The sequence below is a fragment of the Scyliorhinus canicula genome, chromosome 17 (assembly GCF_902713615.1).
Source record: "Scyliorhinus canicula chromosome 17, sScyCan1.1, whole genome shotgun sequence".
Classification (NCBI taxonomy): Eukaryota; Metazoa; Chordata; class Chondrichthyes; order Carcharhiniformes; family Scyliorhinidae; genus Scyliorhinus; species Scyliorhinus canicula.
In genome coordinates this window covers 106631886-106703974 of record NC_052162.1, presented here as the reverse complement: position 1 = coordinate 106703974, position 72089 = coordinate 106631886, and the positions used below count along the sequence as shown (strand labels likewise).

At 45.9% G+C, this 72089-nt stretch overlaps 2 protein-coding genes across 10 annotated transcripts; one reads left to right on the top strand and one right to left on the bottom strand.

Annotated features, from left to right (window-relative positions):
* Positions 1 to 16401: 16401 nt before the first annotated feature.
* Positions 16402 to 51417, bottom strand: LOC119951689 (gastrula zinc finger protein XlCGF57.1-like). Of its 8 annotated transcripts, none has more exons than XM_038774919.1 (5): positions 51333 to 51417; positions 49556 to 49848; positions 25784 to 25938; positions 19356 to 19451; positions 16402 to 18028 (listed from the first exon to the last, which is right to left on the bottom strand). In XM_038774919.1, exon 5 carries the CDS (start codon positions 17919 to 17921, stop codon positions 16548 to 16550), a length of 1374 nt encoding a protein of 457 aa, XP_038630847.1. In that variant the 5' UTR covers positions 17922 to 18028; positions 19356 to 19451; positions 25784 to 25938; positions 49556 to 49848; positions 51333 to 51417; the 3' UTR covers positions 16402 to 16547. The 8 variants fall into 8 exon arrangements, with proteins under 8 accessions (XP_038630847.1, XP_038630848.1, XP_038630849.1 ...); XM_038774920.1 differs by having other exon boundaries at positions 25784 to 25856; XM_038774921.1 differs by having other exon boundaries at positions 51223 to 51384.
* Positions 51169 to 54487, top strand: LOC119951691 (zinc finger protein 229-like). 2 transcript variants are annotated; one of them, XM_038774929.1, is made up of 2 exons: positions 51169 to 51202; positions 52858 to 54487. In XM_038774929.1, the coding sequence occupies exon 2, from the start codon at positions 52965 to 52967 to the stop codon at positions 54174 to 54176; it is 1212 nt and encodes a 403-aa protein (XP_038630857.1). In that variant the 5' UTR covers positions 51169 to 51202; positions 52858 to 52964; the 3' UTR covers positions 54177 to 54487. The 2 variants fall into 2 exon arrangements, with proteins under 2 accessions (XP_038630857.1, XP_038630856.1); XM_038774928.1 differs by lacking the exon at positions 51169 to 51202 and adding an exon at positions 51504 to 51738.
* The last annotated feature ends 17602 nt before the right edge of the window (positions 54488 to 72089 follow it).

The window sequence follows — 72089 nt, the reverse complement described above, 5'->3', positions numbered from 1 at the left end:
TAATATGCAGGCTACTGTTTGGGTTTTTGGTGGGAGGATGGGATCGTTGTCATTGATATGGGCTTGATTTTACATTCATTACTAATTATTGTTTATTGTCGGGTGTCAATTTGGGAGAAAATGTGAAAAAGGAGGGGAATAAAAAATATTTTTTAAAAATATGATGGGATGTATCCTCAGTGTGAAGGAAGGGCGTCGTGTCCAACAGAATCGTATGGCGATCAACCATACCCAATGCTGTCGTGGGCAGGTGCAACTGTGGCTTTTCCTGTCAATTGACCTTTTAAATTCTTTCACAGACTGAACAAACAGACATTTCATCAACTTGCGTAGAAATGCTGCTCCTGCTGAGTTGGCTGTCTGTGCCAGTGCTTATTGTGGTGTTTCATTTGATTTCCGTCCTTCTAAAGCCTCTCCTTCTAATACTCTGTAAAATTAACTGAAACAGTATTGACAGCATAGCATAGAAATTCAAAACAGACATTTCGATTTGATATGGAAGATATTAAATTTCAGACAAATAAATGTCTGACTCCTGTGTCATCCTCCTAATGAGCTGAAATCCACACTCGCTGCATTATCCATATTCCCAGTTGATTCACACCCTCAGTTTTGGATAGGCGCAGTTCTCGAAATCCAGTGTGCAGAGTGAGAGTAAAATCAATGAGCCAATTATTTTTTCTCATGATTATGGGGCACGGAATCTTGCCCACTCTCCGTTCGCCTCAAAATAGCCTCCCACGTGCCATGCTCGCTTTAACATCACGGATCACCAGGGGGAATTCTGAGCTACCCTAAGCTACCCTTCAACATATGCGCAAGGCCTCGGTTACAGGGGCCTCTCTGCCTCAAGCCTTTTCCCTTGGTGTACACAGGGGGCCTGCAGCCTTTTACTCAATTATTTAGTTCTGCATTAAATCCAATCAAATCAATCAGATTTAAACAAGAAAATAGAAAGAAGTGGAGATCTCAAGTAAACTCATGGTAAGAGAGCGAACACTTATTTCGGAGTGTGAGAGGCACTTTTGTCGGTGCCATCTAATGTACAATGAATGACGCCATTTTAAAAGTTACACTCAAGCCCCTGAACCAACTAAACTGCTCAAGAAGTGCTCGAAAAACTCAGCAGGTCTGGCAGCATCTGTCGAGCGGAAAACAAAACGAAGTTTCGAATTCAACATGAGTTGGCAATGAAGTATCGATGAGTAGAATGAATAAATGTATTGTCTATTATGGAGTGGATGATGTGGAGATGCCGGCGTTGGACTGGGGTGAGCGCAGTAAGAAGTCTTACAACACCAGGTTAAAGTCCACCAGGTTTGTTTCAAATCACTAGCTTTTCCACCACTGCTCCTTCCTCAGGTGGTTGAATAAATATGTTCCAGAAATATATATATAGACATAGTCAAAGATGCAAGACAATGCTTTGAATACGAGCATTTGCATGTAATCAAGTCTTCAGAGATCCAGAGATAGGGGTAACCCTAGGTTAAAGAGGTGTGAATTGTCTCAAGCCAGGACAGTTGGTCGGATTTTGCAAGCCCAGGCCAGATGGTGGGGGATGAATGTAATCCGACATGAATCCAAGGTCCCGGTTGAGGTCGTAATCATGTGTGCAGAACTTGGCTATAAGTTTCTGCTCGGCGATTTGGCGTTGTCGCGCGTCCTGACGGCTGACTTGGAGAATGCTTGCCCGGAGATCAGAGTCTGAATGGCAATTGTCGCGCGATGCCCGTTCATCTGTTGTCACAGCGTCTGCATGTTTTCGCCAATGTACCATGCTTCGGGACATCCTTTCCTCCAGCCTATGAGGTAGACAACATTGGCTGAGTCGCACGAGTATGTACCGCGTACCTGGTGGGTGGCATTCTCACGTGTAATCATGGCACCCATGTCGAATATCTGGCACGTCTTGCAGAGATTGCCATGGCAGGGCTGTGTGGTGTCGTGGTCGCTGTTCTGAAGGTTGGGTAGTTTGGTGCAAACAATAGATTGTCCATTATGGAAACAGAGGAGTTGGAATAATTCTGCAGGTCTGTTAGAATCAATGGGTAGGAAACAAACTTATTTTTTCAAGTAAATTCTGACTCCACTTCGGAAATATTTGCTTTACTTTTTATAGTTTTGTTCACCTGATTCCTGGGCTAATTGGTTTATAGTAACAGGTAGATCAAATTCTATTATTATATTAGAGCTGAACTTGTTGAAACATATCAGTTTCTGAGTGGTCCTTGAAGAGGTAGATTCTGAGAGGATGCTTCACCTTGTGGGGATAATCTAAAGCAAGGTCACAGTTTAAGTATAAGTGCTCCCCCACTTAAGGTGGAATTTGAAATACGTTTTTTTTTAAATCAATTTACGGAATGTCACTGATTAGGCCAACATTTGTTGCCCAAACCCTGAAATTTTGCTGGTGAGCTTTCTTCTTGAACCGATGCGATCCATGTGGAATACGTACCCACAATGCTATTGGGGAAGGAATTCCAGGCTTTTAATGCAGCGTCAACAGAGGAAAGGCCGGTATATTTTCAAGTGAGGATGGTTAATAACTTGGAGATTAACTTCCGGTGTTGGTGTTCCAAGGTACCTGCTGTACTTACCCGTAGAGATGGTAGCGGTCTTGTGTTTGTAAAGTACTGCCTTAGGAGCCTTGGTGAGTCCCTGTAGTGCATCTTGTAGATCGCACACATGGCTGTCACTGTTCGTTGGTGGTGGGGGGCGGGGATTGAAAGTTTGTGAAAGGAGTGTCAATCAAGCAGGTTGCCTTTTCCTGGATGGTTTGGAGCCTCTTGATGATTGTTGGAGTCGTCCCCATCCAGAGAAGTAGTGAGTATTCCATTGTACACCTGACTTGTGCCTTGCAGTAGGTGGGCTGGCTTTGGGGGTGGAGGCGGGTGCCAGGAGGTGAGTTTCCCGCTGCAGGATTGCTGGCGTTTGACCTGCATTGGAAGCCAAAGTATTTAGATGGCTATTCCAGTTCAGTTTATGGTTAATGGTTGTTCCCAAGATATTGATAGTGGAGGACTCAGCGATGAACATGCCATTGCATGTGAAGAGGCGATGGTTAAATCCTATCTTGTTGGAGATGATGATTGCCTGGCATTTCTATGGCTTGAACTATTACTTGCCACTTTTCAGCTCAGGCTTGCCTATCGCCCAGATATTGCTGAATTGGACAAGTATCTAACAAATCGCAAAAGGTGCTGAATAATGTGGAGTCATCAGCGAATATCCCCACTTCTGAAGGTTCCTCGACCGAGGACACTAACTTGAGGGAATCACGTAGCGTCGTGCAGCTGAGACTATTCAGCTTCAACTACCGCAACCATTTTTCTCTGAGCCATGTATGACTCCAGTCACCTGATTCTCATTTACTCCAATTTTGCTAAGGCTCCTTGAAGCCGTACATGGTCAAATTTGCCTTGATGTCTAAGACAGTGTCTCTCACCTCACCTCTGGGCCAGGAGCTATGTAATTCTGGTGGAACTCAAAATTGAGCATTCGTGCGCATTAAAACAGCAACAAATAGGGTCGAAATGGTTAAACAAAAATGGGTAAGAAGGCAAAATGAATGGCTCTTGTCTGAAATGCAAGTAAAATTCAGCACATAGGGCTGCACGGTGGCCTGCAGCCTCACGGCGCCGAGGTCCCAGGTTTGATCCTGGCTCTGGGTCACTGCCGGTGTGGACTTTGCACATTCTCCCCGTGTTTGCGTTGGTTTCGCCCCCAGAACCCAAAAGATGTGCGGGGTAGGTGGATTGGCCACGCTAAATTGCCCCTGAATTGGAAAAAAATAATTGGGTACTCTAATTTTTTTTTTTTAAGTTCGGCACATAGGTAAATTGATGGCACAAATTGAGGTGATTGGGTATCACCATATAGCCATTACAGAGACGTGGTTAATATAATATTAAAACAGATAACTAAATGTTCAAAGGTGTGTGACTTTCGTAAGGGCAGCCAGGAAGGAAAGGATGGTGAGGAAGCGTTGTTAGCCCGAGCTGAAGTAATTACAGTAGCAAGAAATGGGATTGTATTGGAAGATATAGCATCCATATATGTAAGGGTAAGGTACCAAGGGGAACAGGACACTGGTGCAAAAGGCCCATAAGCCTCCAAATATACGCTATCATGTAATCTGCCGATTTAGTCAGGAGATAATAGGAGATAAAAGGTTACGCTTTAATCGTGGGTAACTCAAATCTGCATCTAAATTTTGAAATTAAATTGACAGAGATAGCGAGGAGGAAGAATATTTGGGACAGTTTCCTGAACAAATGTTTTGTATAACCAACCTGAGATCAGGCTATTTTAGATATGGTAATTTGTAATGAGGCAGGTTTAATAAACAAACTCATAATAAAATATCATTCAATTTGATAGTGAAACACTTTGGTCAGAAACCACTGTACTATACTTAAGTAAAGGTATATGTGCAGAAATGAGAGCAGAGTCGGCTGAGGTGGACTGGGGAAGGTGTACATCTGGAAAAATGGTTGATCAGCATTGTTAAACGTTTATGAAGATATATCATAACTCAGAACAAAACATGTACCAATGGAGAAGAAGGATTCGAGGAGGGGGATAAATCAACCATGGTTAACCAAGGATGTTAAGGTTTGTATGAAAAGGGGGGGGGGGGGGGGGAAACACGTATGATGTTGCAAATATTACTGGTAAGCCAGTGGATTGGGGACGTTCTAAAGATCGCCAAAATAAAAGGAAGATGAATTAGGGGTAAACCAGCGAATAATATAAAAACGGACACCAAGAACTGGTTTAAATATATAAGTATGAAGAGCGACATTAAAGGGTATCTCGGCCCCATAGAGAATGAATCTTGGGAAATAAGAATGGGTATCCAGGAAATTGCAGAGGGGTTTAAATAAATACTTTGCATCCGTTTTCATGGTAGGAGTCACTAATAACATTCCATCTATGTTAAATAATCAAGTAGCAGCAGGGATCGGGTTGGCGGATGTAAGTACAATAGCTATGAGTGTGGAAGAAAACACTCCTAAACTAACGGGGGCTAATTGCCCATCGGTCCCTTGGACCTGATGGATTTCACTCTGGGATATTAAAAAAGTACCTACAGAGATGGTGGATGCCCTGGTAGTACTCTTGCAAGTATCCTGGCATTTTGGAAACATCCCAGATGATTGGAAAACTGCCAATGTAACACCGTTATTCAAAAAGCGAGGGAGACACAAAACAGATAACTATAGGCCACTTATCTTAACTTCTGCAATTCGCAAAATGCTAGAGGCATTGTAAAAAGTGCAAAAGCAGAGCATTTAGAAAGGTATAATTTAATCCAGCAGAATCAGCATTAATGGGATATTATACCTGACAAATCTACTGGAATTCTTGGAGATGATAAAGGCGAATCAGTAGGTGTAAGACATTCGGATTTCCGAAAAGCATTTGATAAGGTACCGCACTAAATTCTATTCACTAAGATAAGTTCCAATCCCGTTGGCAGTAGTACATTAGCATAAATGGAATATTGGCTACCTAATAGAAAAACATAGAGTTGGGATAAAGGGGCATATTGAGGATTGCAGTCTACAGCTAGTTTAGTGCCACAGAGAGTAGTTCTGGAGATATAATTAAATCACAATATATTGTGTTGATTAGTAGATTGTCATCTGTATTATCATCTGCAAATAATAACACATGTATAACTATTGTAGTTCCAGCCTCCGACCATCACGTGGTGTCAGTAGACAGACTCATGGCCCGGACACACTAGGTGTTCCAGGAGGAGGTGTTAGTTAGGAGTATATCGCAGTCGCATATTAGAGGCTGTAGTATGTCAGTGTAAGTTAGTCATCCAGGTCAATGGGGAGTATTACATTACACTCCTGACTTTAGCCTTGTAGATGGTAGACGGATTTGGGGGGTCAGGAGTAACTCGCCTTTCACCTGCTCTGGTCGCCACACTATTAATATGGCTCGTGCAGTTCACTTTCTGATCAATGAGAATGACGAGGAAGTTGATTGTGGGGGATTCAGCGATGTTCATGTCATTGAATGTCAAGGAAAGATGGTTGGATCCTCTCTTGTAGGCAACCCTGGCACTTTTTTGACGCAAATGTAACTTGCCACTTGTGAGCCCAAGCATTGATATTTTTCAGGTGTGCTGCATTTGGACATGGACAGCTTCATTAACTGAGGAGTCACGAAATGGTGCTGAAAATTGTGCAGTCATCTGCGAACATCCCCACTTCTGACCTTATGATGGAAGGAAGCTCATTGATGAAGCAGCTGATGATAGTTGGACCCAGGACACTACCCTGGAGAACACATGCAGTCATATCCTGGAGATGATTTAGATTTAGATTTAGATTTAGAACAGTACAGCAGATGATTGACCTCAGGTTCATAGCTCCTTGCAGGTGGAGTCGCAGGTGGACAGGATGGTGGGGAAGGCACTCAGCATGCTCGGTTTTATTGGTCAGAATATTGAATACAGGAGTTGGGACGTCTTGTTGAAGTTGCATAAGACTACACATGGAATACCGTGTTCAGTTCTGGTAACCCTATTATAGGAAGGATATTGTTAAACTAGAATGAGTGCAGAAGGGATTTACGAGGATGCTACTTGATCTTGATGTTCTGAGTTATAAGGAGAGGCTGGATAGGCTTGGACCTTTTCCCCCAGAGCGTAGAAGGCTTATAGAGGTCTATAAAATAATGATGAGCATAGATAAGGTAGACAGTCAACATATTTTCCCAAAGGTAGAGGAGTGTAGAACTAGAGGGCAGAGGTTTAAGCTGAGAGGGGAGAGGTACAAAAGAGACCAGAGGGGAAACTGTTTCACACACAGGGTGGTGAGCATCGGGAACAAGCTGCCAGAGGCACTGGTTGAGGGGGTACAATATTTTCCTTTAAAAAACAGTTAGACAGTTACATGGGCAGGGTGGATGTAGAGGGATATGGACCAAATGCGGGCAAGTGGGACTAGTTTAGTGATCGAAACTGGGCGGCATGGACAAGCTGGGTCGAAGGGCCTGTTTCAATGCTATAAACATATATGACTCTATGACTCTAAACAACCACAACCACCTTCCTTTGTTCCAGGTAGAACGTCCACCAATGGTGAGTTTCCCTCTTGATTCCCATTGACTATAGTTTTGCTAGGGTTCCTTGATGCCATATTCGGTCATTTGTTGCTTTGATGTCAAGGGCAAAAATTCTCACCTCATCTCTGGAATTAATCACTTTTGTCCATGTTTGACCCAAGGCTGTAATGAGGTCAGGAGCTGAGTGATCCTGGAGGAAACCAAACAACGTCCTTGAGCAGGGTTTGCTGAGTAGCTGCCGTTTGATAGCACTGTTGATTGTGCTTCCATTACTTTACTGAGGATGGAGAGTAGACCCATGGGGCTGAAACTGGTTGGGTTGGATTTGCCCTGTTCCTTGTTTACAGAAAACACCTGGGCCATTTTCCATACTTGCAGGTGGATGCCGGTGTTGTAACTGTTTGCAACAGCGTGGGTGCAGCCACTTCTGGAGCAGAGGTCTTCAGTATTATTGTCGGAATATTGACAGTGCCCATAGCCTTTGCTGCATCCAGTGCCTTCAGCCGTTTCTTGATATCGCGTGGAGTGGACCAAGCTGGGTCCTCTGGAGGAGATGGAGATGGATCATCCAATCGACATTTCCGGCTGAAGATTGTTGTGAATGCTTCAGCCTTGTTTTTTGCACAGATGAATATAGAATCACTACATTGCAGAATGAGAACATTCGACCATTCACGTCTTCACTGACCCTCTGAAAGGGTACCCTATCTTTGGCCATGCCCCGACTCGATCCCGTAACCCAGTAACCTCACATAACCTAACCTCTAACATTTTTTACACTAAGAGGCAAATTGATCATGGTATATCAACCTAACCTGCACATCTGTAGACTATGGGTGGAAACCAGAGCACCCGAGGAACTCCACGCAGACCCGGGAGAAAGTGAAAACTCCACACAGGCAATCACCCTAGGTGAGAATTGAACCCGGTTCACTGGAACTGTGAAGTAGCACTGAAACCACAGTGCCACCTGCCGACCTCCAGCATTGGGGATGGGGGTATTTACGTAGCCTCTTCATCCAGTGAGTTGTTTAATGGTCCATCATTATTAACGGCCAGATATGTCAGGGCTGCAGAGATTAGATATGATGCATTCATTGTGGAATCACTTAGCTTTGTCCATTAATTGCTGCTTGCGCTGTTTGGCAAAAAAAGTCGTCCTTTGTTGTAGCTTCACCAAGCTGATACCTCATTCTTAAGTATGCCTGGTGTGGCTCCTCACATGCCTTCCCGCTCTCCCCATGTCTGCATTGGTTTCCTCTGGGTGCTCCGGTTTACTCCCACAGTCCAAAGATGTGCACGTTAGGTGTATTGGCCATGCTAAATTGCCCATTACTGACCAAAAGGTGAAGTGGGTTACTGGATTACGGGGATGGAGGCGTGGGCTTAAGTAGGGTACTCTTTTCCAAGGGCCGGTGCTCACTCGATGGGCCGAAAGGCCTCCTTCTCCACCGTAAACTCTATGATTTTATAATCCAGGGTTACACTCTCTCTGGGTGTACACTCTCTCTCTCTCTCTCTCTGGGTGTACACACTCTCTCTCTCTCTGGGTGTACAAACTTTCTCTCTCTCTCTGGGTGTACACACACTCTCTCTCTCTCTCTGTAGCTTGTTGGTAATGGCAGAGTGAGGAATATGCAGGGCCATGAGGTTCCAGATTGTGGTTGAGGACAATTCTACTGCTGCTGATGTGCCATATGTTTGCCCAGTCTTGAGTGGCTATATCTGTTCGAAGTCTATCCCATTTAAGAAGTCTTACAACACCAGGTTAAAGTCCAACAGGTTTGTTTCAAACACGAGCTTTCGGAGCACGGCTCCGGAGCACGGAGCCGTGCTCCGAAAGCTCGTGTTTGAAACAAACCTGTTGGACTTTAACCTGGTGTTGTAAGACTTCTTACTGTGCTCACCCCAGTCCAACGCCGGCATCTCCACATCATGTATCCCATTTAACATGGTGGTAGTGCCTCACAACACGATGGAGGGTATGCTCAATGTGAAGAGGACAATTTGTCTCCCCAAGGACTGTGCAGTGATTACTCCCTTCTACTTTTACTGTCATGAACAGATGCATCTGCAGCAGGCAGGTAGGGGAGGCTGACGTCAAGACCTTTTTCACTCTTGTGCGTTCCCTCACCACCTGTTGCAGCAACTATGTCCTTTATGTCACACCCATCACATTGTGTTGTGGTACTACTGAGCCACTCTTTGGGCATTAAAGCCCCCCCCCCCATATGTGCCCTTGCCATTCTCAGTGCTACCTACAGCTGGTGTTCGACATGGAGGAGTAATGATTAGTCAGCTGATGATGGACGGTACGTGTTAATCAGCAGGAGGTTTCCTTGTCCATGTTTAACCTGAATCTATGAGCCTTCACGCTTTTCAGAGTTAAGTACTCCCAGGGCAATTCCCTCACGACTACCACAATGCCACCAACTGTTCTGGGACGAGACAATACATACCCAGGAGTGGTGATACTGATGTCTGGCACATTATCCATAAGGTATGATTCTATGAGCATCCTATGTCAGGCTGCTGCTTGACTAGTCTCTGCACAGTTCTCCCAATAATCCCCCAGATATCTGCCAGGAGGATTGTTCAGGGTGGGTAGAACGGGATTTGCCGTTTCCGGTGCCTCGGTCAATAGGGGTGGTCGGTCCTACTTTATCATGTGTTTGTACCATTTTCTCGGCTATTTCGAGCTAACTACATTGCTGTGGGACTGGAGACGGTAAGTCCCAGATATTGAATTGTGTTTTAAATTCCATCACCTAGGATTCGAACCTAGGCCCCCACATCATTGACCCTGGGTCACTGGAATACCAGCCCAGCGACAGTACCATTCCGCCACTGCCTCCCCTCACAATGATAAATCTCTGAATTTAGTCTCTTCCAGACCTTCAGCCAATCACCACAGAGAGGTTTTAGATCTTCAGGGGGTCATTCCGCGGTTTAATACCAAACATTTTCTTGAGGCAATAATTGGCCTACCAAACAAGAGAGAGGTACGATCTCGTGCCACCTTGTCACAAAGTGCCATGAATCTGGGTTGCTATCTTGGATCGATGGTGGTCCGCGGTAATGTAAACTTGGACAAGCAGTTCTGAAACATTCGAAAGGGGGTGGTGAGTTTGGAGGAGGAAATGGAGGTCAGGGAATGGGGCAAGAGTGGAGGAAGGAGGGATAGAGTGGTGGAGGATGGAGACTGGCTGGAACACCTGGTGTTGAATAAGGCCATGGAGAATGGAACCGTAAGTTCAGCCCTATTGATCCTACGAAGTTCGCTTTTAAAGTAGCTGGGGTCTTTTCCAAAATCGCACGAGAACTTTCCCACAGGAAAATAAAGCAATAGCTTGACATAGTTACTTGGAAACAGTGGTAGGGTCGACAGATTCAACATGGATTTAGGAAAGGGAAATCATGCTTGGCAAACCTATTCAAAATCTTCGAGAATGTTGCCAGCAGAGCTGATGAAAGGGAGCCAGTGGATGTAGTTAATTTGGACTTTCAGAAGGCTGTCGAAATAAACACACATAAGAGATTAGCGTGTAACCTTAAAGTACATGGGATTGGGGTAGTATGCTGAGATGGGTATAAAACTGGTTGACAGACAAAGAATAGGAATGAACTAGTTTCTTCAAGTGGCAGGCAGTGAATATTGAAATAATGTAGGGTTCAATGCTGAGACGCCAGCTATACGCAATATACATTAATGATTTTTAAGATGGAACTAAATGTAATATCTCCAGATCTGCAGATGGCATAACTCTGGGAGCAAGTATGAGCTGTGAGGAGGATGCAGATATGTTCAAGTGTGATTCGGACAAGTTGAGTGAGTGGAAAAATGCATGGCAGATGCAGTATATAGCAGAAAAATGTACTGTTATCAAATTTGGTAGCACGAAACAGGGAAGTAGAATACTTCTGGTTGGTTACACATTAAGAGAGTGGAATGTGCAAAGAGACTTTAGTGTGCTTGGACACCCGGCGATTAAGGTATGCATGATGGCGCAGCAGCCGGCGAAGAAGGCAACTGGTCTGTTGGCCTTCATAGCGAGATAATTCGAATATAAGAGCAGGAATGTCTTGATGCACTTACACGCACCTTGAATATTATGTGCAGTTTGGTCTCCTTGTCAGAGGAAGTGTGTTCTTGCTTTTGAGGGAATGCAGTGAACGTTTACCAGACTGATTCCTCGGATGGCAAGTCTGACGTATGAGGAGAGATCAAATCGGTTATTATTACATTCTTTGGAGTTCAGAACAATTAGCGGGATCTCAAAGACACCAATCATATTCTAACATGACTAAACAGGGTAGATGCGGGAGGATATTCCAGAAGGCAGCAGAGGAGTCCAGAAACAGGGGTAAACCATTTCGAACTGGGGCATGGAGAAATCTCTTCACCAAGTGAGTGGTGAGCCTCTGGAAGTAACTGCCACAGGAAGCAGCTGAGGCTAAAACGTATATTATCAAGAATGATTTAGGTGTAGTTCTTCCGGCTAAAGGGACATCGGATATACAGGGGAAGCCGGGAGCAGGTTACTGAATTGTATGATCAGGCACGATCATATTGAATTGCAGAGCAGGGTCGAAGGGGCCGAATGGCCTGCTCCTCTTCATGTTTTTCTCAATCTTATGGTTCTGGAGTCATTGCCATGGAATCACACGCTGCAGGTAATGTCACTGATGCAAGGATCACGATGCTTCGTTCTGTCTTGAAGCATCAGCAGGATTGGTCCATCAGATATGCAAGACCAATGAAATAGAAGCGTGATGGAGTTGCCCTGGGAGACCTTAACATCGACTATGAACCCACTGGACTCTCATGGCATCAGGTAAAACTTTGGCATGGCAACCTCCTGGGGGTTACCATATATACCTCAACTGATGGAGCAATACTGCTCCATCTTGAACACCAGTTGACAGAATCAATAATATTGCAAAGGGCATGGATTACATTCTGGTCGAACGACTTCTGTGCTATGACCAAGAATATCCAGGTAGCAACAGCACTCGCCATTCCTGAAGGATATTGCTGCAAGGCTGCTTTGTGCCAGAAGGTGAGGCAAAAAACAGGAGGGAAAACATAATTGACCTCTTTCAGCTTCAAGAGGACCACCATAATACCGGTGCTGAATACTGATTCAGACGTAATGAAGTGCTTCGAGAGGTGGGTCATGAAGCGCATCACTTCCATACGCCCAGAACGCCTTGATCCACTACAATTTGCATACCACCACAACCGGTCCACAGCAGATGCCATCTCCCTGGCTGTAACCTCATTCCTAGAGCATCTCAACAACAAGGACTCCTACACCAGACGCCTATTTGTTGACTATAGCTCCACCTTCATCACTATAATCCCAGCCAAGATCATATCAAAGCACCAACACCTAGGACTTGGCTCCTCACTCTGCAACTGGATCCTCGACTTTCTGACTAACAGACTTCAATCAGTAAGAATAAACAACATCTCTTCCTCAATAGTCCTCAATACCGGAGCCCCGCAAGGCTGCGTACTTAGCCCCCTACTATACTCCCTATGCACACACGACTGCATGGCAAAATTTGATTCCAACTCCATTTTCAGGTTTGCTGCCGATACGACCATAGTGGGCTGTGTCTCGAATAACAACAAGTCAGAATACAGGAGGGAGATAGAGAACCTAGTGGAGTGGTGCAGCGACAACAATCTATCCCTCAATGCCAGCAAAGCTAAAGAGCTGGTCATTGACCTCAGGAAGCAAAGTACTATACACACCCCTATGATCATCAATGGGGCCGAGGTGGAGATGGTTAACAGTTTCAGTTCCTAGGAGTACACATCTCCAAAACTCTGTCCTGGTCCACCCACGTCGTCGCTATCACCAGGAAAGCACAACAGTGCCATACTTCCTCGGGAAGATAAGGAAATTCGGCAAGTGCACATTATCTCTCGCCACCTTTTGCAGATGCACCATAGAAAGCATCCTATCTGGCTGCATCAGAACCTGGTGTGGCAACTGCTTGACCCAAGACCGCAAGAAACTTCAGAGAGTTGTGAGCACAGCCCAGTCCATCACACGAACCTGCCTCCCATCCATTGACTCCATCTACATATCCCGCTGCCTGGGGAAAGCGAGCAGCATAATCAAAGACCACTCCCACCCGGCTTACTCACTATTCCAACTTCTTCCATCCGGCAGGAGATACAAAAGACTGAGAACACACATGAACAGACACAAAAACAGCTTCTTCCCCACTGTTGCCAGACTCGTAAACGACCCTCTTATGGACTGCCCTCATTAACACTACACCCTGTATGCTTCACTGATGCCGGTGTTTATGTAGTTACATTGTGTACCTTGTGTTACCCTGTTATGCATTTTCTTTTATGTCCTTTGCTCTTCATGTATTTAATGATCTGTTGAATAACAGGTAAGCTCTTTCTTTCCTTTTTTTTATCTAGAGAGGATGGCAGGGAAGGAAATGCAATGTTCCTCCTGCAGAATGTTTGAGGTGAGTGACGCCATCAGTGTCCCTGCTGATTTCACCTGTGGGAAGTGCACCCTTCTCCAGCTCCTCAGAAACGGCGTTAGGGAACTGGAGCTGGAGCTGGATGAACTTCAGATCATTCAGGAGGCAGAGGTGGTCATAGATAGTAACTTCAGGGATGTAGTTACTCCAAAGAATCAAGATAGATGGGTGATGGTGAGAGGGGCTGGGAGGAAGCAGTCGGTGCAGGGATCCTCTGTGGTCGTTCCCCTCAGTAACAAGTATACCGATTTCGATACTGTTGAGGGGGACGACCGCCAGGCGTAAGCCACGGTGAATGGATCTCCAGCACTGAGTCCGTCCCTGTGGCTCAGAAGGGAAGGAGGGAGAGCAGGAGAGCAATAGTTTTTGGTGACTCGATAGTTAGAGGGACAGATAGACGGTTCTGTGGCAGCGAAAGAGACTCACGGATGGTATGTTGACTCACGGGTGCCAGGGTCCATGATGTCTCGGACCTTGTTTTCAGAATCCTTAAGGGGGCGGGGGAACAGTCACAAGTCGTGGTACACATCGGTACCAACGACATAGGTAAGAGAAGGGACGGGGATTTAAAACAGAAATTTAGGGAGCTAGGATTCCGTACATTTGTGGTTGTGATAAAATTATTTTCAGTCTTTAGTGGAATTTAATGAAACGGGGAGTAGTTGGGAAATAAATCTGAAACCGAATATTGAACACGATTTGATTTAATGGTGGAGCAGACTCGATGGGCGGTGTGCTCCACTTCTGCTCCTATTTCTTCTGTTTATAAATATTCCAGCCAAGTAAATGGGGGAGTTAATCATTCTTTGAAGCAGCCAATCTGCGCACAACAATCTCCCACAGGCAGCAATATAATATTGACCTGATAGATCGTGTTTTTAACATTGACTGGGATATGAACATTGCCCATCATTGCTCATGGCTGTTCTCCTCCAGTTCTTCGAAATAATGCGAGGAGGTTGTTATATCCTTATGGCAGAGAAGATGGTCCTAAGCTGCTGATAACAATATTCCATTGTGAATGAAAATGTAAATCAAGAAGACACAAGTTAATGGAATGTCAATGATTCAGTGGCTTGATTTTCAATATGGATACATCATTAAATCAGATTGACTTCGAGCCTCCGAGATAATCTCCCCCTCCTCAAAGCCCTACGCCTCCTCCGGCATCACACCCCAGCCACGCCCCCAGATAAGCCGGTGGCACAAAACTAAGTGTCTTTGTGTGTGTGTTCTTGTTTGTGTGTGTGTGTGCGTTTGTTTGTGTGTGCGTTTATGTATGCGCATGTGTATAAATGCATGTGCGCGTATGTGTGTTTTTGTGTGTATGTATGTGTTTTAGAGTGTATGTATCTGTATGTATTTAGGGGCAACACGGTAGCACAAGTGGATGGCACTGTGGCTTCACAGGGCCAGGGTCCCAGGTTCGATTCCCGGCTTCGGTCACTGTTTGCGCAGAGTCTGCACGTTCTCCCCGTGTCTGTGTGGGTTTCATCTGGGTGCTCCAGTTTCCTCCCACTGTCCAAAGACGTGCAGGTTAGGTGGATTGGCCATGATAAATTTCCCTTAGTGACCAAAAAGGGTTAGGAGGGGTTATTGAGTTACGGGGGTAGGGTGGAAGTGAGGGCTTAAGTGAGTCGGTGCAGACTCGATGGGCCGAAGAGGCTCCTTCTGCGCTGTATGTTGTATGTTCGATATGTATGTATGTGTATTTCTGTTTGTGTGCGAGTATGTATGTGTGTCTGCCTGTAACGGTGTATCTGAATATCTGTTTATGTGTGTACGTTTGGCTGCTTGTGTGTCTGTATATTTGTATGCGAGAGAGATACCTTGAATCCCAGATGAGAATAGTTGTGCTATGAATTGTGCTGCAAAATATAAACCAAGAACTGCGCAATCATACATAGGATTTGTGGAAGGAATTTTATCCGATTATGAATTGTTCAAAAAATGGAAATCATTAAAACTTTTGAAATGCTAATCCATTAGGAATGACGAAAGGATGGGCGATTATTGTAAGATAGAGTGACATAAGTAAGCTGTTAATCAATCCATTGTATGGGGAAAATTTAGGTTTTTAACTGCTAATGGAATGAAACCGTTATGAATTGAAAATAATATTTAATGTTAATTCAGCATGAGCAATGTAAGAAGTCAGGTTAAAGTCCAATAGGTTTGTTTCGAATTACTAGCTTTCGGAGCACAGCTCCTTCCTCAGGTGACGGAGCTGTGCTCCGAAAGCTAACGATTCGAAACAAACCTGTTGGACTTTAACCTGGTATTGTAAGACTTCTTAATGTGCTCACCCCAGTCCAATGTCGGCATCTCCACATCACAGCATGAGCAATGACATTGATAAATGTCAGTTGTTTCGTATTACGACAGCCTGGACATTATCTATGGATCTGGATAAGTGTCCTTAGAAGGAGGAATGGTCAGCTCAATATTAATAATTAATTTAGCTGAACTTTGGAACTTTCAGAAAGAGTTTCATGAGCACAGTAGAAATTTGTGTGGAAACGTAATGACTGAAATGACTTAGAATCATAGAATCTCTACGATTTAGAAAGGGGCCATTCTGTCCATCGAGCTGCACCAACCCTCTGAAAGAGAATCCTACCTAGGCCCACTCTGACTCCTGAAAACCAGGGATTGCAGAGGCAGCTGATCGATCAATTTTAGTGACTAAGATGCTCCGTGAGTTCCTCAGACTTGTTGTTCGAGGTGAGGATGGAGAAGACTGGGCATAGGAAAAGGAAATAACTTTAAAATAGTGAAAAGATTCGATACACTGTGTTTTGACAGAAAGCTGATTTATTTGACTCTATGAGGAACATGAACATCTATAACTGGGCTGATGTTTATTAGCATCAGCAGAAACAGACCGCAATGAACATCGTTGAGTGCTGGATGTGATTGACATGAAAATCCCATCACTTTAATTACTTGTGAACTCGCTGGTGCGTCAGTAGGTTAGATGATTGAGTGAATCCCTTCCCACACTTGAGGCAGGAGAATGGTCTCTCCCCTGTGTGAACTCGCTGGTGCGTCTGCAGGCCACTTGATTGAGTGAATCCCTTCCCACATTTGGGGCAGGTAAATGGTTTCTCCCCAGTGTGAACTCGCTGGTGCGTCAGGAGGTGGGTTGACTGAGTAAATCCCTTCCCACAATTGGAGCAGGTGAATGGCCTCTCCCCCGTGTGAACTCGCTGGTGTTTCTGCAGGCCACTTGATTGAGTGAATCCCTTCCCACACATGGAGCAGGTGAACGGCCTCTCTCCAGTGTGAAATCGCTGATGTATCAGCAGACTGGATGAATCAGTGAATCGTTTCCCACACTCGGAACAGGAGATTGGCTTCTCTCCAGTGTGTACTCGCTGGTGCCTCAGCAGGTCAGTTGATTGAGTGAATCCCTTGCCGCACTCTGAGCAGGAGAATGGTCTCTCCCCAGTGTGAAATTGCTGGTGTCTCAGCAGGTCAGTTGATTGAATGAATCCCTTCCCACACTCTGAGCAGGAGAATGGTCTCTCTCCAGTGTGAAATCGCTGGTGTCTCAGCAGTGTAGATGATCTAGGAAATCCCTTCCCACACATGGAGCAGGTGAACGGCCTCTCCCCTGTGTGAAATCGCTGATGTATCAGCAGGCTGGATGAATTTGTGAATCCCTTCCCACATTCAGAGCAAATGAATGGTCTCTCTCCAGTGTGAATTCTCTTGTGAGTGAGCAGATGGGATAACTGAGTGAATCCTTTCCCACACTGGGGGCAGGTGAACGGTCTCTCTCCAGTGTGAACTGTCTGGTGTTTCTGCAGGTCAGATAACTGAGTGAATCCTTTCCCACAATCAGAGCAGGAGAATGGTCTCTCCCCCGTGTGAAATCGCTGGTGTATCAGTAGAAGGGATGACCGACTAAATCCCTTACCACATTCGGGGCAGGTGAATGGCCTTTCCCCAGTGTGAATTCTCTGGTGCGTCAGCAGGACATTTGACTGAGTGAATCCCTTCCCACACACAGAGCAGGAGAATGGTCTCTCCCCAGTGTGAACTCGATGGTGCCTGAGCAGGTCAGGTGATCTAGTGAATCCCTTCCCACAAATGGAACAGGTGAACGGCCTCTCCCCTGTGTGAAGTCGCTGGTGTGTCTGCAGGTGGGAGAACTGAGTGAATCCCTTCTCACAATCAGAGCAGGAGAATGGTTTTGACCCAGTGTGACTGTGCTTTTGTTTTGACAGGCCAGATGTTTGACGGGTGCCTCGTCCACCCACATAACAAGTGTACAGTTTTTCACCAGTATGAACAGCGCTTTTTCCTTCCATGTTCAAAATCCGATGATGGTCAGGTTCTGAGGAATTAAATGCCTCCCTGCAATCTTGACCTGATGTTTAGTTTGAGCTTGTCAACTGGATCCTGCTCCTCTAATACCCTGTGAAATTGATTTATAAACAGAAAAAAAGAGAGTGAGAGACAACCCCCAAAAACACAAATGCAGGTTGTGAAATTGAACTGAATTAATCTGGTCGTTTGTGGACAGGCACTAAACAAAGTGACCACAAAAGCTGCTGGATTGTTGTAAAAACCCAACTAGTTCACTAATGTCCTTCAGGGAAAAGAACTTGTGACCCGGTCAGGACCTACACAAGGTTGGGCTTCAATGTTAGTGGTAGGGCAGGGTTGGGTGTGAGTAAGTTAAGAGGTGAGAGGAAAAGGACAACAGGACAGAATTTACCAAATCCTTAACCTCTAACAACTAGAAGGACCAAGTTTGCATGTGTATGTAAACAACATCACCTCCAAGTCACACACCGACGTTCAGTGCTCAATATTAGCAGAAATTGCATCCATTTAATTATTGGGGAGACTGAAGTCATTGTCTTCAGTCCTCACAACAAGCTCCAGTCCATAGACACTGACACCATCACTCTACCTGGCAGCTATCTGATTCTGAACCAGACTGTTCACAATTTCTAATTCATCTTGAGAAGGTGGTGGTGAGATGCCTTCCTGTACTTTTGCAGTCCTTGCAGTGCAGGTAGGTGTACACTGCTGTTAGGGAGGCAGTTTCTGAAATGTGACTCAGCCAATGAAAGAATGGTGATATATTTTAATTTAAGTCAGGATATTTCTGAAACTCTCATCAATTCCTTTATTTCCTGTTGGTTTGACTAGTCGGCCTCCCATATTCAGCCCATGATAAACTTGCATATATCTAAATTCCTGTCTCATTCACTCGCCCATCACCCTGTCCTCACTGACCTACACAGGCTCCTGGTTAAGCTACACAGGCTCCTGGTTAAGCAGCAATTTAATTTAAAATGATTATCCTTCTTTTCATATAGAACAGTACAGCACAGAACAGGCCCTTCGGCCCTCGATGTTGTGCCGAGCAATGATCACCCTACTCAAACCCACGTATCCACCCTATACCCGTAACCCAACAACACCCCCCCCAACCTTACTTTTTAGGACACTACGGGCAATTTAGCATGGCCAATCCACCTAACCCGCACATCTTTGGACTGTGGGAGGAAACCGGAGCACCCGGAGGAAACCCACGCACACACGGGGAGGACGTGCAGACTCCGCACAGACAGTGACCCAGCCGGGAACTGAACCTGGGACCCTGGAGCTGTGAAGCATTTATGCTAACCACTATGCTACCGTGCTGCCCCAATGACTCAATATCCCTCCATGACATTACTCTTCTCTATTTCCAGTCACACAGATGTTTGAATCTTTATCCAAAGACATACTTGCACTCAGGTTCTTACGAATCGAGTAAATCTGGCAGGGTTTGGTCTGATGTTTGATTTCAGTTTTCGGCCTTCAAATCCTTCCCTTCAAATATCCTGTAAGTAAAAATCATCACTATCAATACAGAATTCAAATTGAGAACAAAGATTTCTCTTGCTTTCAGTTTTGTTGTGTAAATTCTCCTCTTTTAAATCTTTGCAAAAGGAGTTTCCAGGGTGGCACGGTGGCGCCGTAGATAGCACTGCTGCCTCACACTGCTGAGAACTCTGGTTCAAATCCAGGTTACTGTCCATGTGGAGTTTGCATATTCTCCCCGTGTCTGCATAGATCTCACACTCAGAACCCAAAGATGGGCAGGATAGGTGGATTCATCATGTTAAATTTCCCCTCAATTGGAAAACAAATGAATTGGGTACTTTATATTTTTAGAAAAAATAAAATAAAAGTTTCCAAAATCCACCAATCAGTCCAGGACAGAAATTCACAAGATTGTCTCCTCCTGCTCACTGGGGCAGGATGGCCGCGCATGCGTCCTATTGCACATTACCCCCTAAAGACAGCGGCCGTCAAGCGGGGCCTCCAACTCAGGCAGCTGCTGCCGCAACCCCGTTTGGTGCGAGCGCAGCACCGATCTGTTCTTATTCGGGTTTTGTAGTGTTCACTAGGTGTTTATGAAGCCTCCCCACTCGTTCCGCCACCTCTAATACCCTCCAGATGTAGCCGTTTCTCCCAATCTCCGGAACTGATATCACCTCCATCCTGTTGCTGCCCGACCCCACTACTTATCGCAAACTACGTTGCACATGCGCTATTGAAAAACTGACCGACGCATGCGCAGTGGGCACTTGATGTGAGGCACTGAGTGCAGCGTAAGATGTTCATTGAATTATGATATTAATGATTTTTTAAAAAAGTGATTAAATTACGATTGGAGCCACAGGACCAAGATATGAAAATGTTAAAATAACTAATGCAGAAATTAAAGTTCACAGGAACCTTGGTTCTGTCCTGGGTGTAATTAACAGCTAAACGAACGCATACAATTAAAGGTGAACTGACTGGAGTCTCAGCGGTTGTAATAAACAAGTGTTTTTCCTCCCACGCACAGTTAAAATGTGCCTTGGCAATAAGAATGCACTGATTGTGGATCAAATCCTTTGAACTTTTAAAGCTGGAATTTAAATGAGGCCGGGGGACTGGATCTCTTTGCACAGGTGAAGTATCTGAATGAAAATGAAAATTGCTTATTGTCACAAGTAGCCTTCAAATGAAGCTACGGAGCCTGTTCGGGGAGGCTGGTACAGGAATTGAACCCATGCTGCTGGCCAAGCCAGCTATTTAGCCCACTGTGCTGAACCAGCCTATGGTCTTTCGCTGGTGAGACTGTGCTGCTGTGTCAGTAAAGGTGTTTACTGGGTGAATCCCTTTTCACTTTCAGCGGTTGCTTATTCATGTCACAATGGAATTTTACTCCTGGGTTCCCAGTTCAGATGTGAATTTCAAGTCCTTTCGTGATGGGTTCCATAGTCACAGCACTCTCCATGTAAATAAAAGAAAATTACTGCAGATCTTGATCTTGTGAAATCACAATAGTAAATATTGCAAACTTCTGTGACCTTTTATCAGAACTGCACTGCATCAGAGTGCATACCCGAAGCGTTAACTCGGTTCCACATTCTACAGCCATTGCCAGATCTGCTGAGTATTTAAGGAATTTTCTGTCTATCTTTGGTTGGTACTGAATTGTGCATTAAGGTGACTGGTGGCTAACTTACATTTGTTCTCCTCCATCCACAAGTGGAAATATCTTCTGCTTGCCTATCCTGACAAATCCTTTCATTATCTGCAAGGCCGTAGTTACTTAAGCCCTCACTCTCCTGAGAAAGCATATTCAGTCGGTTTTGAGAGGTATGATCAGTCATATGTTAGTGATGACAATGCTGCTGCAGTGTTTCAAAGTGGAGATATGTCATGTGTGAGGTGAGCATGCAAGCCAGGAAAGTGTTTCTGCAGGGCAGTGGATATCAAGACCTCTTCACACGCAAAAATACACCTTTTAAACCCTGGCAAAATCAGTGTTGAATTATTTTAATTTCAGAGTGAGGAAAAGTTAAATAATTTGTGCCTTTGTAGATAAACATAAACAGCACCGCTGGGTATGTCCAGTATTTTCTGATTGGACAGTCAGGAGTTACTCAGTAAAAAAAAACAAAAGGGTAGCTCTGTGATAGAAAGCAAGGCAGAATTGATTTACTGGCACACTGAATGATGGACAAAGCAACATTGAGCCGGTGATGGTGGCACTCTGGTGGGCTAATGGATTAGCATCAATGCTTTCACCGCCAGGGCCCGGGCTCGATGGCCGGTGACAAATGCCTAATTAAGCAGAGCATACTGTAGTAGAATCTTTTCTGCAGTGCAATTGAGCTGAAGCGGAAAAATGGGTAAACTGTTGAAGGTCAGCGACTTAGGAGAGTGTTTGTCAGATTCCCTGGTGATCTAGTGGATGGCGCAGTAGCATAGTGGTTAGCACTGTTAGCACTGTTGCTTCACAGCGCCAGAGTCCCAGGTTCGATTCCAGGCTTGGGTCACTGTCTGTACGGAGTCTGCACGTTCTCCCCGTGACTGCGTGGGTTTCCTCCGGGTGCTCCGGTTTCCTCCCGTAAGACATGCTGTTTGGTGAATTGGACATTCTGAATTGTCCCTCAGTGTACCCAAACAGGCGGCGGAATGTGGCAATTAAGGGCTTTTCACAGTAGCTTAATTGCAGTGTTAATGTAAGCCCACTTGTGACACTAAAGATTATAATAACAAGTAAAGATTTGATGCTTTTCTCTTCTGCGGTCTGGGTTCAATTTGTAGGCGGGTGTAATTCTTTCTTAACGCTGGGTTCACTGCCACAGTGAAAAAGAATTCCCCATTTAATGAAACTGGGTACTGCACCGTCTGTAGATTGAGGAACAGATGATCTTTCATCAGAGCTAGAAAGTTCAAGGATGTAACAGGTGGAAAAAAAAATCCTTGCCTATGGTTCTGTGGAGCTCAAGGGCAAAATGTTCTATTCCTGTTCCCATTTTGTGGAGATGCCGGCGTTGGACTGGGGTGAGCACAGTAAGAAGTCTTACAACACCAGGTTAAAGTCCAACAGGTTTGTTTCAAACACGAGCTTTCGGAGCACGGCTCCTTCTTCAGGTGAATGGAAAGGCTTGTTCCAGAAATGTTTATATAGACACAGTCAGAGATGCCCCGGAATGCGAGCACCTGCAGGCAATCAAATCATCAAAGATGCAGAGAGAGAGGTAACTCCAGGTTAAAGAGGTGTGAATTGTCCCAAGCCAGTTCAGTCGGTAGGCCTCTGCAAGTCCAGGCTTGTTGGTGGGGGCCGAATGTAATGCGACATGAATCCCAGATCCCGGTTGAGTCCGCATTCATGCGTGCGGAACTTAGCTATAAGTTTTTGCTCAGCAATTTTGCGTTGTCGCAAGCATTCTACAAGGAGGCCTTCAGGAGACGCGACAACGCAAAATTGCTGAGCAAAAACTTATAGCTAAGTTCCGCACGCATGAATGCGGACTCAACCGGGATCTGGGATTCATGTCGCATTACATTCGGCCCCCACCAACAAGCCTGGACTTGCAGAGGCCTACCGACTGAACTGGCTTGGGACAATTCACACCTCTTTAACCTGGAGTTACCTCTCTCTCTGCATCTTTGATGATTTGATTGCCTGCAGGTGCTCGCATTCCGGGGCATCTCTGACTGTGTCTATATAAACATTTCTGGAACAAGCCTTTCCATTCACCTGAAGAAGGAGCCGTGCTCCGAAAGCTCGTGTTTGAAACAAACCTGTTGGACTTTAACCTGGTGTTGTAAGACTTCTTACTGTTCCCATTTTGTAATGTTCTAACTCAGTGTTGATGTCACTCAGGCAATAGTTAACTTGTGATTTTAAATGGTAGCGTGATCGAGTGATTTAGGCTCCATCTCTATAGATTGAGTGTTTCAATCCCACTCCTGCTGAAGATCCGGCTGCCTGTCATTCGGTCTGTTCATAAAACCCTTCTTGATGCATTGAAGGCAGTTGATATTTGCTGTGCTGTGTCTCGGTAGGAAGAACAGGGACAAGCAGGAGTATTTTACCCCGCATTCTCCAATCACCTGCTGCTAGCAGAAAGTGGTGACTGCGGTTTCAATTAGCGGGTTACTGCCCATCCCTGGGACAAAAGATACACCATCCCTGGCCAAACCACCCACTACACCGAACATAGGTGAAGGAAAACACAAGTAGATTATATCCCGCTCACTAAACCTGCGAGCATATTTACAATATTTACAATACTCGAGTGAGTGAAACTCTCTGAGCGTCTTCCCTTGTCTTCAGTTCCTTTGATTCATGGGACTCAGTAAATTCAGTTCGATTCCTTGTCATTTAGCCCGAGAGTTGTAGCCATATCCGGGAGATATTTGTGTCAGTATGACCGGTAAAGTCTGACAAGTTACCACCCAGATTTGACCATGTATCAACATCGCTATCGTTCAACACCACTGTCCTTATCTTTGTACCTCGTATTTTTCTCAACATGTGATATTGCAATCTCTGACACAAATTCTGACAGAGCTTTTTCCTGTTTTCAATCAGGAAGTAATTCAGGTTCGTAATAAAGTCGTCAATCCCTAACCAGGATTCGAACCGGTCATAGTGGTGAAAGCACCTAACCTTAACCACCAGGGAAGCGACTGATTTTAACTTTTCAAACTGACTTATCCTGATACCCTTGCCTGTTATTATTATTTCAGATCTTGTTCACCAGAGACAGGTTTCTCCTACAAAATGTCAAGTTTAGATGGAATACGAACTTGTTCCAAACTGGTACTCAACAGGACAGCCATTCACCAAATGCGCACCCAGATCTGAACCAGGAATTTCTATGATCTGGAGTTGAATGCTCCAGCACTGAGCTGTGCAATATCAGCTATCACATTAACCAGTTTTGCCTTCCACCATCATCCACTTTGTTATTTAAGCACTCCAGCCTTCCATCCTATCACGAGACAGTTTGTTATTTCCTCTTCTCCCCCTCTCTATTGAATGAATGAAAAATGAAAATGAAAGAAAATCGCTTATTGTCACAAGTAGGCTTCAAATGAAGTTACTGTGAAAAGATCCTAGTCGCCACATTCCGGCGCCTGTTCGGGGACACTGTTACGGGAATCGAACCATGCTGCTGGCCTGCCTTGGTCTGCTTTCAAAACCAGCGATTTAGCCCTGTTCTAAGCAGCCCCAATTCCCTTACTCTGTATTTGTTTACAAACTATTAACTCTCAAAATTCTTCCAGTTTGGATCAAAGGTCAGTGGGAGGTGGCAACATAGTGGTATTGTCACTGGACTAGTAATCTAAAGACAGGGAAATGTATTGGGGTCCTGGGTTCGAATCCTACCACGGCAGATGGTGGGATTTTCAATAGAAATCTGGAATTAAAGGTGAAATAATGACCATGAAACCATTGCTAATTGTCGTAACAACCCATCTGATTCACGAATAAGGAAAGGAAAGGGAATCTGCCATCCTTACCCGGTCTGGCATCGATGACTCCAGACCCACACCACGATGCGGTTGACTCTTAACTGCACCCCTCTGAAATCGCCGAGCAAGCCATTTAGAATTCAAGGGCAATTCAGGATGGGCAACAAACACCCACATCCCAGGAACAAAAAAAAGATTCACTCTCTGCAGAAGCTTTTTCATAGAATTTACAGTGCAGGAGGAGGCCATTTGGCCCATCGAGTCTGCACCGGCTCCTGGAAAGAGCACCCTATCCCCATAGCCCAGTAACCCCACCCAGCACTAAGCGCAATTTTGGACACTAAGGGCAATTTATCATGGCCAATCCACCTAACCTGCACATCTTTGGACTGTGGGAGGAAACCGGAGCACCCGGAGGAAACCCACACACACACGGGGAGGATGTGCAGACTCCGCACAGACAGTGACCCAAGCCGGAATCGAACCTGGGGCCCTGAAGCTGTGAAGCAATTGTGCTATCCACAATGCTACCGTGCTGCCCATTTTTGACGTGCTGACTGTTTCTGACATGTTGTCCAGTTACATTTGCAGCATCTTGTTTCTGCTTTCCTGCTCACTGTGTATCTCTCCTGACGTCCACCCTGTCAGAGCCCTTTTCTGTTCTTATGTTTCCTCCCTCCTGGATTTCACTTGTTTAAAACTTGCGACATTTCGAACCTTTCCCAGCTTCAATGAAAGGTCATCGAGGTGAAATATGAACATTCTACTTGTCATCCTGATTTTTTCCAAAATTTTAGGCTTTGACAGCAGATATCTGATCGGCTATGAATGGCAATAAAAGTATCTTTAGTTGAACAGCTTCTTGAGTGGAGGCTCGTTGCTCTAGGGATGCGATTCTCACCTTGGGTGTTGCAATTAGAGAGATTGCAAGAGGTCCCGTTTCAAATGCCGGTCGAATCCTTTTCTATTATTTCCTATTGGACAAGTCACAGGTTTTGTTAATTCCTTTGCCGTGCATACATGTGTATAAAAACAATTTACTGCGGACAATGGAATCTGAAACAGAAACAGAAATTACTGGACAATCTCAAAGGTCTGACAGCACCTGTGGAAAGAGAAAGGAGCTGGTGTTTCGAGTCTGGATGACTCTTTGTCAAAGCATGGGGTTTTGTTTGAGAAGCTGAGCACACACTGCAGGGAATCTATCAACACAACACACTTGCAAGAAAATCAGCACATTTCCAAAAGGGGACTATGCTGCCTGACGTTCACCTTAACCTTATTCACCAATTCACATGACCCCGTTCTTGCGGGTTCAGGCAGTTGGCTGTTTGTGCATTTTTATTCATTCATGGGTTGTGGGTGTCTATCTCACTCTCTATCTCGCTTTGTCTCTGCATTTCTGTCTCAGTCCTTTCCGCTATCTCAGTCTCTCTGCCTGTGTCTCTATCTCTTTTCCCTCTTTTGCTCCCTCCATTCTCTCAGTCTGTGGGTAACCAAAATTCACTGGATTGACTCCTGAGATGAGGCAATTGTCTTGAGAGGAGAGATTCAGTGGGATAAGCTTTTTCTCTCTGGCGTTTCGAATAATGAGAGGTGATCAGATTGAAAAGTCTGAAACTCGGAGACAGTTTGCCAGTGTACAGGCTGAGAGGCTGTTTCCCTCCTGGCTGGGGAGTCTACTACTGTAGTGAGATCATATTCTCTGGATAATGTCTTAGCGATTTAGAACTGAGGAGAGGAGACATTTATTCACTCAAAGGCTTGCGAATCTTTGGAATTCTGTATCCCAGAGGTCTGTGGATCCTCAGTCGATGAGAATATTGAAGGCTGAGATGGTGAGAATCTTACGCCTCTGGGGACATGAAGAGTGATTGATCATGGGTAGGAAATTGGAGTTGAACCCGAGGAATCCGCTATGATCGCATGAAGTGGCGGTGGAGGTTAGAGGTGGTTTATGGTCAATTCCTGCTCTTATGTTTATTTCAGTGACAATAGCAGTCAAGGCAATAGCTAACCATAGGCTTAGTGGGGGCAAGTGGTCCTAAGGCACTGGATTTAGATTTGAGTCTCTGAGCAATTGTGTGTTCCACCCCACCGCTGCCAAAGTTTCACCCCATTTAACTTGGGGATTCTATAAAGCATTTTGTTGCACTTTAACAGGTTAGATCATAGCTTCCCTGTAGTATAGAAGTAGGCTGTTCGCCCATTAATCTGCAGCAACCCTCTGAAAAATCACTCGTCCGAGGCCCCATTCCAGTAAACATGCACTCATTGACCAAGGTCAACCCACCTACCTGCACATCTTTCGACTGTGCGAGGAAACCAGAGCACCCAGAGGCAACTCACGCAGACACGTGGAGAACGTGCAAATTCCGCACAGAAAGTGACCCAAGGCTGGAATCAAACCTGGGTCCCTGGTCATGTGAGACAGCAGTGCTAACCGCTGTGGCACAGGAAAAGAGGGAGAGGAAGAAAGAGAAATGAACGTTTCGGTCGGGAAATGGCAGAACAGTGGCATTAATTGAGCTGATCTCCAGAGTGACGCCACAGACACGATGGGCTGAGTGTCCTCCTTTTCTGCTGCACTCTCCACTGGTTGTAGTCATACCTGGCACAAAGGAAGATGATTGTGGTGGTTGGAGATCATTCATCTCAGCTCCAGAACATCACTGCAGGAATTCCTCAGGGTAGTGTCCTAGGCTCATCCATCTTCAGCTGCTTCATGAATGACTTGCCTTCCACCATAAGGTCAAAAGTGGGGATGTTTGCGGATGACTGCACAATGTTCAGCACCATTCGCGACTCTTCAGATAATGAAGCAGTCCATATCCAAATGCAGCAAGACCAGAACAATATCCAGGCTTCATCTGAGAAGTGGAAAGGTAAATTCATGCCACACAAGTGTCAGACAACGACCACCTCCCACACGGGAGGATCTAACCATCGTCCCTTGACCTTCAATGGCATTACCATCACTGAATCCCCCACAGTCAACATCCTGGGGATTACAATTGTTCAGAAACTGAACTGGACTAGCCACATTAATACTGTGGCTAACAGAGAAGGTCAAAATCTCAGAATCCTATGGCAAGTAACTCATCCCATGACCCCCATATCCTGTCCAACATCTACAAGGCACAAGTCGGAGTGGCTTGGAACACTCTCCACTTGCCTGGATGAGTGCAACTCCAACATTCATGAAGCCTGACACCATCCAGGACAAATCAGTCCGCTTGATTGCTACCCCTTCCAGAAATATTAAATCTCTCCACCACCGATGAACCGTGGCATCTACAAGATGCCTTTCAGGAACTCGCTAAGATTCGCGAGGCAGCACCTTCCATAATCAGGACCACTACCAGCTAGAAGGACAAGAGCAACAGATAACTGTGAACCCCATCAACTGGATGTTCCCTCAAAGTCACTCAGCACCCCGGCTTGGAAATATTCCGCTGTTCCTGCACTGTGGATGGGTCAAATCCTGAAACTCCCCTCGCTAAAAGCACTATGGGTCTACCTACACCTCAGAGACTGCAGCACTTCCAAATTACCTCTCAGCACGTCTTTCGGGACTTGTGGGAGAAAACCGCAGCACTCGGAGGAAACCCACGCAGACACAGGGAGAACGTGCAGACTCCGCACAGACAGTGACCAAAGCCAGGAATCGAACCTGGGACCCTGGAGCTGTGAAGCAACAATGCTACCCACTGTGGTCCCATGCTGCCCTGTAACCCGACAAAGAAGTACTCAATGAAAGGCAGGACACCACAGAGCTCAGAGGAACAAATGGATCTTGGAATTCATGTCCACAGAGTACAGAAAGCAGCAAGGGAGGTGAAAAGGGTAGGTAAAAAGGCATACAGGACACTTGCCTTTATCAGTCTTGGCATAGACTATAAGAGCAGGGACTTTATCTTGGAGTTGTTTGAAACTTTGATTAGGCCACAGCTGGAGTACTCTGTGCAGTTCTCGTCACCTCACTATAGGACGGATGTGATTGCACTGGAGAGGATGCAATGAAGGTTACTTTTCTGGGATGCCTCTCCATCCGCCGACTGAATTTGAGCAAACTAATTTTCACTCAGAGGGTGGTGGGAATCTGGAGTGCACTGCCTGGCAGGATAGTAGAGGCTGGAAGCCACACAACCCTTAAATTTTGGTGCGGGTTCCGGTGGCGGCTATGAGGGAGTAGGTCACACATTTGGTGGCTCCCTTTTCGGTCGGACTTTAGGACCTTTTCCCCCGACTTTTTTGTCTTTTGAGCGCGGAACTGGAAAGCAATAGTACTCAGGCACAGGACCCATACAGAATTGTATGGACCTAAGAAGCCAGAGGGACCGTAAACAGCTGAAGAAGTGGTCGAGTAAGGGCACACTGGAGGCTGTGAGAGAAACCAGCATGGCTGGTGTTCAGAGCAAGGCGCCGACAGCCCAGCCCACAATGGAGCAGCTGCAGACTATGCAGGAGGGCTTTTTGGCTCTGAAGCGTGACAACTTGGAGCCGCTACAGAAGTCGATTGACCGGATGGGAAAAAGGCTGGATGATCAGACTGGGAAGCTCCAGCAGTTGGAGAAGTCAGTGAAGGAACAGGCTGACTTTCAAACGGTGGCAGATGTGGAGATTCGGAGGCTGAGGGACAGACAAAAAGTGCTTCTGGAAAGGCTGGAGGACCTGAACAACAGATCCCGCTGGCAGAACGTGAGAATTGTGGGCCTCCCGGAGGGGGCAGAGGGGCAAGACGCTGTCGCATATGTGGAGGGTATGTTTCAGAAGTTGCTGGGGAACAAGGTGTTCCCGCGCCCGCCGGTGGTGGACAGGGCACACAGATGGCAGGTGAGGCAGCCATGACGAGGGGGTCCCCCACGAGCGACGATGGTACGCTTTCACAGATACCTGGACACGGAATGGGTGCTGCAATGGGCAAAGAGCACACAAAGCTGTACTTGGGACAATACCACCCTGCGTGTTTACCAAGATTTGAACGCTGAGGTGACCAGGAGGAGGGGAGGCTACAGGCAGGTGAAGGAGATACTGTATAAAAACAAGGTGAAATTTGGGCTGCTTTTTCCGGCGCGACTGTGGGTTACATATGAGGTTCAGCACCACTATTTTGAGGAACCCGAGCAGGCGATGGACTTCGTTAAGAAGCAAGGGCTGGCCCTGAGCTGAGGATGTTTGAACACATGTTAGAGCTTTAAATATATGTGGTGTCTCTCCCGTTTTGAAAATGCCTGCATGTTTGGGTCCGTTTTTGTTGTTTCTTTGTTCGACCTTTTTGGGGGGTTGGAGGGTGGTAGGGATGTGTTTTTTTTTTTGCATGGTTTACCTGAATATTTCCTGTTTGGGCTCTTTGGTTAGTTGGAGTTTGGCTGGGGGGAAAATAATAAAGAAAACAGTTAAAAGGGTTCGGTTAAAATGGATGCTTCATGGGGAACTTTGTGCAATCTTTTTCTGAGTCTGTATGGGAAGGGCTGAGAATGTCTGTTATTTTTTATCTCTTTTTTTCTTCTTTAACTTGAATTATGCTATTGTGGGGGGTGTTTATGACTTGTATAGAGTGTTTGCTCAAGTAGGGCTGATCTGGGGAAGTGGTGTGGATGGTTCGGGGGAGGGATGACTGGGGACAATGGGTGGGAGACGTGCGGGCGCCGAGGCTGGGAGCCCCAGGCTAGCTGAGTGCAGCTAGTTAACGGTAGCCGAGGTGGGGAGTGTGCATATAGTTAGATTAGAACAGGGCTTAGGTGATAGGATGGTGTTGCTGGGGGGGGAGTCGTTCTGCTGACGGGCATGGTAACAGTGAGGAGGTCGTGGGTGGAGCCGGTCAGGAGGCGGGACAGATGAAGCGCAACACATGGCTGGGGGGCTGGCCAATGAAAGGCGATGGCTGATCGGCAAAGGGGCGGGGGGAGGGGCGAAGTGTCCCCCAACCAGGCTGATCACCTGGAGCGTTAAACGGGCCACTGAAGAGAGCACGTGAGTTTGCGCATCTGCTGGTTCTGAAGGCGGACATAGTCTTGTTGCAGGAGATGCACCTGAAAGTGGCAGACCAAGTTAGGTTAAGGAAGGGCGGATCAGTCAGGTCTTTCATTCGGGGCTTGATTCTAAGACAAGAGGGTTGCGATCCTGATAAATAAAGGGTACAATTTGAGGCGGACGGCATAATCGTGGATGGGGGTGACTGGTTTGTTATGGTGAGGGGTAAGCTCGAAGGGGTGAGAGTAGTCCTTGTCAGTGTGTATGCCCCTAATTGGGACAATGTGGATTTTATTAGGAGGATGCGAGGGAAGATCCCCGACTTGGACTCGCATAAGCTGATCATGGGCGGGGACTTTAATACAGTCCTGGACCCGAGCCTGGATCGGTCATGTTCAAAAACGGGCAGGTTGCCAGCGATGGCAAAGGAACTGAGAGGGTTCATGGAGCAAACGGGGAGAGTAGATCCATGGAGCTTTAGACGGCCGATGGCGAGGGAGTTCTCGTACTACTCACATCCACAAGGTGTATTCCCGAATTGACTACTTTGTTGTGAGTAGGGACCTGCTGGCCGGATTTGGTGAGGACAGAATATTCAGCAATTGCCATATCGGAACATGGTCCGCACTGGGTCGACCTGCAGTTTTGTAAGGACAGCTTTCAGCGCCCACCATGGAGGCTGGAAGTTGGACTACTCGCAGACGAGGCGGTGTGTGAGGGGCTGAGGAAATGCATGCAGAATTACCTGCAGGTGAACGATACTGGAGAAGTCTCAGCAGCGGTGCTCTGGGAGGCACTGAAGGCAGTGGTGTGAGGGGAGCTGATTTCAATCCCGGCGTACAGGGACAGGAAAGATAGGGCAGAGACGGACTGACTGATTAAGGAAATTCTACAGACGGACAGGAGTTACGCGGATCCCCGAGGCCAGAGTTACTCAGGAAACGACAGAGGCTGCAGGCCGAATTTGGGTTGCTGACTGCAGCAAGGCTGTAGTGCAGCTTAGAAAGGTAAAAGGCGCGATATATGAGCATGGGGAGAAGGCCAGTAGAATGCTTGCGCAGCAAATAATGAAGAGGGAAGCGGCAAGGGAAATAGGGAGGGTAATGGTTGGGGAAGGTAATCTAGTGGGTGACCCGGCAGGGCTGAACAAGTTCTTTAGGGACTTTTATAAGAAGCTGTACACTTCGAAACCACCCGGGGGACCGGGGGGGAGGGGGGGGGGGGGGGGGGGGTGAGGCGATTCCTGGACGGACTGACCTTCCCATGAGTGGGGAGGTGGTTGGTGGATGGATCGGGGGCCCTGGTCAGGATCGAAGAGATATTGGGGGGCCTGAAGATCATGCAGTCAGGTAAAGCCCCGGGGCCGGATGGGTATCCGGTGGAGTTTTACAAAAAATTTGCCGGGATAGTGGGGTCGGTGCTGGTCAGGGTCTTTAACAAGGCAAGAGACAGAGGGAGTTTACCCCCAACGATGTCGCAGGCCACCATCTCGCTCATTCTGAAACACGATAAGGACCCGGAGGCCTGTGGGTCATACAGGCCAATCTCCTTGATCAACGTAGATGCCAAGTTACTGGCCAGGATTTTGGCAACCAGAATTCAGGACTGTGTACCGGATGTAATTGTGGAGGACCAAACCGGATTTATAAAGGGAAGGCAGCTAGTGGCCAACCTAAGAAGGCTGCTCAACTCTCCCGGAGAGTAGGGAGGTAGAGATAGTGGTAGCCATGGATGCTGAAAAGGCTTTGAACGGATCGAGTGGGAGTATCTGTGGGAGGTACTAGGAAGGTTCGGGTTCGGGGCGGGGTTCATCGACTGGGTTAGGCTATTATACCAGGCCCCGGAGGCGAGTGTAAGGACGAACAAGACGACATTGGACTACTTTAGACTGCACCGTGGGACAAGACAGGGCTGCCTCTCTCCCCACTGCGGTTTACGCTGGCCATAGAGCCGCTGACAATTGCACTGAGAGCTTCTAGGGGCTGGAAAGGGCTGGTCCGGGGGGGAGTGGAACATAGAGTCTCGTTTATACGCAGATGATCTGCTGTTATATGTATCGGACATAATGGTGGGGAAGGACGGTATTATAGCAACCCTGAGGGAATTTGGCCGGTTCTCCAGATACAAACTGAACATGGCTAAGAGCGAGTTGTTTGTAATTCAGGCGAGGGGGCAGGAGAGTAGGCTGAAGGGGTTGCCGTTCAGGCTAGTGGGGGAGGGTTTCCAATATTTGGGGATACAGGTGGCATGGGACTGGGGCAAGTTGCATAAGCTCAACCTGTCCCGACTGGTGGAACGAGTGAGGGAGGAGGTCCGGAGGTGGGATGGGCTCCCGCTGTCATTGGGGGGGGAGGGTGCAGACTGTTAAGATGATGATTCTCCCACGGTTCTTGTTTGTTTTTCAGTGTCACCCCATCTTTATCCCGCGCTCCTTCTTTAAGAGGCTGAATAAAATTATTCTGGGATTTGTATGGGCAGGGAAGTCCCCGCGGGTGAAGAGGATGATGCTTGAAAGGAACAGAGAAGGAGGGCTGGCATGGCCGAACTTCAACAACTATTACCGGGCGGCCAACATATCGATGTTAAAAAAATGGATGGTGGGTGCGGGGTCGGTTTAGGAGCGGATGGAGGCTGCTTCGTGCAGGGGCACTAGATTAGCAGCCCTGGACACGGCACCTCTGCCGCTTCCGCTGGCACGGTACTCCACCAGCCAGATAGTGGTGGCGGCTCTTTGAATCTGGGGCCAGTGGAGGAGGCATGTAGGGGAGGTAAGAGCATCGATGTGGACCCCAATCTGCGGCACCACCGATTTGCCCCAGGGAACATGGACAGGGGGTATCGACTGTGGAGGAGGGTGGGGATTGTGAGGATGGGAGTTCTGTTCCTGGAAGGGAGCTTTCCGAGCATGAGGGCACTGGAGAAGTTTGGGCTGGCGAGAGGGAACGACTTTAGATACTTACAGGTGCGGGATTTTGTACGCAGACTGGTGCCGTCCTTCCCACGTCTCCCGCCGAAGGGGAGGCAGGACTGGGTAGTTTCTATGGGAGAGGTGGGAGAGGGTCGAGTCTCAGACATCTACAAGGAAATAATGGGAGCTGAGGATACGCAGGCCGAGGACCTGAAGCTAAGTGGGAGGAGGAACTTGGAGGGGGGGGGGGGGGGGGGGGGGGGGAGATGGAGGACGGTATTTGGGCAGAAGCCCTCAGCAGAGTAAACACGACCGCAACATGCGCCAGGCTCAGCCTGATCCAGTTTAAGTCGTGCACCGGGCCCACATGATGGTGGCCCGGATGAGCAGATTCTTCGGGCTGGAGGACAAGTGTGCTAGATGCGCCGGAGGGCCGGCTAACCATGTACACATGTTCTGGTCCTGCCCTAAACTCAGGGGGTATTGGCAGGGATTCGCAGATGTCATGTCCCAGGTTTTGAAAACTGGGGTGGTAATGAGCCCTGAGGTGGCAATCTTTGGGGTTTCGGAGGACCCGGGAGTCCAGGAAGAGAGAGAGGCTGACGTTCTGGCCTTTGCTTCCCAGGTAGCCCGGCACGAATACTGTTAGCATGGAGGGACTCAAAGCCCCCAAGGACTGATGTTAGATGTAATCGATGCTGTGGTATGAAGAGACAAAAGTCCAGCTCCTTTTCACAAACACCTTTATTTCACTTTAACAGACTCTGCACTAAACTCAATCATCACATCACCAGATCCAGAGTCCACCTGAAGCCTCTTTACATATCAGTGTCAATCATTGAACACTTAACATAAATGAGACAACTAATTGCAATGTCTCTTAACCCATTACTTAACAGCTGAGGTATGGCTTTCGGACATGGCGAGCTTTCTTGGCCTAGAGAAAGTCAAGTTCACCTTGAGAGGTTCACTATTAGGGTTCGCCAGAAGGTGGCAGCCATTTATTGACTTCTTCGCAGAGGAGTAAACGTCAGCCGGGGAGGGGCTCAGGGAGAGTAGAGTAGGGGGATATTGAGGCTGGCCCATGCGTGAACAGAGCCGTGATTTGCACTATGTTTAATTTGTGTCTCTTTTTTTTGTTCTGTTCAATGTCACTTTTTCTATATGCCTAAAGTACCTCAATAAAATTGTTTTTTAAAAAATAAAAATTTTTGTGCAGGAGCACATAAAATGTCATAACATTCAAGGCTATGGGACAAGTGCGGGAAAGTGGGATTGGTGTAGATTTATTGTAGTTTTCTCAATGTAGACTGAATGGGTCTATGACTCTTAGAGCAAATACAGAGACAGAGAGAGAGAGCAAGAGAGAGAACTAGCAGTGGCGGGGGGGGGGGGGGCGGGGGGGCGGGGGGGCGGGGGGGGGGTGGGGACAGATTTCACATATCCACAACGTAACAAGAACTTTGGCAGAATCTCCAAAACTCTCAGCCTCCACCAGCTTGAAGGACCTGGTAGCAGGTGTCTCCTCCAAATTCCCTTCCAAGTCACACACCAACCTGACTTGTCTGATATCCATTACTGGATAAGTTGAAATTACTCCTATTTAAATATTAAGAACACTGAAGCTGTCTTCAGACCCTGCTACAAATGACACTTTCCATCTCTCTCCCTGGTAACTCTGAGATTGACCGAAACTGCACAAAACGTAGGGATCATATTCGACCAAGGGATGAGCTTCCAACCACATACCCATATCATCACCATCAATAGCATGGTCAGACTCTACCCTACTCGCAGCTCATCTGCTGCTGAAACACTCATCCGTTCCTTTGTTTATTTCAGACTTAACTGCCCTAAAACACTCCCGGCCATCCTCACATTCAACCTCTATGTACTTTTGAAGTCATCCAAAACTCTGCTGCCTGTGTGCTTACTCGCAACAAGTCTTCTTCACCCCTATGCTCCCTGACCTACAAAGGCTTAAGGTTGAAAAGCAACAAAATCATACAATTCTCATTCTTGTTTTTCTCCATGGTCATGACCAGCCCTAGCTTTCCAGCCATACACCCACCGAGGTATTGACATTTATGTAATTCCGGACCCTTGAACATTTCTGATTTTAATTCCTCCACCATTGATGATCATCATTTCATTCGCCTGAGCCACAATCTCTGGAATATCCTCGTTAAACCTCTCCACCTCACTTTCCTCCATTAATATTCCCTTAAAATCACTTTTCTCTGGTTTGCCCCAGACTTATGGAGTACTGAACAGCCTTCTTTGAGGCAATGTCCAAAGTGGTGGGGAGGAGGGCGGACGCCCTTGCCTTTGGCTCCCTGATTGCCCGCCGTAGAATCCTGTTTGGCTGGAGGTCAGCAGCACCACCCAGAGCTGCAGACTGGCTGTCCGACCTCTCGGAATCTCTCCAAATGGAGAAAATCAAATTCGCCATCCGAGGGTCAGACGGCGGCTTCCACAGAATGTGGGAGCCATTCACGCGACTGTTCCGGGACCTGTTTGTGGCCAACGAACAAGAGGAAGAATAGCCAGGTAGCCAAGAATCAGGGGAAAGTAGTCAAGAATCAGGAGAAAGTAGCCAAGGTATGAAAGGGAGAGATAGACGGGGGGGAACAGCTAAACCTGAGGAAAGAAAGGTGAACCACGGGGGGTGGGGGGAGACAGCTAAACCTGAGGAAAGAAAGACGAACCGTAGAGGGGGGGGGAACAAGAGAGGAGAACCAGCGAGGTGGGGGGGCCAGGAAATGGGAGCCGGAAGGAAGGCACAGGATACCAAAATGTGCATGGCATCTCCAGGAGCGGGGAACGAGGAAAATAAAGACGGAGGACGGGGGAGCAGCAGAAGCAGAGGCGAGCGTGAGACGGCAGCGAGATCCGTCCGGGAGAAGCAGGCGACAACAACACGAAACACAGCCAAGTATCGCATACTGTAATAATCTCCCCGGCACTCAAATATATATTTGCCTCCCCAATCCCCCCCCCCCCCCCCCCCCCCCCCCACCCCCACCCCCGCAAACAGTCACCTGCTGATGTGTTGTAAATAATTTTGCCAGGTGTACAGAGCTGCCGCTGTCGAGCTGGTGCACAATACCCGACCAGTTATTCTATTTCACTTTTTATTGTATTTTGTTTTTACTATGTACTATTTTCTTCTCTTTGGTATGTTTGGGTGTGCCCTTCTCTTCTGTATATGTATATATATATATTTATATATGTTTCTTATCCTGTGTACATAACGGTAATTATACCTTGTTCAAAACCCCAATAAAAAAACATTTATAAAAAAAAAAAAATCACTTTTCTACCAGGCCTTTGGCCATCTGTCTAATATCCCCTAATGCTCAGTGTCAAATGTTACTTTGTAACTTTTCTGTGAAATGACTTGGAAAGTATTATTATTTTAAAGGTACGATATAAATACAAATTATTGTCGCTGACCTGAACATATATCATTGTCCTGCCTCATCAGTAAGACATTGTAACTCGAAGTGTGAAGCCGCTTGATGGACAAGTTGTTCTTTTCTTGTCATTGAAAAGATTGAAGAACACTGCCCCCAATAAGCATGTGTGCTGTGAATGCGCTGTCCTGCGCATTGCCTCGCACAAGTATGACGAACGTGTGGACGCCCCACGACACATTGTCCGCTAGAAACATGGCGACCGTTAACTCGGGTCTTTTTTTGAAATTCGTTTATGGGATGTGGGCGCCGCTGGTTCGGCCAGCAGCATTTCTTGCCCATCCCTAGTTGCCCTTCAGAAGGTGGTGATGAGTTGCCTTGTTGAACCGCAGTAGTCCTTGAGGTGTAGGTACACCCACTATGCTGTTTGGGGGGGGGCGTCCCAGGATTTTGACTCAACAACAGCAAAGAAATGGCGATATGTTTCCAAGTTAGAGTGGTGAGTGACTTGGAGGAGAACCTCCAAGTGGTGGGGCTGCCAGATAGCTGCTGCTCTTGTCCTTCTAGATGGTAGAGGTCCTGGGTCTGGAAGGTGCTGTCTGAGGAACATTGGTGAGTCACTGCAGTCCATCTGGAACTGGGAAAACCTGCAGCCACACTCATTGAAAAATGTGGACTGGAAAGTTATTTTTCAGGGTTTGAGGTTAACACAACATGTTTACAAAGCCTCTCCGCTCACTGACTGAATTCATCATTGCTTTGCCCACCTCCTCCCCCCCCCCCCCCCCCCCACCTCCAATTTTTCTATTTACTGATTCTGGATCCAACTAAATGAAGCGTCTCCCGATATTTCCATTACTTACACTGCGCATGCACCACTCCCAGTTCGTCCCTCATTCACCTGGATTGGTTGGAGGACCAGCCACTCCCGCTCAGTGAAGCGAGGAGGCAGTTGCGGGGGGTTTGGTCTGCCAAATTTATTTTATTATTACACAAAGAGGATTGAGAGGAGATTTGGGAAAATATTGTCAGGTGCAAAATTGGAGAAGAAACCAAACTAGAAAACCCAGTCTCCAGCTTGGTCATTTTTAGAAATTTGTTGGGAATCGGAATCAGAGGAGAAGGAATGGTCAATTGTCAGACTGAGCAGAGACAGTCAAGGCAACTTTCCCTTCTTCAGGATGCTGGAACATTGATTCTGAAGTTATCAGTGAAATTAACTGATCTGAGAATTTGAAAACATTCTTGTTGCAACACATCAGGAATTTAAACCTAATATCAGCTTCGGGACAATCAGACATGACACTGAAAGGCTGAAAGGGAGATGGCACCAGTTGCAGAACATATGTTCTCGGTGACATGGATGTGTCATACTAGGTGGGATCAGGCTGTGCCCATGTATCCACAATGAATATATGAGCCTTTACTTTGGAAGAGTACAACTGATCGAGAACAAATGTCATTCTGGAAGCTTTAACGCATTCACGCCCTGGTACAGGATGCCTTGTGAACTCTTTGAGTTTCAGTCTCAGCAGCACAATTGGTCAGTGTGCTTGGCTATTAACTAAATGTGTTCATAGTTCAATACCATCCGGGGCAGATCCTTCATCATCTTCGGCCCATCAGCACTAATTTTTCAGACATGCTGGATGTGAAAGTTTCCTTGGACAATAAAGACTATTTCTCAAATGTTAATTAGTTAATTAGTATAAATTTAATATGTATAATCATATATATTTATTACAATTATGCTGTTAGATTTAATGTGAAAAGGATGCAGAGATGCTTCAGAGTGATTTGGACAGGCTGAGTGAGTGTTCATATGCATGGCAGATACAGTCTATTGTGGATAAATGTGAGGTTATTCACTTTGGTAGCAAAAAAAGGCAGATTATTTGAATGGCTGTAAATTGAGAGCGTTGGGTATTCAGTAAGACCTTGGTGTCCTCGTGAATCAGTCGCTGAAAGTAAGCGCACAGGTACTGCAGGCAGTAAAGAAGACAAATTGTATGTTGGCCTTCAGAGTGACAGGATTCGAGTATATTTTATTGCAATTATTTAGGGCGTCGGTGAGGTCACACCTGGAGTATTGTGTGCAGTTTTGGTGTGCTTATCTGAGGAAGGATGTTCTTGCTATGGAGGGAGTGCTGCAAAGGTTTACCAGGCTGACTCCTGAGATGGCAGGACTGTCAGGAGAGACAAAGTCAGTTAAGATTATATTGACTGGAATATAGAAGAATGAGAGGGGTTCTCATAAAACCTATAAAATTCTAACAGGATGAGACAGAGTAGATTCACAAAGAATGTTCCTGATTGGGCGGGGGCAGAGATCCGAGTCCAGAACTAGGGGTCATAGTTTGAGGAAAAGGGGCAAACCTTTCAGGACTGAGATGAGGAGACATTTCTGCCCCCAGGGAATGGTGAATCAGTGGAATTCACTACCATAGAAGTAGTGAGGACAAATGTTGTGTGATTTCAAGAACAAATTAGATATAGCTCTTGAGGATAAAGGGATCAAGACATATGGGGGGAAGGCGAGATCAGGGTATTGAATTTGATGACCAGTGATGACCATAATGAATTGTACAGCAGGCTCGAAGGACCTGTTTTTATTTTCTATGGATGTTTGTATGAATGAATGTATGAATGAATGTACCTAACACATTAGACATCGATGAAATTATTACTTTCAAACAAAACAGCCATTATTCTCTGTTCTCCAGCTCCATAGTGAGTGAGACAGGGAAAAGCAACGATATTCCAGTCCCACACGATCCAAACACCCATTGCCAGCAGAATGCACTTGGGATTTTGCTGATTATATTTTTAAAGAAATGGTAAAATGAAAACATTCAATATTTCGATTGTTATCACATTCAACAATAAGAGTGAGTTGGAGGAATATTAGAACAGTGATTTTTGATAATATTTCTACCTCCTTTTGAACCATAATACCATAAGACATAGGGAGGAGAAATAAGCTATTCAGCCCATAGAGTCTGCTCTGCCATTCAATCTGGCTGATATGTTTCTCATCTGCATTCTCCGGCCTTTTCCCCATAACCCCTGATTAACCAAGAACCTACCTATCTCTGTCTTAGAGACACTCAGTGATTTGTCCTCCACAGCCCTCTGCAGCAAAGAGTTCCACAGGTTCACTATGCTCTCGCTGAAGAAATTCTTCTTCATCACAGTTTTAAAGGACCATCTCTTCGGTCCATGTTCGCTCTATCCAGGCCTCACAGTATCCTGTAAATTTCAATAAGACCCTCCCTCATCCATCTAAACTCTGAATACCGACCAGAGTCCTCACCTGCTCCTCATATGACAAGCTCTTAATCCCAGGGATCATTCTTGTGAACATCCTCTGGATCCTTTCCAAGGGCAACACATCCTTCCTAGATACGGGAAACAAAACTGCTTCCAATACTCCAAATGGGATCTGACCAGAGCCTTATATAGCCTCAGAAGTACATTCCTGCTCTTGTATTCTAGCCCTCTCGACATGAATGCTAACATTGCATTTGCCTTCCTAACTGCCGAGTGAGACTTTCACATATAAAATGAACCTGAAAGCCAGGAAACGTGGCTCATAAGCAAAGCAGCCAACCCAGAATATCAAACCATCCAGTCTCATTGCACTTCACAGCCTTGTTTTGTGGAAGGACAATTTGGCTCACGTCCTCAGCCATGCAGCAGAGAAATTGATAGAACATTAGATTCATAAAATGACATTTGTTCCAATCTTTGTCACTTTCTCCATAATCTGCATTTTGCAGAATAGCTTCAAAACTTGGGGGGGGGGGGGGGGGGGAGTATAAATGTCACATGGCTGTGAGATAATGTATTCCCTTAATATTTAACAACAAACAGGAATGAGGCAATTTTCCTTCACATTCAGAGATCATCAAATTTTAATGTTTCTGTCCAGTTTCTGAGAGGTGACTTTGCACCTGTCAGGTGAATCCGATAGCTGCTACACTTTACAGCAGATAAAACAAAGAAGTGTTTTACCTGCTGGAATTCTTGACTCTTGAGATGGCCAAATTTTAACTGAGGGGAAGGATGGAGGGGTTCTACAAATCATGGGTGTTTTTTATTATGCACTTTCGAGAATTGGATTACTCGAACATTAGGGGGGAGGTTGAAATGAAATGAAATGAAAATTGCTTATTGTCACGAGTAGGCTTCAATGAAGTTACTGTGAAAAGCCCCTAGTCGCCACATTCCGGCGCCTGTCCGGGGAGGCTGGTACGGGAATCGAACCGTGCTGCTGGCCTGCTTGGTCTGCTTTAAAAGCCAGCGATTTAGCTGAGTGAGCTAAACCAGCCCCGGGAGGTTTTGGGGGGTTGGGGGGAGAGGGACACTATGTGTTAAAGGTGACTATGGGTGATTCCTGATTCCTTTTTGTTATTTGTTTATGGTAACATGAGGGCTGCTGTTTGGTGGGAGGATGGGATTGTTGTTATTGATATGGGGATTGACATTGCATTCATTACTGATTATTGCTTATTGTTGGTGGGTGTAAATTTGGGAGAAAATGTGAAAAAGGATAATTAATATATTTTCTTTAAAAAACAAAGAAGTGTTTAGAATTTAATGAGTGTCACTTGCTTTCAATGATGAACATTTACCATGTGTTGTCGTGCAAGTTTCGCAGGAGCCGCAGTGATTAGGTTGGTGGGTTTTGGAAATTGAAAGTTACACATGTGCAGCTTGTGGGATTATTTCACCACACTGTCAATCGCATGCTCCAGGTAACAGCAATTGGTGTTGTCAATGGCTGAAGATGTCGCTTGCGTTGCATGGCAACCTATCATTTTGTTGGAGAAACTTGTGTCCCGTGAAAAGAAAATTTGAAATGAAGTAGAAGTCAAAGGTCTCATTGATAAGCCAGGATTTTTGAAATAAATTTAGTGTGCCCAATTATTTTTTTTCTGCAATTTAGCATGACCCATCCACCTACCCTGCACATCTTTGGGTTGTGGGGGTGAGACCAATGCAGACACGGGGAGAAGATGCAAACTCCACACGGACAGTGACCTGAGGCCTGGATCAAACCTGGGTCCTTGATATCATGAGGCAGCAGTGCTAACCAGTGTGCCACCGTGCCGTCCATAAACCAGGTTAAAAGATACACAAGCAGCTTCCCTGGTGGTCTATTGCTCAGGATTCAGCACTCTCACCGCCACAGAATGGGATTCATCTCAAGCTATGAATTACTTGCTGATTGAATACAGCTCAGTCAGAACCCTAACACAGACCGAGTTGGACAATGTTCATTGTTTCACATGGGCTCTGGAAACCCGCCCCCCTGACACTGACCTGATGCCACAAAATGCCCTTCTGATTGACGGCAGCTCTGGGCAACAGAAAGAGGGCATGATTGGAGCTGCTGGTCCTCCAACCAATCGCAATGATTGAGGGGTGGTGCCCTGCTGGGCGTAGAGCATGCGAAGTGCGAGTAATGGTGATTGAGCAGCGTTTCTTTATTTATAATAATAATGATCTTTATTATTGTCACGAGTAGGCTTACATTAACATTACAATGAAGTTACTTAACAATACAATGAAGCCTGTTCGGGTACACAGAGGGAGAATTAAGAATGTCCAATTGACCTAACAACCACGCCTTTCGGGACTTGTGGAGGAAACCGGATCACCCGGAGGAAACCCACGCAGACGCGAGGAGAACGTGCAGACTCCGAACAGACAGTGACCAGAGCCGGGAATCTACAATCTGTAAGCGTAGCAAATGGAAGCCGCAATGGTTCCAGTGGGTGGGCAGAAAGGCTTCATAAAAGTGCAAATCTCAAACATAGAAAAATAACTTATCACGCCCCTTTTCACCGAATGCTGACACTTCTTTTTTCAAGTTACTGACCCAGGTCACTAGCCATCACTTTTGCAGATAGAAGATAGTGGACGGCAATGGCATGGTGGCCATCTTTGGTGGGGAGGTGGGGGGGGGGGAATACAGAAGGGCGCATTTGCAGCAGCTATGTTTATTGTGGCAGTTTCCTTCAATATTTCCATGATAGAAAGCAAACTACTTGTCATCAAACTGCTTCGCACTTTGAGTTACAATGTCTTGTTGATGAGACAGAACAATCATGTGTGTCCAAGTTCATGACAGCTTTGACAAAGAGTCATCGGACTCGAAACGTTAGCTCTTTTCTCTCCCTACAGATGCTGCCAGACTTGCTGAGATTTTCCAGCATTTTCCCTTTTGTTTCATAGATTTCATAGAATTTACAGTGCAGAAGGAGGCCATTCGGCCCATCGAGTCTGCACCAGCTCTTGGAAAGAGCACCCTACCCAAAGTTAACACCTCCACACTATCCCCATTACCCAGTAACCCCACCCAACACTAAGGGCAATTTTGATCACTAAGGGCAATTTATCATGGCCAATCCACCTAACCTGCACATCTTTGGACTGTGGGAGGAAACCGGAGCACCCGGAGGAAACCCACGCACACACGGGGAGGATGTGCAGACTCCGCACAGACAGTGACCCAAGCCGGAATCGAACCTGGGACCCTGGAGCTGTGAAGCGATTGTGCTATCCACAATGCTACCGTGCTGCCCGTAAATTCATGACAATGCTTTGTATTTATATTGCACCTTTAACATATTAAAACTTTCCAAGTCATTTCACAGAAATGTTACAAAATAAAATTTCACGCTGAGCCATATAACGAGATGTTAGGGCTGGTGACCAAAAGCTTGGTCAAAGAGGGAGGTTTTAAGGAGAATCAAAGGAGGAAAGTGAGGTGGAAAGGTTTAAAGAGGAACGTCCAGAGTTTGTTGCCCAGGCAAATGAACAAGCAATCACCACTGATCATAGAATTTCATAGAATGTACAGTGCAGAAGGAGGCCATTCGGCCCATCGAGTCTGCATTGGCTCTTGGAAAGAGCATCCCACTTATGCTCACACCTCCACCCTATCCCCGTAACCCAGTAACCCCACCTAACCTAAGGGCAATTTAGCATGGCCATTCCACCTAACCCTGCACATCTTTGGACTGTGGGAGGAAACCGGAGCACCCAGAGGAAACCCACGCAGACACGGGGAGAACATGCCGACTCCGCACAGACAGTGCCGGGAATCCAACCTGGGACCCTGGAGCTGTGAAGCAACTGTGCTAACCACTATACTACCATGCTGCCCAATGGTGGAGCAATTAAAATCAGGAATGTTCAAGAGGTCGGAATTAGATGAGCGTAGAGATCTCGGAGGCTGTGTGCCTGGAGGACATTACAGAGATAGGGACAACATTGGCCAAAACATTGGGGGAAACAGGGATGAGACTCCAAATTGAAGTCTTTGTAGGTCAGTGAGCACAGGGGTGATGGGTGAACAAGACTTGGTGTGAGTAAACACAAGGGCAGCAGAGTTTTGCATGAGCTCAAGATTCAAGGAGCAGGTGAACAGCTCCTCACCAGTGTGAGTTAGCTGGCGTTCAGAGAGTGGCGATGATCGTATGAACCCAGTCACGCAGAGAGAGTACCTGAACAGTCTCTCATCAGTGTGAACATGTTAATGGTATATCAGTGCACAATGTAAATACATAGACATAGGGTGAAGCATGCGCAGTGTACTACTATTCAATGGAGAAGATGCATGGAGATATCTGTTCATCCATAAGAGGGCCATTCAGGAGTCTGGTAACAGTGGGAAAGAAGCTTTATTTGAAACTGTTAGTGCGTGTTCTCCGACTTTTGTATCTCCTGCCTGATCGAAAAGAGAATAATCTGGATGTTAGGGATCTTTGATTATGCCGCCCGCTTTCCCAAGGGAGCGGGAGGTATACTCAGAGTCAATGGATGGGAGGCAGGTTTGTGTGACGGACTGGGTTGTGTTCATGACGCTCTGTAGTTTCTTACGGTCTTGGACCGAGTAGTTGCCATACCAGGCTGTGATGCAGCCAGCTTTCTATGGTGCATCTGTAAAAATTGGTAACAGTCAATGTGGACATGCCGAATTTCCTTAGTTTCCTGAGGATGTATAGACATTGTTGTGCTTTCTTAGTTGTAGCATCAACACAGGTGGACCAGGACAGATTGTTGGTGATGTGCACACCTACATATTTGAAGCTGTCAACCATCTCCATCTCGGCACCTTTGATGCTGACAGTGGTATGTACAATATTTTGCTTAGTGAAGTCAATGACCAACTCCTTAGTTTTGCTGACGTTGAGGGAGATATTGTTGTTGTTACACCAGACCTCTAGGTTCTCTATCTCCCTCCTGTACTCTGACTCATCGTTGTTCGAGTCCTGACGCACTACGGTTGTCATCAGCAAAATGTCAGATAGAGTTGGGGTCGGATTTTGCCACACAGTCATGTGTGTACAGGGAGTATAGTAGGGGACTAAGTATGCAGCCTTGCGGAGCCCCAGTATTGAGGACTATAATGGAGGAGGGCTTGTTGTTTATTCTTACTGATTGTTGTCTGTGGATCAGGAAGTCGAGGATCCAGTTGCAGAGGAAGGGGCCAAGTCCCAGAGTTTAGAGTTTTGATATGAGCTGGAGAGGGATTATGATGTTGAAGGCAGAGCTGTAGTCAATGAATAGGAGTCTGACATCGGAGTCCTTGTGTCGAGATGCTCCAGGGATGAATGTAGGGCCAGAGAGAAACCGTCTATTGTGGATCGGTTGTGACGGTATGCGAATTGCAGTGGATCAAGGCATTCTGGGAGTGTTGAGTTGATGTGTCTCATGACTAATCTCTCGAAGCACTTCATAATGATGGATGTCAAAGCCACAGGACAGTCGTCATTGTGGCACATTGCCTGGTTCTTTCGCATCGGTATAATGGTGGTCTTGAAATAGGTGGGAATCTTGGAACGGAGTAGGGATAGGTTCAAGATGTCCACGAACACACCCACCAGTTGAACTTAGAGCTTGGATAAGTACTTGAAACTATGATGTTGTTGCCATTACAGAGACCAGGTTGAGGGAAGGACAGGATTGGCAGCTAAACGTTCCAGGATTTAGATGTTTCAGGTGGGATAGAGGGGGGTGTAAAAGAGGTGGCGGAGTTGCGCGACTGATTAGGGAGAATACCACAGCTGTACTACGGGAGGACACTTCAGAGGGCAGCGAGGCTATGCGTAGAGATCAGGAATATGAAAGGTACAGTCACAATGTTGGGGGTTTACTACAGGCCTCCCAACAGCCAGAGGGAGATAGAAGAGCAGATAGGTAGACAGATTTTGGAAAAGAGTGAAAGCAACAGGGTTGTGATGATGGACTTCAACTTTCCCAATATTGACTGGGAATCACTTAGTGCTGGGGGCTTGGATGGGGCAGAGTTTGTAAGGAGCATCCAGGAGGCCTTCTTAAAACAATATGGAGATAGTCCAACTAGGGAAGGGGCTGTACTGGACCTGGTATTGGGGAATGAGCCCGGCCAGGTGGTAGAAGTTTCAGTAGGGGAGCATTTCGCGAACAGTGACCACAATTCAGTAAGTTTTAAAGTGCTGGTAGACAAGGATAAGAGTGGTCCTAGGGTGAATGTGCTAAATTGGGGGAAAGCTAATTATAACAATATTAGGTGGGAACTGAAGAACCTAGATTGGGGGCGGATGTTTGAGCGTAAATCAACATCTGACATAGGGGATGCTTTCAAATGTCAGTTGAAAGGAATTCAGGACCGGCATGTTCCTGTGCGGAAGAAGGATAAATACGGCAAATTTCGGGAACCTTGGATAATGAGAGATATTGTAGGCCTCGTCAAAAAGAAAAAGGAGGCATTTGTCAGGGCTAGAAGACTGGGAACAGACGAAGCATGTGTGGAATATAAGGGAAGTAGGAAGGAACTTAAGCAAGGAGTCAGGAGGGCTAAAAGGGGTCACGAAACTCATTGGCAAATAGGGTTGAGGAAAATCCCAAGGCTTTTTACATGTACATAAAAAGCAAGAGGGTAGCCAGGGAAAGGGTTGGCCCACTGAAGGGAGGGAAGGGAATCTATGCGTGGAGCCAGAGGAAATGGGCGAGGTACTAAATGAATACTTTGCATCAGTATTCACAAAAGAGAAGAAATTGGTGGATGTTCAGTCTGGAGAAAGGTGTGTAGATAGCCTGGGTCACATTGAGATCCATGAGATCCAAAAAGACGAGGTGTTGGGCATCTTGAAAAATATTAAGGTAGATAAGTCCCAAGGGCCTGATGGGATCTACCCCAGAATACTGAAGGAGGCTAGAGAGGAAATTGCTGAGGCCTTGACAGAAATCTTTGGATCCTCACTGTCTTCAGGTGATGTCCGGGAGAACTGGAGAATAGCCAACATTGTTCCTTTGTTTAAGAAGGGTAGCAAGGATAACCCAGGGAACTACAGGCTGGTGAGCCTTTCGTCAGTGGTAGGGAAATTACTTTGAGACAGGAGACAGGATCTGCTCCCATTTGGAGGCAAATGGACGTATTAGTGAGAGGCAGCACGGTTTTGTGAAGGGGAGGTCGTGTCTCACTAACTTGATAGAGTTTTTCGAAGAGGTCACAAAGATGATTGATGCAGGTACGGCAGTGGATGTTGTCTATATGGACTTCAGTATGAGGAAATGAACAGAAAGGCATGATGTGTAGTTAGGCCAAGTTAGGAGTAAAATCTTACTACAGTAGAATAAGGAGTGAGGTTAGCAGACTTTCAAACATCTCTAGCTTAGGCTGGAGAAAATGGGTACCAGCCTAATTGCCTGTAACTGGGATTTCGCAAAGCATGAAGAGGGGGGATGGGCAGCCACTAGGACTATTTCTTTGTTACAGTGGATACTAGGAAAAGGGGCCTCAGGCCAGATTAAGGAATACGGGGAAACCTATGGGAGCTTTGCATTTGCCACCGTTGCCTTATTTGGTCGTGTGTACGTGAAACTTGATGCTACCTGAATGTATATGAAATGAGATGCTTTGTCCCTTTGTCCTCACTCGCTCTGGAAGTTTCAAGAGACATGTAGACTCCTGCCTTTTTATCAGAGTGAGTGGAGCTTGCAAGCTGTTTGAAATAAATGGTAATTGATACCTATAAATCTGACTCAGAGTTCACTGAGACCAGACTGAGGACAAAAAGAACTCAAAATCGTCAAGTAAGGCCTTTGACAAGGTCCCTCATGGCGGACTGGTACAAAAGGTGAAGTCACACGGGATCAGGGGTGAGCTGGCAAGATGGATACAGAACTGGCTAGGTCATAGAAGGCAGAGAGTAGCAATGGAAGGGTGCTTTTCTGATTGGAAGGCTGTGACTAGTGGTGTTCCGCAGGGATCAGTGCTGGGCCCTTTGCTGTTCGTAGTATATATAAATGATTTGTAGAAAACCGTAACTGGTCTGATTAGTAACTTTGCAGATGACACAAAGGTTGGTGGAATTCCGGATAGCGATGAGCACTGTCAGAGGATACAGCAGGATTTAGATTGTTTGGAGACGGGCGGAGAGATGGCAGATGGAGTTTAATCCAGACAAATGTGAGGTAATGCATTTTGGAAGGTCTAATGCAGGTAGGGAATATACAGTGAATGGTAGAACCCTCAAGAGTATTGACAGTCAGAGATCTAGGTGTACAGGTCCACAGGTCACTGAAAGGGACAACACAGGGGGAGAAGGTAGTCAAGAAGGCATACTGCATGCTTGCCTTCATTGGCCGGGGCATTGAGTATAAGAATTGGCACGTCACATTGCAGCTGTATAGAATCTTAGTTAGGCCACACTTGGAGTATCGTGTTCAATTCTGGTCGCCACACTACCAGAAGGATGAGGAGGCTTTAGAGAGGGTGCAGAAGAGATTTACCAGGATGTTGCCTGGTATGGAGGGCAGTAGCTTTGAGGAGCGGTTAAATAAACTCAGTTTGTTCTCACTGGAACGACAGAGGTTGAGGGGCGCCCTGATAGAGGTCTACAAAATTATGAGGGGCATAGACAGAGTTGGTAGTCAGAGGCTTTTGCCCAGGGTAGAGGGGTCAATTACTAGGAGCATAGATTTAAGGTGCGAGGGGCAAGGTTTAGAGGAAATGTACGAGGCAAGTTTTTTTACACAGAGGGTAGCGGGTGCCTGGAACTTGCTACCGGAAGAGGTGGTGGAAGCAGGGACGTTGGCGACATTTAAGGGGCATCTTGACAAATACATGAATAGGATCGGAATAGAGGGATATGGACTCAGGAAGTGTAGAAGATTTGAATTTAGGTGTTCAGGTTCTCGCGTAGGGTCGCTGCCATTTTGTGGATGTTTAGCCTGGGTTTGGGTCGCAGGCAGAGTCTCCCTGGGTCAGGTTGGGTGGGGTCGTATGTTCGGTTCAAACTTTGGTAGTCTGGTTGGGCGTTTCTGGAATCGGGACTTGGAGGAGGTCTGGTTGGGCCTTCAGTTGGCTTCTCCTTACCTTCATCTGCCGGTATGTCGGGGCTCTGGGTGGGTCTCTCCGTGTCGGACCGGGACTCGTGGTCGGGGGCTGTGTCAGGCGTTCTGGGATACGGTCGGACACTGCGGGGGTCAGGGTTGCTTCCTAGGCTGGGTCGGGTACTCCAAGTCGATTACTACACAAGGACGGGGTCGGACGTCCATGTCGGGCCTCTTCCACTTCCAGGTTGAGGCCAGGGCTGGTCGCTGGGGGAGTCCTGCCGGGTCAGGTTGGGTCATGTGGGCCGGCCCACATACGTCGGAGGATCTTCAGACCTGTAAGTAAACATAAAAGAGAAAAGTTAGAGATGGTGTTAGTGTTAGAATTAAGTTTTAAAAGGTTAGTATAGTTGTAAGAGATGTAGAAAGAGGATGTGTATGGCAGCTCGGTGGCGCAGTGGTTACCACTGCTGCCACACAACGCCGAGGTCCCAGGATCCCTCGGTCACTGTCCATTTGGAGTTTGCACATTGTCCCCATGTCTGCGTGTGTCTCACCCCCACAACCCAAAAGATCTGCAGGGTAGGTGGATTGGCTGTGCTAAATTGCCCCTTAATTGGAACAAAAAATAATTGGATACTCTAAATATATATATAAAAGAAAGAGGATTTGTGGGAGAGAGCTCGCAGAGGGTTGCCACGCTCCGGCACCATCAGTGGCGATAATCTATTCACCTTCCACTGAGTGGAAAGTCACTCAGGCATCCACAAACCAGAGAATTCATAGTGGTGAGAGACGGTTCATCTGTTCCAAGTGTGGAATGGGACTCACTCAGTCATCCCATCTGAACACACACCAGCGAGTTCACCAATACGGACAATTTAGATTTTGCTGTTAATCACAACCAGGACTGAACCATGTTTATTCGGGTCTGTTTCTGCTGGTGTTAATAAACTGCAATCCGATTGTAAGTGATAAGATTCTGGATAAAATTCAAATAAACAGCTTGGTATTAAAGCTTTTTAATATCTTTTTAGATATCCTTTTTAAATGCTGTCCCTCTCCCCGTCTCCTCCATCCACACCTCCAACAGCAATAACTGTTTCTTTCACCTACCTCCATTAAATGGCTGCACTGTTACCCAGCATTCGCGGTGAGCCAGAATGTGCCCTATCCTCACAATGTGGAGATGCTGGCGTTGGACTGGAATGAGCACAGTAAGAAGTCTTACAACACCAGGTTAAAGTCCAACAGGGGTTAAAGTCCAACAGGTCTGTTTTGAATCACTAGCTTTCGGAGCACTGCTCCTTCCTCAGGTGAATGAAGACGTGGGTTCCAGAAATATATATATAGACAAAGTCAAAATGCAAGACGATACTTTGAATGCGAGTCTTTTCAGGAAATTAAGTTAATTACCTGCAAAGACTCGCATTCAAAGTATCCTCTTGCATTTTTGACTTTGTCTGTATATGTGTTTCTGGAACCTACCTCTTCATTCACCTGAGGAAGGACCAGTGCTCCGAAAGCTAGTGATTCAAAACAAACATGTTGGACTTGAACCTGGTGTTGCAAGACTTCTTACTGTCCTATCCTCACGACTGCCTTCTCCGCAGGCGCAATGGTGAATTGTGAGTTGAGCATGCGCAGTATGGTTTGTGAAATGCTCATGCGCGGTGTGGACGCAGCAGAGGTAGGAAAGTGGAATGTCACCTCTAAAATCAAGAAGGAACGGCCGGATGGTCGGAGAGTAATAGAGGCGGCTGAGTGGGTGGGAAGGCTTCATAAACACCGAGCGGATGCCGTTAAATCAAAATACGAACCGATCGGTGCTGCATTCGAACCAAACGGGCCCACGGCGGCAACTTCCTGAATTGGAGGCCCGAGTTAACGGCCGCCATCTTTCGGGGGGGGGGGGGGGCGGGGCGCAGGGGCGCAGGGGCGCAGTGAGGCACACGTGCTCCAGGCAGCAGCAGGAGACACTGTGAATATCGTGGACTGGCACTGACAGATTTTGGAAATTCCTTTTGCAAGGGTTTAGGAGGGAAGCATTTACACACAGGAAACTCAAACCAAGAGAAATGTTTGTCGATTCTCAATTTATTTTTCTGGACTGACATTAATGACTTTTTTCAGGATATTTGAAGGTCAGGTTTTAAAGGTGGAAAACTCAACCCAAATGCCAGATCAAAACCTGACACAAGTCACTCAATTAATCAGAATCTGAATGTAAGTGCATCTGTGGAATAAGAGTCCTGTGTAACTGGAAATGGGGAAGAGCAACGTCATCAGGGATTTGAAAGCAAGGATGAAAGTTTGAAATAAAAAAGTGAAATGAAAAAGGAAAATACTGGGTAAATTCAGCAGGTCTAGCAGCAGCAAATGACCCTACTGCACAACTGATATAATGAGAATTTTAAATTGTGTTGCTATTTAACCGGGAGCCTGTGTAGGTCAATGAGGACATTCTGGTGGGTAAATGAATGTGACTCAGTGCAGAGGACAAGGATGTAGATAGAGAGGCCGGTCAGAAGGGCTTTCAAATCATCAACTCTGCAGTTAATTAAGGACTGCATGAGAGTTTCAGAAATGTGATATGGCCAAGTCGAGCAATGTACCTGAGATAAATAACCCGTTCCTGGAGATGGCACAGATATATTTTCATTTAATTTCATATATGGCCAGAAGCTCAAGCGGTGGTGAAATATTTCACCTCGGTTGTGAACAGTCTGGTTCAGTGCCATACAGTTGTCAAAGGAGCCTATGTTTAGGGGATGAAGTTTGTAGCTCAGACTGAAGACAATGGCTTCGGTCTTCCCAATATTTAAATGAATGGAGTAAGTCTTTGTTCATCCAGTACTGGATCTCAGATAAATAAAGATGCTGTGTGACTTGGAGGGAAACATGGAGGTGTCGGTTTTCACATACACCTGTTACCCTGATCCTTCTAGGTGGTGGAGTTTGATTTGGTATATTCCGTCAAAGTTCTGGTAGGGTTGTAATCTGAAAATTAGTCCATCACCTTTGACCCAACCACCCTCATATTTTGTCTTTCTGTCCCTGTTGATGACTCTGTCTGTCTCTCTCTCTCTCTCTCTCCCTCCCCATCTCTGCTCTTATAGAGGATAGGAACCTGTGTATGCCCAGACCAGGTGTCAGGTCCCCTTCCCTGAAAGAGAACAATGAACCAGTTGGGTTTTTACAACAATCCAGCAGCTTTCATGGTCACTTTTTCCCAGTGCCAACCCTCGAGTTACCAGATTCATTCAATGCAATTTTGCAACCTGCCTTTGTATTTTTGTTGGTTCTCTCTCACTCCCTTTTTTTTGTGTTTAATCAATTTGACAGGGTATCAGAAGTGGAGGATTTGCAGTCGGAATCTAAAACTAAACATCAATGAGGATGTGACAGAGTTGCCCAATTCATCGTAATCTGAGTATCATTGGATTTTGAACATGGAAGGAAAAAGCATCGTTCACAGCGGGGAGAAACTGTACATGTGTTCTATGTGTGGACGAGGCTTCAGCCAGTCATCTGGCCTGTCAAAACATAAATGCTGTCACAATGCGGAGAAACCGTGGAAATGTGAAGATTGTAGCAAGGGATTCACATGTCCATCTGAGCTAAAGATTCATCGTCGCAATCACACTGGGGAGAGACCATTCACCTGTTCCAAGTGTGGGAAAGGATTTATTCGATCATCCCATCTGATGACACACCAGCGAGGTCACACTGAGGAGAAACCCTTCACCTGCTCTGATTGTGGAAAGGGATTCATTAATTCATCTGCCCTGATGAGACACCAAATTGTTCACACTGGTGAGAGACCGTTCAGGTGCTCACACTGTGGCACTTGTTTCAAGCGTTCATTTGACCTCACAATACACCAGCGCGTTCACACTGGAGAGAGACCGTTTACTTGCTCCCAGTGTGGGAAGGGATTCATTCGATCATCTACATTGCTGAAACATCAGCGAGTTCACACAGATGAGAGACCTTTTAAATGTCCTGAATGTTTAAAGTGCTTCAAGAGTTCTCAGGACCTGATATCCCATCAACGAGTTCACACTGATAAGAAACCTTTTAAATGTCCAGACTGTGGGAAGTTGTACAAATGTTCCAGGGAACTCATGTCCCATCAACGTGTTCACACCGATGAGAGACCTTTTAAATGCCCAGACTGTGAGAAATGCTATAAATGTTCCAGGGAACTGATGTCCCATCAGCGGGTTCACACTGACGAGAGACCTTTTAGGTGCTCTTACTGTGGGATTGGGTTCAGACACTCATTTCATCTCACTGTACACCAGCGAGTTCACACTGGGGAGAGCCCTTTTAAATGCCTGGAGTGTGGGAAGTGTTATAAAAGTTTCCAGGAACTGACATCCCATAAACATGTTCACAGTGATGAGAGACCGTTTGTGTGCTCTCACTGTGGGACTGGGTTCAAGCGTTCATCTCAACTCACTGCACACGAGCGAATTCACACAGGGGAGAGACCCTTTATCTGTTCAGTATGTGGGAAGGGATTCACTCGGTCATTCAACTTGAAGATACACCAAAGAGTTCACACTGATGAGAAACCTTTTAAATGCCTCAATTGTGGGAAGTGCTATAAGAAGTCCCAGGACTTGATGTCCCATCAACGTATTCACACTGACGAGTGACACCTTTCCAGTGCTCTCACTGTGGGACAGGGTTCAGTCGATTATCTCAGCTCACTGCACATGAGCAACTACACACTGGGGGAGATTGTTTACCTGCTCTGAATGTGGGAAGACATTCATTGATTTCTCATAGCTGCTGTCAGAACAGCGGATTCACAACTGATTGTAAATCTATCGATTTTGTATTAATCACACTCAAGTCTGGTCTATTCTCATTGGGGTATGTTTCTGCTGATGGTAATGGACTCTAGTCCAATGACACTGGTTCATATTGTGGATTACAGTGAAATAAATTAGCTTTGTGTTATTCACAGAGTGTGCTAATTCTTTTTAATATCTTCAACCCAAGTTACATCTGAATTGGGAACAAGAGTAGGACACTCGGCCCAACAAGCTGCTCCTCCATTCAATAAGATCCTGGCTGATCTGATTGAATCCCAACTCCACATTCCTGCCTCCCTGCTTAACAGAAATGTATCCACCTCAGCCTTCAAAATATTTAAAGACTCTCCTTCACATGTCTTTTGAGGAGAAGAGTTCCAAATATTCACCACCCTCTCTGAGAAAAAGCTTGGGTCACTGTGTGGAGTCTGCATGTTCTGCCCATGTCTGCGTGGGTTTCCTCCCACAAGTCCCAAAAGCTGTCAGGTAATTTGGACATTCCGAATTCTCCCTCTGTGTACCCAAACAAGCGTCGGAATGTGGCGACTAGGGGCTTTTCACAGTAACATCATTGCAGTTGTTTTTTTTCCATGTCTTTTTTTAAAACCCAATTATTTTTTCCAATTAAGGGGCAATTTAGCATGGCCAAACTGCCTACCCTGCCCATCTTTGGGTTGTGGGGGTGAAACCCATGCAGACATGGGGAGAATGTACAAACCCCAAACGGACTGTGACCCAGGGCTGGGATTCGAACCCGGGTCCTCAGCGCCGCAGACCCACTGCTAACCACTGCGCCACATGCCGCCCACTTCATTGCAGCGTTAATGTAAGTCTCCTTGTGACAATAAAGATTATTATTAAATTCTCCTTATTTTGGTCTTAAATGAACGATTAGGGCAGCATGGTAGCACAGAGGTCAGCACAGTTGCTTCACAACTCCAGGGTCCCAGGTTTGATTCCCGGCTTGGGTTACTGTCTGTGCGGAGTCTACACGGGTTTGCGTCGGTTTCCTCCGGGTGCTGCGGTTTCCCCCAAAGATGAGCAGGTTAGGTGGATTGGCCGTGCTAAATTTTCCTTAGTGTCCAAAAAAACGGTTCGGTTGGGTTACGGGATAGTGTGTAGTCGTGGGTTAAGTAGGGTGCTCTTGCAGCCCAGTGGTGACAGCCACCCTCCAATCCTGGAACCAACTGCGGCAGCAATTTGGCCTGACCAAAATGTCGGACAAGGCTCCCATCTGCAACAACCATATGTTCACACCAGCACTGACAGGCAGGACGGAGGGACACTGACAGTCAGGGACCTATACACGGAGGGCAGAATCGCAACACTGGACGAACTGACAGAGAAATTTCGGCTAGCCAGGGGGAACGAGCTATGGTACCTGCAGCTCAAAAACTTCTTACGAAAGGAGATAAGGATGTACCCACAACCGCCACGACAGACACTACTGGAAGACCTACTGGACACAAGTATCCTAGAGAAAGGGAACTGTAGCGACATGTATGACCGAATGGTAGAAAGGGACGACACCGTACTGGACACAACAAGAAAGAAATGGGAGGATGACCTGGGGATTGAGATAGGAGCACTGCATAGGGTCAATTCCACCTCCAAGTGCGCAAGGCTCAGCCTGACACAACTAAAAGTGGTACATAGAGCCCACTTAACAAGAAAACTTATGAGTAGGTTCTTCCCGGAGGTGGAGGACAGATGTGAACGGTGCCAAAGAGGTCTGGCCAACCACGCCCACATGTTCTGGTCTTGCCCCAGACTTGTGGAGTACTGGACAGCCTTCTTCGAGGCTATGTCCAAAGTGGTGGGGGTGAGGGTGGAGCCATGCCCGATAGTGGCGGTCTTCGGGGTTTCAGACCAGCCAGATCTATTCCTGGGGAGGAGGGCGGACGCCCTTGCCTTTGCCTCCCTGATCGCCCGCCGTAGAATCCTGTTTGGCTGGCGGTCAGCAGCACCACCCAGAGCTGCAGACTGGCTGTCCGACCTCTCGGAATCTCTCCAAATGGAGAAAATCAAATTCGCCATCCAAGGGTCAGACGACGGCTTCCACAGAACGTGGGAGCCATTCATGCAATTGTTCCGGGATCTGTTTGTGGCCAACGAACAAGAGGAAGAATAGTCGGGTGGCCAAGAATCAAGGGAAAATGGACGGGAATCGGGGGAAGGTAGCCGGGGGGGGTGGGCTACGGGTTCCTTATGGGGGTTTGTTCTCATGGTTTTACGCTTATTTCTTTTTCTTGTTAATTTATTGTTTTTGTATTGGAGGGGAGGGGTTACTGTTTTTCTCTGTTGTGATGAAATTTGTTGTTGAAAACTTGAATAAAAATTATCCCAAAAGAAAAGGAAGGACAAAGCCGCAAGCGACAGTTTGATGGCAAGCTAAGGCCCAAAACCAAATTGTAAATAAATGCCTACAAACATGTGCCTCGGCCATATTGGGGAATGTAAAATATGTATGCCGGTTAAAGGGGCGGCCACAGTTGTTATTATGAAGATGCTTACCTGTAAATATACATGTTAATTTTTGCGTGTTTTTATTTCTAATAATTTGTAATTTGTTGGATATAAAATATGAAAACTCAATAAAAAACATTCCCAAAAAATATAAAGCAGGGTGCTCTTTCCAAGGGCCGGTGCAGACTCGATGGGCCGAATGACCTCCTGCTCTGTAATTTCTATGATTCCTTATTTTTAAACAGTGACCCCTCATTCTGGATTCTCCGACAAGAAGAAATGCCCTCTCCACATTTAACCTGTTACAAACCTTCAGGATCTTAAAGGTTTTGATCAAGTCATCTCTTACTCTTCTAAACTGCAGCGGATACAAATCTAACCTGTCCAAACATTCTTCAGTAGACAACTCGCTCATTCCAGGTAATAGTGTGGTAAACCTCTGAACTACTTCCATTGTGTTTACATCTTTCAATCGGTGGGAATTTTTTTTGGGTGGGGGGGAGGAGAAGGATAATAAAACAGGAGTCTGAGCACGAGGGCAGGGAGTTTGCAGGGGTGGAAAAAAACTGCGGGAGGTGGGAATTTAGAGGGAGAAATATTGGAAGGGGAATTACAAATATAGGGATTTTAAGAGATGCATAAGGTATTTAAGATTCAGGTGCTCCTTAACCCAGAGCCTTTGTAGATCCGTGATGGGTGAACAAGACTTGGTGTGAGTAAACACTCTGCTGCCGAGTTTTGGATGACCTCAAGATTACAGGGTGGTTGAATTTGGGAGGTCAGCCAGGAGTGCACTAGAATAGTTAAGTCTGGAGGTAAACATGGATGGATGAGTTTCAGTAGCAGATGAGCTGAGACTTGGGTTGATTTGAGCGATGTTACTGAGTGGTAATAGGCAGTTTTGGTGATGATGTGGATATGTGGTTGGATAATTATATTGGGGTAAGATATTTTGTCCTTGCTGCGAACAGTTTGGTTCAACGTGAAACTGTTCCAAGGGAATGCAATGACAATGCTGGCTCTAAGTGGAGGTTGTAGAAGGGAGGAATTTTCTACTGATCCATTTCCAGATATATAAGTCAAGACAGTGTGTGTGACTTGGACGAGAACATGAACGTGTTGTTCCTTCCAAGTGGGAAGATTGAGGACTTGGGCGGCTCTGTCAAATTTATTGTTGAGATCTTGACATCTAAAATCTCTGTCCCTTACGTCATTCCTACTTTCCACTCCTGATATCTCTGTCACTCTGTACTCTCATTTCTCCATAATCCCACCACCACTCCCCATGTCCCCTCTCTCATTGTCTCTCCTTCCTATAATTCAAAATCTTGTGTGGCCCCAGACTAGAAGGCAGATGCTGTTCATTGATGGTCATTACTGAACCAGTTTGGTTTTCACAATAATTCAACAGCTTTCATGGTCACATTTTCCTAGTGCTGGCCCCACAAATTACTAGATTCATTCAGCTCAATTTCACAAGCTGCTTTTGTGTTTTTCTGGGTTCTTTCTCACTCACTTTTTTCTGTTTTAATTCAATTTCTCACAGTATTAGAAAGGGAGGGTTCAAACATCAACATGAATGAATTGCCCAATGTGTTGAACCGGAATACCATTGGATGTTGAAAATGGAAGGAAAATGCAGCGTTCACAGCCGGGAGAAACAGTACACATGTGTATTGGCGAGGCTTCAACCAATCATCAGCCCTGTCAAAACATAAAAGCATTCACAACATGCAGTAGCTGTAGAAATGGGATTGTGGGAAACGATTAATTCCCCCATCAAAGCTGGAAATTCATGGCGCAGTAACAGTGTAGAGAGGCCACATGCCTGCTCAGAGTGAGGAAGGGATTCATTCAGACATTCCACCTGCTAAAACACCAGCGGGTTCACCCTTCAGAATGGCCGCTCACCTGCTCCCAAGTGTAGGAAGGGATCTATTTATTCATCCAACCTGAGTGTGCAAAGAGTTCAGAGTGACAAGAGACTTTTCAAATGTCCACACTGTGAGAAGTGCTCTAAAAGTTCCCAGGAACTGATGCACCATCAATGTGTTCACGCTGATGAGAGATCGTTCATAGATCATAGAATTTACAGTGCAGAAGGAGGCCATTCGGCCCATCGAGTCGAACCGGCTCTTGGAAAGAGCACCCTACCCAAGGTCAACACGTCTACCCTATCCCCATCACACAGTAACCCCACCCAACACTAAGCGCAATTTTGGATACTAAGGGCAATTTATCATGGCCAATCCACCTAACCTGCACAACTTTGGACTGTGGGAGGAAACCGGAGCACCCGGAGGAACCCACGCACACACGGGGAGGATGTGCAGACTCCGCACAGACAGTGACCCAAGCCGGAATCGAACCTGGGACCCTGGAGCTGTGGAGCAATTGTGCTATCCACAATGCTACCGTGCTGCCGCTGTTCATCTCACTCTTTGTGGGACTGGATGAAAGGAATCATCTCCCCTCTCTCCACACCAGTGCTCTCTCACTGAGGAAAGGGCATTCACCTGAAACAACTGGGGAAAGTTTGATTAAATCATCCCACCTTCTGCACACCCGCATTCACAACAAATTAGTGATTTGATTTTTCTGTTAATCACATCCAGAGTTGACCCATGTTCATTGAGGTCTTTTTCTGTAGATGTTAATCTCCAGCTTAAAATAAGTTTTTTTTAAATGTTCTGGAAAAATGTCAAATAAATCAGCTTAACATTTGTTTTTTTGAAAATATCTAATACAATTCAGCTCCTTTGAAGGGCTCTTCCTCTCCCCATTTTCTTCATCCTCACCTCCAAGTGTAGTCACTGATGGAGCTTCTTTGACACTAAGATTGAGACAATCAGGTCAGCTGCCTCTGCTGTTACCCTCCCTTTCACTGGCACATGCTTCTCCCCGATGTCCTGGCAAATCTGCCACCTTTCTAACCACCGTTCCCCCCTCCCAAAATCTTGGTAACCTGCCAAACCCATGACCAACTAGAGCATGATGTTTGGATCCTCCTATTTTTTTCACCTGCAAGTTATTTGTAACTAAGATTGAGACAACCTCATAGGAAACAGTGAGGACATGGTGATCACACTTTTGTAAATTTGATGTGAAATCAATTCCCTAAATAAATGATGTTTATATCGGTATAGATAACCCAAGTTCAATTCTTCCTGTCATCTGAGCCAGGGAAAATTTGTTCATGAAAGCAAACTGCTTGGTATTACGATCCCCGACCAGACCCCAACAGTAGTTAGGATACTGGATCAAAACTCCGATATTTTGTTTTGTAAGACTGTGCAAAGAATGATTCACTCCAGGAATGATTGCATGAAAAAATATGGCTTGGTTATTTTTAAAACAAAATTTTACTATGAATCATAATATTGAACTGCTTTTAACTTCAAACACAAAACAAACAGTTTATAATCACACCCGAAAACTGCTTCTCCATTTTGCATTAAACAACAATAAACATACAGTTCTCAATCCAGTTTAAACAGTAAGGCCGAAAGTGATACTTGCATTCCAAAACAGATCCTGGCTCATGTAAGAATCTCTCCAGACTCTATCTGAATGTTTTCAAATGGCTGCTTCAGCTGGGTTGTTTTAAACTTTTCCTTGTTCTGCTTTTAAATATTATCACGTTTTAAGCTTTCTCACTGGGAAAGAAAACTGCCTCTATCGTGATCACACAAGGATTGCCAGATCAGAACTTACTTTCTTTCAATTTGCTCCCAAAACACAAACTTCTGATGCTTTCAAAATGGCTTGCGTGTCTCTTTGAACTTCACCTAGCACTGACCTTACCTCCTCAAGTTGAAAGAACCCAGTATCACTGCAGGCCGCAAATCATTAACTCTCTCGGTATTTCCCCAATCAAACACATTAGCTCCAGGCCTTTAACCCTTAAATTTCTCACTACATTTATAATCCAATTTCTTAAAGTCTTCCAATTGTCACAATGGTTTCTGCAGAAACTCCTTCAAATGGGAACTTGGCAATGACTTGAAAAGGAGAATAATTGCGTTAATGGAGAAAAAAATTAATTGAGATTCATCTGCTCGCTCGGAGTTTGAATAGATCTGATGGCTGGAAAGCCCTCTTGTAGTGCTGTGCAATTTGATGACATTATTAGACCAGTCTGTCTCTGGCATGTCTTCAAACAGGTTTCTATATTTCTACAGGTGAGTGGGAAGTTTCCAGGTCAGATGCAAATCCCAAATCCGCCTGATAGGAATTTCACATTCTCAGTGCTCTCCAATTAAAAGAAAGCAAAGTGGTGGTAATCTGAAATAAAAACTGAAAATTCCAGAAATACTCAAGATATCTGGTATCATATAAGAGTTCACATTTCAGTTTCATGACCTTTCATAAAATAAATAATCTTTATTATCACAAGTATGCTTACATTAACACTGCAATGAAGTCCCGGCTCTGGGTCACTGTTCGTGTGGAGTTTGCACATTCTCCCCGTGTCTGCGTGGGTTTCGCCCCCACAACCCAAAAATGTGCAGAGTAGGTGGATTGGCCATGCTAAATTGCCCCTTAATTGGAAAAAATAATTGGGTAATCTAAATTTATTTAAAAAAACACTGCAATGAAGTTACTGTGAAAAGCCCCTAGTCGCCACATTCCGTCGCCTGTTAGGGTACACAAAGGGAAAATGCAGAATTCTCAGCTGGAACGCGCTGCTGGCCTTGCTCTGCATCTCAAACTAGCTGTCTAGCCTACTGAGCTAAACCAGCCCCATCAGAACTGCACTGCATCCTTGTACAGACCTGAAACATGGACTTTATTTCTCCATCCACAGATATGCTGAGTATTTCCTGCTTTAATTTCTGTTCAGGTTGCTCTGGGTCTGCACATTAGATTTATTTATTACTACATGTTTAATCGTGTCTGTAAGTGGAAATATCTTCCACTTGTCTACCTTGCCAACCCCTTTTATAATTTTAATAATTTTCTTATGTTTTCCAGGAAAATATTTAGAGCCTGTTCAATCTTTCTTGAGGTCAAATTCCCCCAGTTTGGCAACATTCCTATATTTCCTTCCTGCATCTACTGCAGTCCCAAATTATTTTTGTAATATAGAAACTTTTATAACCCCAACGAGGACCACCATGGGGTAGCAATTGTTGACCTCTCCATGGGACTCGTGGAGTATGAGCTTCTTAGGTAGGGTTGCAGACCACACAGCTGGAGCTCGTTGCACATGGAAGCCGGTCCAGGCAGGACAGCTGTGGTTAGTCCTCCAGCAAGGACTGAACTGGGAGAGAGTTACTGCCATAGCTCAATAAATCTTTATCCCACTACCGCTGGCTTCCTCCAGTTACTAAAAAAAAAACTAAAGCTACTCTGAGCAGCAAATTCGTTATTCTCCTCAAACGCCTGTCTATCTGTTTCAGTATTTCAGTCATTTTCTCTTCAGGTAAATACTAGGCGGCAGGATCGAGTAGACACATATGTCAATTTTTAACACTGTGGAGCATCTACAAAGTAATCACTTCCTCTTACAATGAAACGGTGGCTGTTTCACTCAATCGATCAGTTAGGACATTCAGAATAATGTATCAGAGAATGATAGGTTTGCAGTGTGGTGACACAGTGGTAAAGTTCAGGTTCAGTTAATATGATTGGTGAGCAGTGATAGCGAGTACTTGGTGCACCTTTTCTGTGTATTTCCCAGGTTAAATTCTTCACTCACTGTCTTGTGTATATTTGTGACAAAGGTCCATGATAATCAATGGCTATGGGGACAGGGCGGAAAAAATGGAGTTGAGCTGGAATGGTGGAGCAGGTTCAAGTGTCTGAATGGTCTACCCCTGCTCCTAAGTTTTACGAACATCAGTTAATCATTTCCACAGCAGATGCAGCACCCGCACTTTCACCTACTCCCCACATTCCAGGACCGCAAACAAATTTTCCAGGTGGCACTGTGGTTAACTTGTACTTCTTGCAATTCAGTATTGTGTAAAGACACTGAGGAGACAAGATCCTGATTGGATGACTTAATGAATTTCACCATGCAGTTTGCAAGTGTGATCCTGAACTTCCAATCATTGACCAGTCTAATTCTCCACATCAAACCCAGTCTGATCCCCCTGTCCCAGGCTTGCTGCACTGTTACAATGCAGCTTGATGGAAATATAGAAACAGCAGCTCATCAGTCAATTAAGAACCTTTCGACCTCGATATTCATTTCACCAATTTCAGATCACAACACCCGCCTCCCAATCCTTTCAGAGTTGATACTGGTGATGTTTCTGCTGGATCTGTCTCATTTCCTCACTTGTCCCATTTGTTTATTTACTTGTCTTATTATCACACAATGTTGCATTGCAACATTATCCCCTTTGTCATTTAATCACTCCAGACTTCCATCCCATCACAAGACAAGTTTGTTCTTTCCTCCTCTTCCCCTCTCTTTTTTCTGACTGTTCTTGTTTGTAAACTATAAAATCTCTAAATTCTTCCAGTTTGGATAAAAGGTCAGCGACCTGTTTCAAATTGTTGCTGAGGAGGAATTAACAGTGAGTTTTGTTTCATGTTGAACAGGGGGCATTGTAACAGTGCAGCAAGCCTGGGACAGAGGGATCAGACTGGGTTAGATGAATCATTCACTCTGTTTTCCTCACTATAGAAGCTGTTTAACCTGCTGAGGGTTTCCAACATGTTCTGTTTTGAGGTGGGCTTGGCAGCATCCATCAGGATCGCATTTTTGGGTCACAGTCAATCAGTTTTCTCTGATTTATGTTCCCCTGTTTAAAGATGAGAAGGAGTTTTTAAAGAAAGAGACAACAACTGTCTCCCTCTTCAACATGAAACAAAACTCACTGTTAATTCCTCCTCAGCAAAAATTTGAAACACAGAATTTCCAGACAGGATTGAAGTGGGGACTTTCTCATGTAAAGGTGATAATTGGTGCATTAGGAAAATGAGTGTGAATCCCCCCACCCCAGACTCAAGGGAACTGACCATCCAACTCTAGCTCTAATTCCAAAACAAAAAATGCCGCCAATAATCAGCAAGTCAAGCTAAGCATATTTAAATTTATTAACAATTCCTTTGCATAAATTACAAAGTACAAAACAACAACAACACGAAACAGTAACAGGCAAGAAAAAGTGAAATCACCAGCATTTCACCTTTACAAGGAGCCAGACCAAACCTGGTCCATGAACTATCCTCATATTACAAGGACCATGAATCCATAAGGAAACGGCACCGTGCTATACACACAGGCAACAATACATTACAGAATCTGTATCAATGGAAAACACAACATTGTAGTTACATGAAGAAAACAAATACATTGTAAACAAATATATAATAAAAAGGGTCCTCACACTCAGCAAGATGTTTTTCCTGGGGCAGCATGGTGGCGGTGGGTTAGCCCTGTCGCCTCACGGCGCCGAGGTCCCAGGTTCGATCCGGCTCTGGGTCACTGTCCGTGTGGAGTTTGCACATTCTCCCTGTGTTTGTGGGGTCCGCCCCCACAACCCAAAAGATGTGCAGGCTAGGTGGATTGGCCATGCTAAATTGCCCCTTAATTGGAAACAATTAATTGGTATTCTAAATTTATTTATTTTTTAATGTTTTTCCTCACACTTGGCATGCCATCGCACTCAGCGAGATGTTGTTCCACTCAGTATTCCCTCACACATGGTATGTACTCGGGTGCCCTCCACTTGATGTTAAAACAGTGCCCCCGCACTCAGTATGCCCATACAACCAATCAATAGTAAAACAACAACAACAATTCACACAGCTCCCAACCGACCGGGATCAGCACATGACCTTGGTCATCAACATGTCACAAGGTATCCTGATATGACCTCCGGTTTGCACAGTTAAAACGGGCCGCTGGCCCTCCGTTCCTGCAGCACCGGCATCTGTCACTTAACACCTCCCTGCCCAAAGTCCGAACCACAGGAACAAAAGGAGACAGCTGGAAACAATCCACCCACTGAGTATTGCCAACATGTTACACTTTGAAATGTGAGTCACAGCATCTTTTGGGTCACAGTAGATCGTGTTCCCTGACTTATCGGCTCGTTCCGTTTTTCCATCCTTCATTCCCTCCGTCCCTACACAGTCAGGCAGATAAAGCAGTAAACACATGTTGGAAGAGGCAGCAGACAGCCAGAAGAGCAGCAGAACCTCATACCAAGCCCAAAAGCTAGAAAACAGTCCAAACAGGATGAGAAGGGTCTAGATGTTCCAAGCTTGAAACTGAAAATGTTGCAAATTTTCAGTAAGTCAGGCTGAGCATATTTTAATTTACTAACAGTTCCTTTGTACACAAAAACAAAGCACAAAACAACAACATGAAACAGTAAACAGGCAAAAGTCACTAACATTTCACCTCTACAAGGGGACAGACCAAACCTGGTTCATGAACCGTCCTCATATCACAAGGACCACAAATCCATAGAAAACAGCACCGTGCTATACACACAGGCACCGATATACTACAAAATACCTGTATCAACAGAAAACACAACATTGTAGTGACACGAAGAAAACAATTACATAGTAAACCAATACATGTAAATAGTATTCGGTCTGCCCTCCAGCTAATGTTAAAACAGTCCCTCACGCTCGGTATGCCCAGCACTCAGTGTGTCCTCGTATCCGGATCCTCATACTCAGACCCCATACAACTACCAAACATTCAATATAATCAAGTAACAATAAAACATCAACAATTCACATGGCTCCCAAACCTGGAGCAGTACATAGCCACAAACACAGGTCACCAGTAATTCACAAGGAATCCTTTATTTTTAGAAAATATTTTATTGAGGCATTCATAATTTTAACACTTTACAATAACAACAACCAACAGAGACAGAACTCACAACAAAATAACCATCATCCCCCATGAACACAAACCGCAACCAACATGGCTTATAAATAAACACACCTCCAGCCCTTCCCGGACCTCCCGCCATTGGTTTTCCTACCCTTATTCGTCACTTCTATGCCTCCCCTTTCCCCACACCTCTTCTCTCTGCGGCTGACAGTCTAATTTTTCTCAAAGAAGTCAATGAACGGCTGCCACCTCGAGCGAACCCCTGTAACAAACCCATCAAGGCGAATTTAATTTTCTCAAGCCTGAGAAACCCCCCGTGATGACACTAACCCAAACTCCAGACTTGGGCCTCCTGGATCTTCTGACACTCCAAACTGGTTAAGCTCACTGAGCTAAATTGCTGGCTTTTAAAGCAGACCAAGCAGGCCAGCAGCACGGTTCGATTCCCGTACCAGGCGCCGGAATGTGGCGACTAGGGGCTTTTCACAGTAACTTCATTGAAGCCTACTCGTGACAATAAGCGATTTTCATTTCATTTTTCATTTCATATAGCCAACTCTGGACTGGGAGCCACCCTCCCTTGCAGGACCTTGGGGCAGCACAGTAGCATAGTGGTTAGCACAGATGCTTCACAGCTCCAGGGTCCCAGGTTCGATTCCCGGCTTGGGTCACTGTCTGTGTGGAGTCTGCATGTTCTTCCCGCGCGAGCGTGGGTTTCCTCCGGGTGCTCCGGTTCCCTCCCTCAGTCCAATGATGTGCAGGTTAGGTGGATTGGCCATTCTAAATTGCCCTTAATGTCCAAATTGCCCTTAGGTGTTAGGTGGGGTTACTGGGTTATGGGGATAGGGTGGAGGTCGGGTGCTCTTTCCAAGAGCCGATGCAGACTCGATGGGCCGAATGACCTCCTTCTGCACTGTAAATTCTATTAAATCTATGACCTCTGACATGACTTCCGCAAATCCCTCCCAAAAGCCCCTCAGCCTCGGACAAGCCCAGAACACGTGTACAAGATTCGCAGGACTTCCACCCTCCCCACTCCAATCGCCCACAACTGTCCTCCACCTCTTCAAAGAACCTGCTCATCCGGGCCACAGTTATGTATGCCCTGTGGACCGCCTTGGATTGGATCAGGCTGAGCCTGGCACATGACGAGGATGCGTTAACTCTCCACAGGGCCTCTTCCATAACCCAGTCTCCAACTCCCTATCCAACTCATCTTCACACTTTCTCTTCACTTCCTCTATTAGGGCTCCCTCCCACTCCATCAGCTCCTTATACATCTCTGAGACTTTCCCCTCAATTCCTGTTCCTGACATCGCCTTATCCTGTAACCCCCTTTGCGGGAGGCGAGGTAAGCTCGAGACTTGCCTCCATTCAAAATTCTTCACTTGTTGGTACGGAACCTATAGTGGCAAAATTTGGTTCCAACTCCATCTACAAGTTTGCTGACGATACGACCATAGTGGGCCGTGTCTCGAATAACGACGAGTCACAATACAGAGCGAGATTGAGAACATAGTGGAGTGGTGCAGCGACGACAATCTCTCCCTCAATGCCAGCAAAACTAAAGAGCTCGTCATTGACTTCAGGAAGCAATGTACTATACACTGTACAATGTACAATGTACTATAACCCTGTCAGCACCAATGGGGCCGAGGTGAAGAGGGTTAGCAGTTTCAAATTCCTAGGGGTGCACATCTCCAAAAATCTGTCCTGGTCCACCCACGTCGACGCTACCACCAAGAAAGCACAACAGTGCCTATACTTCCTCAGGAAACTAAGGAAATTTGGCATGTCCACGTTAACCCGTACCAACCTTTACAGATGCACCATAGAAAGCATCCTATCTGGCTGCATCACAGCCTGGTATGGCAACTGCTCGGCCCAGGACTGCAAGAAACTTCAGAAAGTCCATCACACAAACCTGCTTCCCATCCATTGACTCCATCTACACGTCCCGCTGCCTGGGGAAAGTGGGCAGCATAATCAAAGACCCCTCCCATCCAGTTTACTCACTCTTCCAACTTCTTCCATCGGGCAAGAGACACAGAAGTCTGAGAACACGCACGAACAGACTCAAAAACAGCTTGTTCCCTACTCTTACCAGACTCCTAAATCACCCTCTTATGGACTGACCTCGTTAATACTACACCTTGTATGCTTCATCCAATGCCGGTGCTTATGTAGTTACATTGTATACCTTGTGTTGCCCTATTATGTATTTTATTTTATTCCCTTTTCTTCCCATGTACTGAATGATCTGATGAGCTGCTCGCAGAAAAATACTTTTCACTGTACCTCGGTACAACTGACAATAAACAACTCCAATCCAATTGCCACCTGGCAACTCAAACTCTTCCAGATCCTCCAAACTCAGAAAACCCTCATAAAGAAAGCGATCCCCAAATTTCTCGATCCCTGTCCACTGCCACCTGCGAAAGCCCCCATCCAGCAACCCCCCCCCCCCCCCCCCCGAGCGAACCAATGGTTATCGCGTATCAGAGCCCACACCGACACCCCCTCCAAACCCATGTGCTGCTGCCACTGTCCCCATACCCTCAAGGCTGCCACCACCACAGGGCTTGTGGTGTACCGACCCGGCGAGAATGGCAGAGGAGCCGTTAACAATGCCCTCAAACCCGTGCCCTTACAGGATGCCACCTCCACCTGCTCCCACACCAACCCCTCCCCCACTACCCACTTCCTGACCATCGATATATTCGCCGCCCAGTAACAGTTAGTAAATTCCGGATGATCCAGCACCTCCTCTCATTCACAAGGTTTCCTGATACGACCTCTGAGGTGCATATTTGAATCAGACCGCCGCCCCTCCCCTCCCACAATCCCGGCATCAGGTTATCTGACAGCTCCCAGTCCAAAGTCCAAGTCACGGGAACAAAGAATGTAGCAGCGAGCAACTCACACCTTCTGAGTAGTTCCAACATATTCCGCTTCAAAATGGGAGTTGCAGCAGCAGTACTTTGTTTTTAGGTCAGTGTTCCCGGATTCATCGGCCCCTCCTGCCTTCCATCTCAAGACAGTAAACACACACTGGGACAGGCAGCAGGCAACTCGAAGATCAGCAGAACCTTGCATCAAGCCCAACCGCTTGAAAAGCAGAACGAGGAGGGACTGGAGCTGCAACTCCCAAACAGAAAATGCTGCCAATAATCAGCTGAGGTCCGATTCACCTGAGGAAGGAGCTGCGCTCCGAAAGCTAGTGTTTGAAACAAACCTGTTGGACTTTAATCTAGTGTTGTAAAACTTCTTATAATAATCAGCAAGTCAAGCTGAGTCTGAAACCGTCACAATGCCCAGCTGATTGACGGCAGCTTTGGACCAATAGGAAGAGAAGGGCGGGACTGGAGGACCGAGTGGAAGCAGCTGGTCCTCCAAACAATTGGAGTGAATCAGGGGTCGGGATGGCAGGGGTGCATGCGCACTGTGAATAATGAAGAGCCACTGATTTGATGCTGAACCAGTAAGTGGACAAATTGGCGGGACGGAGGGAGTAATGAGTCCGGCGAGTGGGCGGACAAGCTTCCTAAACATGTTGTGCAAACCGTAAACCCCAGAAAATAACGTCCCTGTTCCCCGTTTGCACGAAGCGGGGGCGGATCATTTCGCAGTTACAGACCCAAATTCGCGGTCGCCATGTTCCAACGGACAATGTGCATCCGGACGCATGCATGAGCACCATCATTGTGAGTGGCAATGTGCAGTATTGCGTGTGCGCGGCCGCTATGTTTATAGAACATAGAACAGTACAGCACAGAACAGGCCCTTCGGCCCTCGATGTTGTGCCGAGCAATGATCACCCTACTCAAACCCACGTATCCACCCTATACCCAACAACCCCCCCCCCCCCCCCCCCTTAACCTTACTTTTAGGACACTATGGGCAATTTAGCATTGCCAATCCACTTAACCCGCACATCTTTGGACTGTGGGAGGAAACCGGAGCACCCGGAGGAAACCCACGCACACACGGGGAGGACGTTCAGACTCCGCACAGACAGTGACCCAGCCGGGAACCGAACCTGGGACCCTGGAGCTGTGAAGCATTTATGCTAACCACCATGCTACCGTGCTGCCCACCATGTTTATGGGGCAATGTTCTTCAGCTGATCCTTGTGGCAACTTGTTCCTAAGGAACATTTCTTTTGTCTGAAAGGGACTAAAATTACATTATATTTGGTAACTGCAGCAGTTTCTTCATGTCCTTTCAACCAAACTCTTAAAATACCATCAGCAAAATGAGAAGCGGTAGAAATTCATGATGTACTGAGTAAGTAAAGTGATTAAAGTTGACTGTCACTGGGCAGACATGTTAGTATTTCTTACAGTCTGTAATAGAAATGAATGGGTTTATTGAAGCAGCTTAACATATTTATCTACCGTCTCACATACTGACTCAGAGTAATATGGTCTATTTAAAGTAAAGGCAGCAAATTTAATAGGAATCTACAACGTTAAATCCAGAAACAGCTCCAGAAAATGGATTGCAATGTTTGGAAGAATGTGCAGGTCAGAAGTGGAAAATATGAATTATATTATTGATGACTGACAGGAACACATTGAATACGTGAGCATTTTGAATCGATTAACCTCTACACTTTTGTGAGGGCCCTACCTGTTGATTCCCTTATTGCCAATTTATTTTATTTTGTCGTTATAATCTTTGCTCCATGGATGTTTATTGGACGTATACCTTTCAGTCAAGCAGAGCAAGTGAGGTACTTAAAAGTTACTAAATAGTACACAATGCTAGCTTTTGAACAGCCGACCTCAGACATTCTGGCACCCGAGAGATTGGAGAAACTTTGTTCGATTGGTTGTTTTGTACCAATGAATTTGCCAAAAAGGCCGTATTCTGCTCAGCAACTAGTAGTGACCAGGTCCTACCCACGTGGCATGGTTTTCAGAGAACCATTGAAAGGACAGTCAGGTCCTGCACACGCCGAGAAGAAGCTGTCTCTATCACTGTCTCTCTCTTTCTCCAAAAACCTGCATAGCTGCTGTATTTCTGAACCCGCAGAAAATCTTGATGAATCTACAGTAAAAACCACAACAGACTGAAAGCAGAAACCTCAAACTGAAATCCTGGACTGAAGGAAGGTGTGGTAGAAGACAACCGTCTGAAACAGAGATTCTTATCCTTTTACTTTCATCATTTTTAGTACACTCCTCTTTTCCCTCTGTTTTTTTTGTCTTGTGTGTATGTGTGTGTGTAGAGGGTGGGGCGAATTAAAGAGGAGGAGTTAGGAAACCAGTTGTATTTGCTGCATATTTAATTATTGTTAACATTATTAATAAAATGAATTTGTATTCAAATTTACCATCCTGGTGAATATAGTCATTAGGCAGCCAAGGACCGAAGACTTTGGGGTTTGTATGTGCGGCCTATTGTTCAATGAACGATGATGATTTAAATATGCCAAGTTCCATTCAAGCCCCTGAACCAACAATACTGCTCAGAGTCACAGAAGTAGAATTAGAAACACAGTTCTGGGTATCATTGGGTACTTTTATCTGCTATAAAATATCACCCAAAGTTTAAAACTCTGTTGTTACCCAGTGAGTTTCCACACACACGCTCAACTTTAACAAGATTAATATTTATTTGAAATATAAGGAGAAAATGGTTTGACCCACCAAACTCATTAGAAAGTTATGAAGTTGTTGAATTAAAAAGACAATTATAATCTTTTCCTCAGCTCCAAAGTGAGTGAGACAGGGAAATTTTAAAAAGCAGCAATATTCTAGCCCCGCACTCTGCAAACACCCACTGCCAGCAGAAAGCAATGACTGTAGCTTCAATCAGTAAGTAAGGGACTGGGTCACAAGATTCTCTAACCCAGGTCAAACATTGTCAAATGCCGGGCACAGGCTCAAGAAAATGCAGGTAGATGATATCCGATTCACTAACCTCCAAGTAGCATCGACACAATATGTGAGAGTGAGTCACAAATAAAAGTCACACCAACTTTCAACCGTTTTCAGTGTTCACCCAGTTTACCTTAAGTTTAGCTGATGGGAAAATGGCTCATGAAGGAAAGTTCCTCTCCTCCCATGAAATACTGATCCTTCTAATATATTGGCATTTGTGGGCAATGATGACTTTCACGCTCAGATTAACTCTGATGTGGAGATGCCGGCGTTGGACTGGGGTGAGCACAGTAAGAAGTCTTACAACACCAGGATAAAGTCCAACAGGTTTGTTTCAAACACGAGCTTTCGGAGCACTGCTCCTTCCTCGAGTGAATGGAGAGGTATGTTCCAGAAACATTTATAAAGACAAAGTCAGAGATGCCAGACAATGCTTAGACTGCGAACATTTGTGGGTAATCAAATCATTACAGATCCAGAGATAGGCGTAATCCCAGGTTAAAGAGGTATGAATTGTCTCAAACCAGGACATTTGGTAGGATTTTGCAAGTCCAGGCCAGATGGTGGGGGGGTGAATGTAATGCG

Coding starts and splice junctions, on each gene's coding strand:
- LOC119951689 (XM_038774919.1), bottom strand. CDS start 17,921: ATGGAAGGAAAAAGCGCTGTTCATACTGGTGAAAAACTGTACACTTGT.
- LOC119951691 (XM_038774929.1), top strand. CDS start 52,965: ATGGAAGGAAAAAGCATCGTTCACAGCGGGGAGAAACTGTACATGTGT.